The sequence below is a fragment of the Lissotriton helveticus genome, chromosome 11 (assembly GCF_964261635.1).
Source record: "Lissotriton helveticus chromosome 11, aLisHel1.1, whole genome shotgun sequence".
Taxonomy (NCBI): Eukaryota; Metazoa; Chordata; class Amphibia; order Caudata; family Salamandridae; genus Lissotriton; species Lissotriton helveticus.
In genome coordinates this window covers 362,511,349-362,583,437 of record NC_136072.1, presented here as the reverse complement: position 1 = coordinate 362,583,437, position 72,089 = coordinate 362,511,349, and positions in this window count along the sequence as shown.

Here is a 72,089-nt window from a genome sequence, read left to right as displayed (position 1 = left end):
GTATGCAAATTAGTCTGTTCCTGTCCCAGTGCATGATGGGAACAGGGCAAACCAAACTACAAAGCCAATTCTTACACTGGAAAGGAAACAAGCTACCGGGGACCGGTTTCTGGCATTTCAGCCTCTTCGGCCCGGCTTGCTTGAATCCTGATGGTGCAGTGAGCAAGGGACTCATGTCTGAGCATACCCTTCCACGCTTAGGGTGGACAAAATAATTAACAACAAGGGGTGGTGATGGACAGAGTCTCTGAATTAAGCAGAAAACTCTCACCCAGTCAAGAGATCAGGGCTAGATCCAACACCGTTTTTTAGCTCACTGCATCATCCCAGTTTCAGAACCTGGCTGTATGCAAATTAGTCTGTTCCTGTCCCAGTGCATGATGGGAACAGGGCAAACCAAACTACAAAGCCAATTCTTACACTGGAAAGGAAACAAGCTACCGGGGACCGGTTTCTGGCATTTCAGCCTCTTCGGCCCGGCTTGCTTGAATCCTGATGGTGCAGTGAGCAAGGGACTCATGTCTGAGCATACCCTTCCACGCTTAGGGTGGACAAAATAATTAACAACAAGGGGTGGTGATGGACAGAGTCTCTGAATTAAGCAGAAAACTCTCACCCAGTCAAGAGATCAGGGCTAGATCCAACACCGTTTTTTAGCTCACTGCATCATCCCAGTTTCAGAACCTGGCTGTATGCAAATTAGTCTGTTCCTGTCCCAGTGCATGATGGGAACAGGGCAAACCAAACTACAAAGCCAATTCTTACACTGGAAAGGAAACAAGCTACCGGGGACCGGTTTCTGGCATTTCAGCCTCTTCGGCCCGGCTTGCTTGAATCCTGATGGTGCAGTGAGCAAGGGACTCATGTCTGAGCATACCCTTCCACGCTTAGGGTGGACAAAATAATTAACAACAAGGGGTGGTGATGGACAGAGTCTCTGAATTAAGCAGAAAACTCTCACCCAGTCAAGAGATCAGGGCTAGATCCAACACCGTTTTTTAGCTCACTGCATCATCCCAGTTTCAGAACCTGGCTGTATGCAAATTAGTCTGTTCCTGTCCCAGTGCATGATGGGAACAGGGCAAACCAAACTACAAAGCCAATTCTTACACTGGAAAGGAAACAAGCTACCGGGGACCGGTTTCTGGCATTTCAGCCTCTTCGGCCCGGCTTGCTTGAATCCTGATGGTGCAGTGAGCAAGGGACTCATGTCTGAGCATACCCTTCCACGCTTAGGGTGGACAAAATAATTAACAACAAGGGGTGGTGATGGACAGAGTCTCTGAATTAAGCAGAAAACTCTCACCCAGTCAAGAGATCAGGGCTAGATCCAACACCGTTTTTTAGCTCACTGCATCATCCCAGTTTCAGAACCTGGCTGTATGCAAATTAGTCTGTTCCTGTCCCAGTGCATGATGGGAACAGGGCAAACCAAACTACAAAGCCAATTCTTACACTGGAAAGGAAACAAGCTACCGGGGACCGGTTTCTGGCATTTCAGCCTCTTCGGCCCGGCTTGCTTGAATCCTGATGGTGCAGTGAGCAAGGGACTCATGTCTGAGCATACCCTTCCACGCTTAGGGTGGACAAAATAATTAACAACAAGGGGTGGTGATGGACAGAGTCTCTGAATTAAGCAGAAAACTCTCACCCAGTCAAGAGATCAGGGCTAGATCCAACACCGTTTTTTAGCTCACTGCATCATCCCAGTTTCAGAACCTGGCTGTATGCAAATTAGTCTGTTCCTGTCCCAGTGCATGATGGGAACAGGGCAAACCAAACTACAAAGCCAATTCTTACACTGGAAAGGAAACAAGCTACCGGGGACCGGTTTCTGGCATTTCAGCCTCTTCGGCCCGGCTTGCTTGAATCCTGATGGTGCAGTGAGCAAGGGACTCATGTCTGAGCATACCCTTCCACGCTTAGGGTGGACAAAATAATTAACAACAAGGGGTGGTGATGGACAGAGTCTCTGAATTAAGCAGAAAACTCTCACCCAGTCAAGAGATCAGGGCTAGATCCAACACCGTTTTTTAGCTCACTGCATCATCCCAGTTTCAGAACCTGGCTGTATGCAAATTAGTCTGTTCCTGTCCCAGTGCATGATGGGAACAGGGCAAACCAAACTACAAAGCCAATTCTTACACTGGAAAGGAAACAAGCTACCGGGGACCGGTTTCTGGCATTTCAGCCTCTTCGGCCCGGCTTGCTTGAATCCTGATGGTGCAGTGAGCAAGGGACTCATGTCTGAGCATACCCTTCCACGCTTAGGGTGGACAAAATAATGACTGGGTAGGAGTGTTCTGCTTAATTCATATACTCTGTCCATCACCACCCCCCTTTTTGAATCGTTTTGGCCACCACAAGTGTGGAAGGGTATGCTCAGAGGTGAGTCCCTTGCTCACTGCACCATCAGGATTCAAGCAAGCCGGGCCGAAGACGGCTGTAATGCCAGAAACCGGTCCCCGGAAGCTTGTTTCCTTTCCAGTAAAGATTTGGCTTGGTAGTTTGGTCTGCCCTGTTCCCATGATGCACTGGGCCAGGGTCAGACTAATTTGCATGTAGCCAGGTTCTGAACTGGGATGGTGCAGTGAGCTAAAAAACGGTGATGGATCAAGCCCTGATCTTTTGACTGGGTAGGAGTGTTCTGCTTAATTCATATACTCTGTCCATCACCACCCCCCTTTTTGAATCGTTTTGGCCACCACAAGTGTGGAAGGGTATGCTCAGATGTGAGTCCCTTGCTCACTGCACCATCAGGATTCAAGCAAGCCGGGCCGAAGACGGCTGTAATGCCAGAAACCGGTCCCCGGAAGCTTGTTTCCTTTCCAGTAAAGAATTGGCTTGGTAGTTTGGTCTGCCCTGTTCCCATGATGCACTGGGCCAGGGTCAGACTAATTTGCATGTAGCCAGGTTCTGAACTGGGATGGTGCAGTGAGCTAAAAAACGGTGATGGATCAAGCCCTGATCTTTTGACTGGGTAGGAGTGTTCTGCTTAATTCATATACTCTGTCCATCACCACCCCCCTTTTTGAATCGTTTTGGCCACCACAAGTGTGGAAGGGTATGCTCAGATGTGAGTCCCTTGCTCACTGCACCATCAGGATTCAAGCAAGCCGGGCCGAAGACGGCTGTAATGCCAGAAACCGGTCCCCGGAAGCTTGTTTCCTTTCCAGTAAAGAATTGGCTTGGTAGTTTGGTCTGCCCTGTTCCCATGATGCACTGGGCCAGGGTCAGACTAATTTGCATGTAGCCAGGTTCTGAACTGGGATGGTGCAGTGAGCTAAAAAACGGTGATGGATCAAGCCCTGATCTTTTGACTGGGTAGGAGTGTTCTGCTTAATTCATATACTCTGTCCATCACCACCCCCCTTTTTGAATCGTTTTGGCCACCACAAGTGTGGAAGGGTATGCTCAGATGTGAGTCCCTTGCTCACTGCACCATCAGGATTCAAGCAAGCCGGGCCGAAGACGGCTGTAATGCCAGAAACCGGTCCCCGGAAGCTTGTTTCCTTTCCAGTAAAGAATTGGCTTGGTAGTTTGGTCTGCCCTGTTCCCATGATGCACTGGGCCAGGGTCAGACTAATTTGCATGTAGCCAGGTTCTGAACTGGGATGGTGCAGTGAGCTAAAAAACGGTGATGGATCAAGCCCTGATCTTTTGACTGGGTAGGAGTGTTCTGCTTAATTCATATACTCTGTCCATCACCACCCCCCTTTTTGAATCGTAGCTGTAGGAGAGGCAGGGAGCAGACCTTACAACACAGGAGCTGCTTTGCAAACATCTTGCAGACACATCAAATCAAAAATGGACAACTAGGAGAAGGAAAAGGAGGAAGGAGAGCCAAAAATAAAGCACAAATTCAGCAAGAGGCAGCTTGAGGTGCTGATAGAGGAGGTGACAAAGGACTACGACAAGCTCTATGGCAAACATTCCCTGCATGTCCCGGAATCTCAAAAGAGGAAAATGTGGCTGGTGATACATGCAATTGGCATAACACAGCACTCAATAGATGAACTAAAGAAGCGCTGGTATGACCTCAGAAAACGTGCCAAAAAGAGGGTGGCTGAAAGGCTCAAGCATGCCACGCAGACAGGTGGTGGGACATCTACAGGGCCAGTACCGACTACTCTGGATTTATTGGTGGAGTCCACCTTCCAGCCGGAGAGCGTGAGCGGGATTGGGGACGCAGACAGCTCAGCCAGAGCTGGCAACATGCAAGGTGAGATGCATGCACAACATGCTGTGCCCCCCACTCCCTAACCCCAATCCATAATCCCCAATGAGCCAGTATGATTCCCACTCCAGTACATGTTTTACAAAAAAAGCAATGCATTATGGGAGACGTAGTCAGAAGTAATTATAGAAATAACAATGGTTTTGGGTGGCCTCAGAAGGTCCTCGTGAAGTGGAGTATAACTATGGTACTGGAATTAATCCTGGGAGAAAGTTTTGTAAGGTAACATACACATAGAATACTTTATTTATGTTTTTACAATTAAGTTTCTCAGGTGCTCACACATGTTGACAAGGTGCTTATAGTGACTGAGTGAGTAATTAAAAAAAAACTATATACAAGGTGTCACAAACAAGGGTTTTCCCCAAAGAAATATATACAGTAGGGTAGGGGAGTTTACTTGAATGGGTCGACGGCGTTTCGATCTAAACTATTCTAGATCATCATCAGGACGTGAGCTTTCCTGAAACAATGATGAAGTAAAGCAAATTTAGTACTATGGCCTTACAAATAATAGTGGCTGTACAACGTCCCGACGGGAACTGGGGACAAAGAATGAGGGTAGCGTTAAAGATTGGATATTACCGCACAACTGTAGAATTGTGCATCGGGTAGGGGCATTCTTAAAAACAGCGCGTGTACTCACTTAATCACCGCGGTACGCGGCTCAGCTATCTCTGCCTCGCTGCTTCGGCGTTCGGTCGCGCAACACTGTTTACTTCCTGGTTATACGTAGGCGCATGCGCGGACGAATTTCTTTTACGCGCATGTGCCTGTGGATGTCACAATGCGCATGCCTGGCGGGGAAGTGTATTGATAGCGCGATTTACGAACAACCATTTGGGTGGGAATTAGGCACCTGCAACTTTTATTATAATACATGTCACAATATCATTTTAGAAGATACAAACAGTATTAATAAAAGTCACTTTTTGTCTTTGAACTGCAGAGACATTTACAAGCATTATACTGCATTAGAGTCATTGGTGACAATAGTTCTTGAAGTTAGAGTTATGAATTAACCACAGCTGTTCCACTCATCCAGAGTGTTGAGTCCTTTCTCAATACTTTTACACAAGAAAATCCATTTGCACTCAAGGCGATTCAAAATTGTCTGTTGATTGCCCCCTTTTGCATTGGGCAAAAGCTGGTCAATAACCTGCCAACGTAAATCGTTTTCTGAGTGTCCGTGTTCCCCATAATGTTCCACTAGGGGTGCGGTTAACACCTTGCAGCGAATTCTGCTCCTATGTTGCGAGATCCTGGTCTTGATCTGTTGCGTGGTTTGTCCGATGTACAGTTGTTGGCATGGGCATTGGATACAATATATGACGTTTTTCGAATTACAGTTAGTAAAAGATTTTAACTTATGCTTGCAATTTTCATATTCAAACTCTTTAGTATTGGTCATAAAATCACATGCAGTGCAGTTGTTACATTTGTAGTGTCCTACAATAGGTGGAAGATTCAGACATGTCTCTATGGTGGTATTTTTATTAGTTGTAGTGGCAGCTCGCACTAAATGATCTTTAAGATTACTACCCCTTTTGAAGGAGAATAAGGGGGTCCCTGTCTCAAGTTCCAAAGGGGCCAGAACAGGCCAATGTTTTTTGATAACTTTACAAAGTTTGCTACTAACTGTACTGAATGTTGTCACACAGGTTATTCTCTTTAGGGGTTCTTTCTTTTTTGGTAGTAAGAGATGTTCCCTACGGGCATACCAAGCCCGTTTCATGGCTCTTCTTACAAGCTTTCTGGGGTAGCCTCTACTCATCAGTTTTGAACATAAAGTTTCAGCCTCTAGAAAGAAATCCTGCTTAAACTTACAATTGCGCCTAATTCTGAGGAACTGGCCGTAGGGAAGGCCATCCCTAAGTGCCCTTGGATGTGCACTCTGATATTGTAAGAGCGTATTACGCTCTGTAGGCTTTCTGAAGAGTGTAGTATACAATTTTTGTTCATGACATTTGATTGTGACATCTAGGTAGTCAATCTGATGTCTGTCAAAATTGAAGGTGAATTTCAGATCTGTTTGACTGTTGTTGAGCCACTCGCAATAGTCTTTTAGTGTGCCTTCATCCCCTTTCCAGATCATGAGCACGTCATCTATGTATCTACGCCAGCTAAGGATGTTATCACGATACGGATTGTCAGAATTCAGAATGATGTTAGATTCTAGATCGTCTACAAAAAGTATGGCAAAATTGGGGGCAAAAATGGCCCCCATAGAAGTCCCTTTGCATTGTCTATAATAGGTATCTTTAAAGATGAAATAATTTCTAGTAAGAGCGATCTCAAGTAGGTTCATTATAAAGTCTGTCGGGACTTGGTGGGGCGCAGGTCGGTTATTGAGGTGTTTACGGATTACATCCATCCCCTTCTGTTGGGGAATATTTGTGTATAATGACTCTATGTCTAAGGTGACAAGAAGTTCTGATTCATGATGGTATGGATGTGATTCAATAAGATTTATTAAATGTGTTGTATCCTTGATATAAGTAGCTGTGTCTTTTACCAAATCTTTTATAAAAAAGTCAATATACTTCCCTAAGGGTTCTACAATTGAACCACATCCTGAAAGGATAGGTCTCCCTGGTGGGGCTTCCAAGTTTTTGTGTAATTTAGGAAGCGTATATAATACTGGGGTCCGGGGTTCCTTATTGTTAAAGAACATATATTCATTTTTGCTAATGTAACCGTCCTCTAAGGTGTCTTTAGTGATCTGCTGGATCGTTTCACTAATATCTTTTGTGGGGTTATGTCTTAGTTTCTCGTAGAGTGTTGTATTGTTTATTTGACGTTGAATTTCAGCTTCATAGGAGGAGCGGTCTTGAATTGCAATCCCTCCCCCCTCGTCGCATGGTTTTATCACGATTTTATCATTCTGTCTGAGTTCTGTGAGGCTGTTTCTTTCCTCTTTGCTGATATTGTATGGTGTAAACCTGTAGTCTTTTTTCATGTTATCCAATTCTCGAAGGATTAGATGTTCAAAAGTAATCACCTCAGGTGGCATGATGCCACTTGCTGGGTTGAAAGAGGAGTTAGGGCGTAGTCCTGTAGTGTCATGTTTTTGGACAGCTTCTCTATCTTTAAAAAAGGCTTGCAGTCTTATTTTTCTAAAGAAGAGAAAAATCTCTGACTAAATGTTGAACCAATTGGGTTTTTCTGAAGGGACAAAGGATAGTCCTCTACTCAAAAGGGAGATGTCTGTGGAGTTTAGTTGGTGACTAGAGAGGTTGAATATGGGTATAGTTTCCATATTGGATTGAGGGGGTATCACAGTGTTTAGTATTGGTAGCCCCATTGGTAGAAGCGATTCCTGGTTTGGCGCTCCCACGGGGTGAAATTGTACCTCGGTCTGGTTCTGCCTCTCCCTCTCCCTCTGCCTCTGGGTGGATCTGTGTTCCTCTGCTGACCCCTGCCTAAAAAATGGGGGTTACTATGGGCTGAAGTGCTTGGATCCCCTGCTACGTCTGAGCCGTCAGATTCGGCTGAAGAGACTGAGAAAGTAACAGGAGCTCTGTTTTTTAAACGGCCCCAGGTGCCTGTTGGAAATCTTTGTTGCTCCTGGGAGCCTACAGAGAAGAAATCTTCCTGGAGGTAGGGGTAGGTTTTTTCTCTGCTATAGTTCTTAATGTCTTTAGTTACTTTGGTTGTTTTCTTATGAATTTCAAAGGCTTCGAAATCCTGAATAGTACGATCGATTTTTTCAAGACAGGCTTTGGCATCTGCCAAAGTATCTAATTCTCTTATGGCCTGTTCTAATGCCTTAATTTCCTCCAGTTCTTGTTTGCTATGTTCTATCGCTGTATCCATACCAAGCACCATCCAATGGCGTAAACAGGTAGTGCCGATATGGGCAAAACCTGTTTTGAATTTTGGGTCCTGGATAAAGATGGCAGGAACGTTTCGCACTTGAAGGCCCACTGGTATGATTTCTGCTCTTAAATAGTCTGTTAGCATACGGGCATGCAGTTCTGTCCGTACGTGTTTTTTCTTCAAGTGCTCAAGTTCAGAGAGTTTATCATTAGCTGGGTCTGTGGTTGCTCTAGTACTTAGTAACGGGCCCTGAAGCAGGGAAGGGCCAGTGAGTTTACTTGCTATATATTCTTCTGTGTAGGTTGTACCTACTTGTATAGACATTTCCAATTTAGTTGGAGTCTAGGATGCACTGACTTGACATAAAAGACCACTCAATGAGTGGAACCCTTGCAGTGTAGCCACTGCACATAGAGTAGTTATGAAGAACAAGGGTACCCCATTAGTAAAACCTGGGGTTGAAGTATTTATAGAAATAACAATGGTTTTGGGTGGCCTCAGAAGGTCCTCGTGAAGTGGAGTATAACTATGGTACTGGAATTAATCCTGGGAGAAAGTTTTGTAAGGTAACATGCACATAGAATACTTTATTTATGTTTTTACAAGTTAAGTTTTTCAGGTGCTCACACATGTGACAAGGTGCTTATAGTGACTGAGTGAGAAATTAAAAAAAACTATATACAAGGTGTCACAAACAAGGGTATTCCCCAAAGAAATATATACAGTAGGGTAGGAGAGTTTCAGAAGTAACACATATCATAACAGGGTAGGGGAGTAGTCAGAAGTAACACATATCATAACAGTCAGTCCACTGAACCCAAAGGCATGTGACACACATCAGTAATTAGCAAGCGGAGGACAGTCAGTTTGATTGGCAGTCATTAAATGTATTATTACGCCAATGCTGCCAGACAAGTGAGTAAATGTACATTCTGTCTCCACAGGCGAGGCAGCGCACATGGCTGCTGAAGGGGACACAGGAAAGGCACCCAGGAGAGCCAACACACAGGATGAGGAGGTCTTGTCATCTGCTGAGCACACACCACCACCACCACCACCATCACCACCACCACCACCACCGAGAGCCAGGAGGCATACAGTGGCTATACTCCAGGAGATGGAGGGGTCGGAGGAGGAGAGCATGGGAAGCCAACATTCCACGCTGGTAGAGGATGAGAACAATGCAGGGACACAGTCCCCCACAGAGCGCGCCCACATAGGTGTCAGATGCCGCAGATTGAGGGCAGCCAGTCCAGTTGCACAGGGCAAGGAGTCCAGCGTATTCGCCGGTCTGGAGGGGAATATGCTGAAGGTACGGCGCCTGCAAGGCAAAGCCATTAGATCAGTTCAACGCCAGATGGTGTACATGAACAGATACATGCTGAAAATAAAGAAGGGCATAAATAGCATGAACAACACTGTGGCTGAGGGCATGCGGGACATGTCAGAGGCTGTGAGGCTGCTGTGCAGAAAACTGGATGAAGATCGTGTGGCTAGGCGCAGGGAGTGACAGAAATTGGACGCCTACACTAAGCGGTGAACCGCCTCTCCACTGCCACCTCTGTTCTCTGCAGGCGCTCGGTGGCCATGCAGGAAGAAATGGCCCACTGCAGCTGTGACGTTGCAAGGGGTCACAGTTACCAGTGCTTTGGAAGTGCTCCCGACCACCCAAATAGCCGCAACAGGTGCAGGGAATGGGGGTAAAGTGAAGAGGCAACTAGCCGCAGCAGCATCACACCCCCGATAACTGAGTCCAGGAGGCGCAGTGAAAGGCATGGAGCTGCCACAGGACAGACCGCCAGGGAGGACAGTGTGCCCAGGCAATGCGGCAGTGCTGTGCGTGGGCGCAGAAAATAATGACAGCCATCACCTGGCATTGTGAGATGGGTGATGTAACCCATTTCACCTTTTAAATGTTTAGTGAATATTGACAAGGCATGTTGAGGCCTTCATGGTGTGGCGGTGTGCTGTGCTATTGCCTAAGTTAAGGTTAATAAAACACTGTCACGCAATTACAGTTACTGGCTTTGTCTCATTACTTACTCAGAAATAGTTACGTGTGATATCAGCCGGTCTGTGTCTCCCAGCTGATGCTGCTGCCACACCTGCTGCGCTGTGCTCTGGTTGTGGACAATCCTCACCCTCATCCTCTGAGTCAGTTAGTTCCACTGCTGTTCCTTTCTTTTTGGCAAGGTTATGCAGCATGGCACACGTTGCTATAATTTTACAGCAGATGATAAGGCGGTACTGCTGTGCACCTCCACTTTTGTGGAGGCAGCGGGACCTGCTTTTTAAGAGACCAAATGTGCACTCTACAACATTGTGCGTAGATCTATGTGCCACATTGAACCTCCTCTCACTCGGGAAAGATGGGTTGAGATATGGAGTCAGGATAAATGCCCGTACAGCATATGCGCTATCACCTGAATGGAAATGGAAGAGTCATTAATAACAGTCACCAACACATTCATCCAAGGTATACATCATGGTGTGTCACATTGATTTACCTAGCAGGTATCCTTCACCGAATTCACCCCCAGCCAGACGTGTGTAGATCCCACTGTTCCTGAATATGTAGGAGTCATAGGTGCTCCTTGGAAATTTGGCTAAGATGTCGGTGATGATGTGGTCTGCATCACAAATTACCTGCACTGAGGTACTGGGTTTTTCAGAACCGGTACTTAACCGGTAACCCAGCGGTGTCAGGGAAAACACACCCAAAGTCCTCGAGTCCTTTTCCTGATTCAGACCACAGAAACTCAGAGTCTTCTAGGTGAAGTCAAGGATCGATTTTATTGGCTGCAACCAAGGTAACAAGCGTCCTAGAAGTACAACACACAGGGAGTATGTTCTCAGGAGACTGTCGCAATTTAAAAAGTCAGGCTTCTCTTCTTATACAGAATTTTAAGCTTCAGGCAAACATTCTTGGTTTTACGGTAGATCATTGACATAACTTCTATACAAAGGAAAAAGCAGAGTCATGATGACATGTCCATATTTCACTTCGTCCAGCCCATAACAAATCACCCGGCAAGGCCCGACCCTTCATCAGATATCGGTGGACCCCCAATAAAAACGGGCACCTCCCCATCATAAAGCAAGTGAAGCAAAAAGAGTAAAGACAGATGTGGGCAAGATACGGCAGGTGTGTGCACTGAGAAGGTTTTATGGCTTGTTGAGCCCTGATGCTATCTTGCTCGGCCACTGGAGAGGAGCTGACCTAACAGGTCCGGCCTGGGGCAATGGTTCCAACTTGCATAGGTCATAGAAAAGTCGATTAAGGTGTACGTGTCCTTCTGGGATCAAATTCAGCTGGATTATAAGCCTATGTAAAGGGCAACTCACAAAATGGCTGCCATACATAAAATGGAAGCCGAGGGTTCTGAACGAGAAATGATGATTTCGAGGTTAAATCGTCACTCTACCATGCTGAAAATACTTGTGCATGATGTACTCGTCATTCTCGGTCTTTTGATACCAAATTAGTCAATTTACGACGAAGTTTTGTTCTCGAGTGCAGACGTATTACACAAGTCCAGAATGTTTTAGTACTACAATCCCTCCTTTTGCCCTTACATAGGCAATTAATCTATCCTCATGTTAATCTGAGTCCAGATCTATATTCCTAAAGTCATTGAGATGTTGCTGTAACATCATCCTAGTACTTAGTTCATCTCTTGATACAGGCTTCCTTACACATGATGTAACACAGAGGCCACATATTGCAGGAGCACATTGTACGCACAGACAAAACAGGAAAAGAATGGCTAAGACCATCCCAACGACCATCAGAATTTTCCATCCCCAGGCGGATATCAGTTCCCAGAACCAACCCATTAACGACCAATCTCCTTTATCCACATGAAGAGATTCGGAAATTTTATGTAGTTTGGAGATGGCCTGGTACACTGTTGGAGCGTTATCTGGGATGAAAACGCAACAACTCGATTGGATCAATCTACATACTCCACCTCGGTCTGCAAGGATGACATCTAATGCAACCCTGTTCTGAAGGGTCATAAGACGATCCGACTGGAGCTCAGCAGTCAGGTTACTAAGGGCACCAGCAGTTTCAATCACGGTGGACTCAACTACCCTTGTCAATTGCCTTATGTTCCTGCTGTTAGCCATAGATCCCCAGAACGGCAGAAAACCCTTTGCAAAGTCCCTAAATTCTTGACCTGCAGTGTCTTCTTTACTCAAGACACCTCTAACTACCCTTGTCCTGTGGTAATCTGCCGCTGCTGTGTAGGTGGGAGGTAACAGGAATGAACCAAAACATGAGCCAGAAAAGTCAGGGGGCAACCATGTATAGGCTCTATCATGGCAGATGAAATAAGTACCCTTAGCGGCAAAAAATGCAGGGGAAGTCTGAGACCCAAAAACATACGTTTCTGTACAGACACTCTTCCCTAACTGAGCTCTGTGATTCTTGCCAGTACCTTGCAGACACAGGTGACCTTGATGGGGCACAATCCAGATCGGGGATGATCCTTTAGTTTGCTGTTTCTCACTCAGAGTAACTTCGTATCCAGTCACGTTCCAATTTATATATGCAAATATCTCATCGTCCGGGGTATGTTCATAAGAGATTTCTCCCTTAATCATGTCGACTATACCCTTAACCAGAGCACTATTCTTGGGGTTATCTTTTAAAGAACGTAGGGGGTGGACTTCACGTGCATATATGAACATGGTTCTATATACCCACACAGACCCATTCTGGCTGAAGGGAAAAACCAGATAAGGGATACCTTTATCTGTTGTGTGAGGCATAAGACCACACACCCAACAGTTAGTCGTGTTCATTACTAGTTGGTGTTGGTGCAACAGCTGAACAAAGGAGTTATTGATGAACTCTAACCTTCTATTGGATTCGTGGTCAGGAAGAGGGTGGAAAGAATAAGAGGAAACAGTAGGAGGAAGTATGGGCGATGCAGTGGGTGCAAATGTTACACGAAAAGAGAATAAAATGTAACTTATTAAAAATATCATCATACTGAATAACATACATATGCACAATATTATAAAACCCTTCTTTGTCATCACTTTACATAATTTGCGTTTAAAGTTCGTAGGTTTGGCAGGTCTCTCCACATCGGGAAACTCCATCCTCTCTAAAGTGCTGCCCGCTGTGGCAGGTTGATTCTGCTAAGGGATGCTTCTGTGAGTCCAAGGCAACTCCCTTGGACCAACCAGAACTACCGACCTAACGTCGTCAGCTGCACTCCAAAGACTTTTGTCAACCACGGCCCTAGCAGCGGAACCCGGATGGCGGTTCGAAAAACAAAAATAAGCAAGTTTCTCAGATGGGAGAGCTGCGCTTTTCAAAAATAGTACTTGGGAGGGAAAAAGAATATATTTATTTGTCCATAGGTCTTGGTCTCAAATTGCAAAAAGAAATTATTTTTATTAGTTCGTATTTCTCGGTCTCAAATTGTATCTTCGTTTTCCCGGTACTGTTTGGTCCACAAACAAGAGTTCAGGCTCTGTAGTGTTCAATCGTTTTGATGGTGGCACAGCCTCTTGTAAAATGTTCTCACTTTCACGTTCAGAGTTAGTTCCTTTCACTCGTGCGTCGCTGAAAGGTAGGAAACGAGGCACGGTGTCAGTCTCTGAGTCGCCGACACCCTCCTGGACCCACTGGTCATACGGCAGAGGTAGGGGGATCCTTTTACAGTGGACCCCGTGGATCCAGGCCTTCTTCCCCTTCACTCGAACCGCTGATCTGGTAGAGAGAAGGACGAGGTGCGGTCCGGTCCACCTGGGCTGGTCGTTTTTTGTCCTCTGGAAATTACTCACCAACACCCAGGATTTATGGTGTGTCCCGGAGTATCAGAGACCGGAGGCAGGGTGTCGTGTACCTGTTGATGCAAAACACGCAATTTAGCCGTCAATTCATACAGGTAATCAAGCAAAACAGGGTGTTCTAGCTCGCTGAACTTAGTGGGTCTAGGCACTCCCCATATATTGGCCGGGCGGCCAAAGACTATTTCGTAGGGGCTAAGTTTCACTCGTGAATGCACAGTCATTCTGGTGGATAGGAGTGCTAAGGGTAGAGCGTCAGGCCATTTAAGACCTGTGCTTGCTTGGATTTTGGCCAATTTAAGTTTAAGCGTGCCGTTGTAACATTCTACTAATCCAGCTGATTGGGGGTGATTTGCAGCATGGAACTTCTGTCGGATTCCTAGCCCTTCACATACATTCTTCATCACACGACCCACAAATTCACTCCCGTTATCAGACCAGACCATTCTAGGCATTCCGAATCTCGGGAAGAACTCTTTCACAAGGGCTTTCGCTGTGGATAAGGCAGTACTGTCTTTTAGGGGATATGCTTCTACCCATCTTGAGAAAACACAAACAACAACGAGCACGTATTTTAAGTTGTTGCACCTCTCCATGTGTATGAAATCTAGCTGCAAAACCTCAAACGGATACGTAGGAGGTGCAAAATGACCAGCTGGAGTTGGGGTTCCCCTACCAGGGTTGTGTTGCAGACACACCATGCAATTCTTGACGACATTCTCTGCACACTTGGGAATTCCTAAATTTTGCCATACTGGAGCCAACAACTTGCAAATCCCTTTCACGCTGATGTGAGCCATTCCATGAGCTATCGTAACTACTGCAAGCATGTATGCATCGGGTAACAACCATTTCTGATGCTCTGACAATTCAATCCAACAACCATTCGCATCCATTCTACCCGCACTTTCTCTCCACGTGCTCAACTCTTTCTCTGTAGCTTCAGCTTGAATGGACTTCACACTCTCTATCGTGTCTTCACACATTCCCACATCACCAACCCATCTTGCAGGGCCTGCAACATACATTCGGCTCATCACATTCCTTGCGGTTTCTTTCGCGATTTCATCAGCAAAGGCATTTCCACGACCAACATCATCAGTCACCTTCTTATGAGCACTACATTTCACAATCGCCACTTGTAAAGGTAAAGTCAGTGATCCTAGAAGCTCATTCACCAACTGACCATGCTGAATCTTAGCTCCATGCGAAGTCAGGAACCCACGTTCTTTCCACAATCGTCCAAAACTGTGTGCCACACCAAAAGCATACTGGCTGTCGGTGTAGACAGTCACTTTCATTCCTTTTGACAACACACATGCTCTTGTGAGTGCAATCAATTCTGCTGATTGAGCTGAATTATGTGGAATACGTGCAGTTTCAACAACTGTGTGCAAAGTCGTGACAGCATATGCTGCAGTCGTGTCACCATTCGGAAGCTTGAAACATGAACCATCCACCCACAATGTACCATCACATTCAGCAAGAGGAGTGTCAAAGAGGTCTACTCTTCCTTTTGTCTCTTCTTCTGTTCTAAAAAGACAATCATGCTGTTCTGAAGCGTCTGATTCTTCTACAATTGGCAATAACGTAGCTGGGTTAAGTGTATTGCACCTTTGTATGTGCACATGGCTTGCTAGCAATGTCAATTCGTACCCTGACAATCGAGCACTGGTTAAGTGCTGTGTCTTGGTTCTATTTAACAATATGTCTACTGCATGTGGGACCATCACGACTAGTGTATTATTCATGACTAGGCCAGCAGACTGTCGAATAGAAACAGCTGCTGCCGCTGTGGCTCTTAGACAACTTGGCAACGCTCTAGCTACCGGATCCAAAGTCGACGAAAAATACGTGCATGGACGTTGTCTGTCCCCAAATAACTGAGTCAGTACTGACAATGCACAACCTTCCTTCTCGTGGACATACAATGTAAAAGGCTTACTGTAGTTGGGGTTACCTAACACAGGAGCCGAACATAATGCTGTGCGCAATTCAGAAAAACTTTTCTGACACTCTTCAGACCAAGGGACGGGATTGGGTGTATCTTTACACGTTAACGCCACCAAAGGTTTGGCTAATAACGAAAAATTTGGAATCCACTGTCTACAGTACGATGTAATGCCTAAGAAAGCACGCACTTCTCTCTGTGTTCTTGGCACACTCAATTTTGCTATTGCCTGTATTCTCTCTGGGGTCAGTTTCCTTCCCTCCTTCGATAAGAGGTGACCTAAGTAGGTCACTTCTTGTCGGCAGTGCTGTAATTTAGAAAGTGACACCTTGTGATGCAGATCACATAAATGCCGCAACAATGACAATGTGGCTTTCTTACATATCTCCTCAGTATCTGCAGCAATGAGCAAATCATCGACGTATTGTACAAGAGTAGCACTTTCAGGTAAAACAATCGTATCAAGCTGTGTTTTTAGAGCTTGACTGTATATTGATGGACTTTCACAGTAGCCCTGGGGAGCGCGTTTAAAGCGGAAGCTTCGTCCTCCTAAACTGAAAGAAAAAATATCCCTGCTCTCCTCGGCAATCGGGATGCTGAAGAAAGCATTCTTCAAGTCAATCACCGAGAACCATGTGGCAGAAGCTGGGATCATAGTCAATAATGTAGTAATGTCGGGGACAACTGGGAATTGTGGCACAACGATTTTATTCACCTCCCTGAGATCAATCACAAATCTGTACACGGGTGGCTGAGATGGGTCAGTTCGTTTTAAAACAGGTAGAACGGGACTATTGCAAATGTTGCCTCTTATCTCTTCAATGACATCTTTTCCAATTAACTCATAAACAATCGCTAGCAACGCTTTCTCGCCTTCACTAGAAATTCTATATTGGGGAATTCGTGGCATTTGAACATTGGCTTTCAATGTTACAACATATGGTGGAATTTCTAAAAGACCGACATCATTAGGACCAGTAGCCCAAAGAATATCTGGAAGAAACGACAATTCTGCTGGAAGTTTGTCTCTCGACAAATACATTGGAAAAACCACTTTCTTACCTAAAGTAAGTTGCACTCCCGAAGGAGAACAGTACAAAGTCACATACAATCTTTTTAACAGATCCAATCCCAACAAGTTTTCCCCACAACCTGTTGTCAGAATAAGGGGTGCTTCTAATTCACGAGGACCAACAGAAAGAGTCAAAGGGTCAGAAATCGGATTTCTAACCGGGGCGCCAGAAAAACCTACTGATACATTCGTTTCGCCAGACAAAGGTGCGCCAGGGAGTTTGGAGTGCATAATAGAACTCTTTGTAGCACCAGTATCCAACAGAAAAGGTTCTGACACACCTGATGTAATCACCTCAACGTATGGTCCACTCTGATCTACTGGAACTGAAACAACTCCCTCTCTTTGTCTATGGCTGTCCTAGCAATCATTACTTTCCCAATTCTCATTTTCTGTATAGTAATCATCGGTATAGTACTGAGCTGTCCTACCAGATGCTTTATTCTGCTGATCAAACTTATTCATAGAATCTTGAGGTGGAAGGGGACGTGCATTCTGGGGGGCGTTTCCACGTCCTCTTCCTCTAGGCGCTTGCTGAGCACCTCGACCTCTTACACCAGAAGCGCCATTTGCGCGCTGTAGCAAGATAGGGCAACTATATTTAAAATGACCTTCCTCCTTGCAATATGAACACTGATTGGGGCCTACAGGAGCACGTGGTTGAGAATACTCGACCCTTTGCGAGTTCCTCTGATACTGTTGAGGCTGCTGAAAATTACTCTGGTAGTTATTCTGACCACCATTATTCTGACCACCTCCACTACGTGGTGGATATGCTTGCTGTAATAAAACCTTCGTTTTCAACTCCTTAGTCTTCTTTTCTGCTCTATCTTTTTCGTCTTTGTCTCTATTTTCGTAATATTGTGCTGTAGCTAGTATCTGTGCCGAAGACGAAACTGCCCAAAACTTTCCGAATCCTTTAACTTTTTACACAACTCAGGAAGCAAATTGTGCACGAATTTATCGACGAACAATCTCTGACCACCTTCTGTGCTCATATCTTGACCACTGTGGTCGACAAAAGTTTCTTCAAACCTGGTGAAGAAATCTGATACCGTTTCATCTTTCTTCTGCTTACACGCAGACAGTTTATCCCAATTTACACGCATTGCAGGCATTATAGTTTTCATGTAATCAAGTATTTTACCAGGTAGTTCTGCTATTAAAGGTTCAGGCTTAGCACCACCAATTTGTAGGGCATCTGCCGCAGTAATATTAGCCCATGAGTCACCTAATTCCTGATCGTGATCTGTATGACGAATCTTTCCCCATAAAGGCTGTGGAACAACGTTCCCAAATAACATATCGATATCGGCTAAATTCATTATACATGACCCAGCAGTCTGTGACAACTCTTTGTAATATCCTGCAGGGTTTTTACACGGATCAGGTAATGTCTGTTTAAGTGCTAAAACTTCAGATCGCTTCCAAGGAACATGTACCCACACACGCTGAAAGTGTGGCAGAATAGGTGGGTTAGCATTTGCGTCACCCTCTCCCCATTGAGGGGGAACCTCTCTCATAGGGTACTGTCGCACCTTTTTCCTAGGTGTATCGCGCTCAGATTGCGATCCAGAAGTGTTCCCTTTACTCCGATACGACAACAATATCTCAATTGCTCGTTTGACATCGGGACCTACGATCATGCCCTCTCCAAACTTAAACCGTACATGACACAACTCCTGCGGGTTGCATTCTAAATCATTGTCTTCCAAATCCTCGCAGAGGAAAACACACATTTGTTCAAAAACATATCTCTGTGTTGGTGCTTCCCACTGAAGGAAAACTTCCGTGACAGACTCCACATCATATTTTACAGTATCCACAATCCATTTACGAGCTAAACAATTCAATACATCTCTCTCTTGATAGTCAGGCAGTTGACTTCGCAACTGTCTCCGTCCTGTGTTAGGGGTCGTAGTAGGCGACCCGAAAAGAGGTGAGAAAATATTAGTTACAGTGCTGGCCATTCTCTGTCGAACGGAAGGAGAAACTGAAGGGAGAACAGGTGGAAAAACGGGATGAGATAAGGCAGAAGTAGAGGCAATAGCAGAGGGAGCATTAGGAGAAATAGAAGGTGTTCTAGGCAAAGTCACAGAAGGCATAAGTGAAGTAGATGTAGTCGGTGGGCCTTGAGGAGGCTGCACCAGAGGAGCAGGAGCCAGCTGAAGAGTAGCTAGTGGGTGCTGCGAAGGAGCAGGCATAACAACCATGGGTGGCGCAACTAAGGGCTGCGGAGGCGCCGTGGCTGTTTGTGCATAGGGGGGTGGCGAACTTAACAAATGGCCCATTAATGGGTCTTTCTCAAGGTCTTTTGCTGCATCTTTCTTGGGACGTGGCAAAACTGGATAGCATTTATCTATCGCCACTTTACGCTTCCTGTGCAACTGCTCGCTCATCTGTTCTTCTTCATTGTCTTTAAACTGCATAGCAGCTTGCATTACTGAAATATTCCCTTCTCTCTTATTTTTCTTCTCCAATTTAATTTCCTTTTGTCTAGCCTCCTTACGCCATAGGCGGAAAGAGTCAAACATTGCCGGCCGGGCTTTCTTCTTGAAAAGTTTAACTTCGAGATTATATAGAATTTCCGTGTCAAAGCTACCATATTGGGGCCATTTTAAAACACCATCTTTTCTGGTGTATTTAATCCACACTTCGTTATATGTGATGGGGCCTACTCCATGCTTCACTTATAATTTGTAAGTTGGAGTTCCAACCGGAGGAACCGGACATGAGTCCTCCAATCGGGAGTCCCTATTATTACAACCCAGACAAAATAAGTTTCCAAGTCTAAGACCAGGCATCTTCGCTCTCTAGTCTAGTTCCAAACTTCAAAGGATTATCGATTACGATTTTTCTCGTGAATACACGAGTCCCTCGCTTTTGGTGCTTGCAAGTACCAACAAAACGTTCCCAAAGGATACCCAAGACTAAAACCAACTAAGGACTGGGAGACGCTCCACTTATACTTAACTGAGATATCGATGACGTCACCAGAAGACTCGCCTTAGCGTTTCGTTCTACCAAACTTCAAGGGTCCAAATCAGGGAGATAGCCAGGGCAGCAGACCTTCGTAGCCGTCGGGAAGCGGGGAACCTCGCAGCAAAGACTTTCGGACCATGTCGACATGCAGGGATCGATGGTGGTTGGCGTTCCTCCAGAATTTTCACACGAAGCTCCTCACGAACCTCTGGCTGGACCGGTGCCGCTGGAATCGCCCCAAACGTTGGGCGCCAACTGAGGTACTGGGTTTTTCAGAACCGGTACTTAACCGGTAACCCAGCGGTGTCAGGGAAAACACACCCAAAGACCTCGAGTCCTTTTCCTGATTCAGACCACAGAAACTCAGAGTCTTCTAGGTGAAGTCAAGGATCGATTTTATTGGCTGCAACCAAGGTAATAAGCGTCCTAGAAGTACAACAAACAGGGAGTATGTTCTCAGGAGACTGTCGCAATTTACAAAGTCAGGCTTCTCTTCTTATACAGAATTTTAAGCTTCAGGCAAACATTCTCTTGGTTTTACGGTAGATCATTGACATAACTTCTATACAAAGGAAAAAGCAGAGTCATGATGACATGTCCATATTTCACTTCGTCCAGCCCATAACAAATCACCCGGCAAGGCCCGACCCTTCATCAGATGTGGGCAAGATACGGCAGGTGTGTGCACTGAGAAGGTTTAATGGCCTGTTGAGCCCTGATGCTATCTTGCTCGGCCACTGGAGAGGAACTGACCTAACAGGTCCGGCCTGGGGCAATGGTTCCAACTTGCATAGGTCATAGAAAAGTCGATTAAGGTGTACGTGTCCTTCTGGGATCGAATTCAGCTGGATTATAAGCCTATGTAAAGGGCAACTCACAAAATGGCTGCCATACATAAAATGGAAGCCGAGGGTTCTGAACGAGAAATGATGATTTCGAGGTTAAATCGTCACTCTACCATGCTGAAAATTCTTGTGCATGATGTACTCGTCATTCTCGGTCTTTTGATACCAAATTCGTCAATTTACGACGAAGTTTTATTCTCGAGTGCAGACGTATTACACGAGTCCAGAATTTTTCAGTACTACAGCACGTTGATAGAATGTGTAGATTTGCGGTTCCAATATATGTACTCTGTAGCTGCAGTTGGGCAGATTGGTATGTGTGTCTCATCAATGCACCCTATTACATGTGGGAACTGTGCCTTTTGATAAAAATCCATCTTGGTGTTATGCAGTTCCGCCTGTGGGTTGGGGGACCGTATATAGTAGTGCATTCTTTGCATCATGGCATCCAGGAAAGTGTTGAAAAAACGGGACAGGCAACTCTGTGACACACCTCCTGTCACAGCTATCACCCCCTGGTGCAAGTAGGTGCAGGATGCAAATCACCAGGACATGTGGTGGTATAGAGTGCGCCCTTGGTGTCTGATGCTCCAGGAGTGGGTGCAGGTCCCGTATCAGGTCTAGGATGGTTTGGGGGTGAAGCCTGTACCTCTCATGGATTTCAGCCTCAGTCAGTTGGAAAAATGTAATGCGCAGTTTGTTCACTCATTCCTCCCGTCTCCAGATCCTTAGTCCTGCTGCTTGCATTCGAAGACGTGCAATGACCTAGAGGGCTGCATTGTGTTCATACTGTTGCATAACTCTAATGGACAGACTCAGCTTGTTTACACTTTCCGCCGCCATCTTTTTCATTGGCTTAGCACATTAGGCCCAAACATACACTATTAATAAAGGAAACATACACAGATGTTAATTTCTTAAATATGTGATTGTCACTGTTCACCACCCACTTCTACTCTGTCCCATGTTAAATGCTCTTTCTTTAAGCAAAAGTATTAGCAGCAATGTCTTCTTCTGAAGTTCAGGCAAGCTTATGCCAGGCATGTGGTGCCTCAAGACCTAAGGTTAGTAATCTTTGCGCATGCGTGAGAGTTTTCCTTCTCAAATGAGTTAGTCACATTGTTATTTACGGTTTCAAGTGGGATTTTTGCTGCGTAGCAAATTATTCTTTGTTATTCAAGCGTGCATAAAGCTCTTTTCCCCATATGTAAATGTTGTGTGCCTGTTAATTTTCTCTTATTTACTATTTCTAGTTATTAGTACCTGTTAATGAGAGATTGATCCAAGCAAGCTTCTTTTCTTTGAATCCTTGCTCCATCAATCCCCCCTCTGATGGCATTTTAGAGCCATCATAAAATACCCATCATTACAAAGGGCCAACTTCATAATTTAATCTTGGTACCTACGTTGTTTTCTACAGATTCTTTCTTTCTTTCTTTTGTTTTCATTTCTTTCATCTTACTATACAGAATGTCTCTCATTTCCTCTAACTCTATCTCCTCCCTTTTTCCCTTTCTTCCTATCCGTCTATTCTTCATTTCAATCATTGAACCAGTTCTCATTTTTCCCTTGCAATATTTAAAGGTCATTACTATTATTAATATCACTAATACTATTGAAATCACAGGGATTAATATTTTCCCTAATAAACTACCTCCAAAAGTTACCTATTTTGGAAAGACTTTTACTGAATCTTTCCCACACACCGTCAACCTCCAGTTGGGTCAATTCTTTATGAATCTTTTTAATATTCTTGATATATACCTCAATACCTTTACTTTTATCTGGGATATATGTACAGCTGTGTTGAACTTCAACATGCCACAGGCTCCACCTTCTGTTGCCAATAGAATATCAAGGCCAAGTTTATTTTGTAGTACCATAGATCTGATCACAACCATTTCAGTGTTAATCATTAAGAATCCTCCGCAGTATCTGTTGATAAACGATCAACTACAGTGATTGATTGATTTTTATTGTTTGGTTACTCCAAACCATTACATTAAAAACAGTATACAAAATTACAAAAGGATTAAAACAGCAAGTGAGTCTGCTGGTAAGTCTATATAGTGGATCCCTAGACTCTGGTAAGCTCATGGGATTAGTGTTTATGCAAAGGCAGCCCCGCATGCATCTGCAAAGTCTCTAATCGTTTGTACACTGGGTAGCCATCAGCTTAGACCGTGTGTGTTGGATAAACTTTCCAAAAGAGGCCATTTGCTTTACTATGGTCAATGAATATAGTTGATGGACCGCCTCTTTTGCGGAGCGTGTCCCCATTTGTCGTAGGATTGGCCTGAGATAAAGGCTACGTGCTGCGCGCAGAGCCGGGCAGCAAAGTAATAGATGGGCCAGCGACTCTCGTTTATAATTGCAGAGCCTGCATTCCGGGACTCCCAGTCCTGTCCGTTCGAGTGCGTATAGTTCTTTACTGGGCAAGGGGTGTAGCCTGTAGGCTAAAATCTTATGAAGGGCTGGGCGGCTCACAGCCTGCGTAAGATGGTGTTTGGGATTACGCACTATGTGCCCCAGGCATAGGGACTCATGGAAGTCTCGTTTTGCCAATGACTCCAAATCCAGTTCCCAGGAGCGGATACGAACTTGTTTTTTGAAGGCATTTTTAATTGCCGTATAAATAACTAGCTCGGGATTCCAATGATCGGTGGCGTGATTGAGGAGTTCCTTCGCCATGGTAAAGGTGGTTGACCAAGGGTTCCCGGGTTCCGTGAAAATATGTTTCAGAACTTCCTTCAGTGTCTTGTCTTGTGCCAAAGTTATGAGATAATAATATTTGCACAGGGCAGCCATCTCTTCCAGTTTTAGTTGGTTAAGCAAAAATTCTAGGCGGACAAGGGTGTTTCTGGCCATTGTCGATGGGCTGTGTAAGGTGGCTTGTAATTTGCAGGGCGCCTAGGTGAGAGTTTTCCCTTTGCTTTGGATTTTCTTTAAATGAGCACCAGAAAGCCCCGACTCGTGGTAGCAGACACCCAAGTAAGTGTATTGCTGTGTGCTTTCCAAAGACAGGTGGCCAAGCCTCCGTTTGGCTAGTTTTTTGTTTGGGTAACGACCAAAGATTACTATCTTTGACTTGGAAGGGTTAGCTACCAGCCGGGTCTGGTCATTGTAAGTTGCCAGGGCGATCAGCGCCTTTTGCAAGCCAGTCTTGGTGTGATCTAGGAGTACCAGATCGTCGGCGTATTGCATGAACTGGATTTTTGTTCCACCGATCCTTGGAGTGGCTAGGGCTGCCCCGGCCAGGGCTATCTCCATGTCTGCTGTGTAAAGATTAAACAACAAAGGTGCTAGAACGCACCCCTGTTTTAGACCTCGATCCGTGTCAATCTTCTCGAGAGTTTAATTCGGACCCAAGTTTTTTGACACAACGACTGGATTGCTCTTAAAAGGGTCGGGTTGATGTTCCATTGGGCCAGCTTTCTCCATAGGATAGCGCAGTCTACCCCATCGAACGCTGCAGAGTAGTCGATGAAGCAGGTGAATAAAGGGAGACTCTTGCGCAGCCGTGCTTGGTGGGCCAGGTAAGAAACAGCGGTGATGTTATCCACGGTTGAAGACCCGGGTCTCAATCCGGTTTGACAGAGGGGCAGAAGACCTTCTTCACTTGCCCAATCTGCGAGGTCTGTCAAAATGGCACTGGCATAGGCTTTGCCCTCGATGTCCAGGAGGGCAATCATTCGATAGTTGGACGGTCTGATTTAGGCCCTTTCTTATGGATTGGGTGTAAGAACGAACCTCTCCAGGAGTCTGGCACATCCCCCAGGAGCCAGCATTCGGCATATAGATGGGTCAGGTTTTCGGCCCAGAATTCTATGTTTGCTTTAAACAATAGTCCCGGGAGGCCGTTGGGGCCCGGGGCGCCGTTATGCCTGATTTTTTTAAAGATTTTGGACACTAATGGTTTTCCAGGTGGGGCCTTCCTGTGGGTGGTGGAATCTGGCTCTTCTCTTGCTGTAAATGCATTCTTAGAATGAAGGGCGGCTTGGTCTTCATTGTATAGGGTTTTTATGTGGGCAACACAAGTGGAGGACTCGAGGGAGTTTTCTCTGTGATTTGGACCTCGTCCGAGATTGCTTAAATAGCTCCAAAATTCTTGAGATTTCTCAGGGCTCAGCAGGTCAAAGATTTTCAGCCATTGTGCTTCGCAATGTTCGCGTTTTGCGGCCCACACCTTCTTCGAATGACTTCTTGCGGCCTCTTGTAGCTGTTTTCTGTCTGAGGCTGTGCCATTTTTCCAGTGCGCTTTTCGTTTTTTGTTCAGATTTTTGGCGCTTTCTTTGATTGCCCGATTGAATCCGAGTGTGGATGGTGGGTGCCAACGGGTTACCCTTTCTGTTTCCCCTCAAAGTATCACCGCTAGGGTCCCGGTGATTCCGTCCCATGTTGCTATAGCGCCATTTATGTGGTCACTCGGTGGCCAGCCTGTCCACGAGCCTGTCCAATTATTGAACGTGGTGGTTTCTACCCGCCCCCATTTAATTCTTCTGTAACTTTATCAGTTCCTCGCCGTTTGCAGCCCCAATATGTTGTAGCCTATGGCGTGTGTTTGTTGTCAAATTCAGTGTAATTATTAAGGCGGGTGGTCGATGTCGCTGCGCTGGTGAACAGAGTAGTCCGACATCAATGGTTGCAGGTTGTCACTTAAGATGATGTAGTCAATCGTGGTCTGGTTGTTGTACTTGGGAGCAACAAAGGCCCCTGGCCTGTTTTTTAGATGGACAGAATGTGCTGTCGCCAGTTTGTAGGATTTTAGTAGGGCGTTCAGTGCCTTGGTGGCCCCGGATTGGTGACTTTGTGGAGGTGTGAGTCCTATATTATGGATATTGAGATCACCGAGAATGATGCAGTCCAATGCCGGGAATTGTAGCAACAGGGCCTCTAGATGATTTATTAGTATAGACAAACCGGCTGTAGATCCATGTGGGTTATGGTAGATGTTGATCACGAAGATAGAAGAGGTTCCATTAATCGAGAGGGGGCCTTTCAGGATGCCTGCCTGGAGCATGTTGGACAGGCTATTTATTTCCTTGAATTCTAATTCCAGCGAGTGCTTGATATAGACACACATCCCCCCTGATGGTCTTCCAAATATGTTGGTCTTTGTTGCAGGTTTGCCATATTCTGCATATCCTCTTAGTGAGAGCGGAGTAGTCGCCCATGATTCTTGTATGCAGATAATATCTGCCTCTTCAAGAGATGTCACTGTGATATGATTTTGTAGCAGTGTTTTGAATCCTGCGACATTCCAGGTCATGATTTTCAAGGTCTTGATGTTCACGGGTTGGTTTATGTGTTTCACTTGCCCATTAGACATGTGCTGAGAAAAGCGGCCCGTTTCTCCAGGGCAGTGCGTGTTAGGAGCTGCGGTTTAATGCTAACAGCAACCAGGACCAGTCTTTACTCGCACACCCCCTTGTTACGCAAAAGCATTTGCCTTGATTCAAGTTTGTTGTTATGTTAAGCGGAGTTCCGTTGGTTAAGCCTTTGCTCGTGCTGCCTTGGGACCCCTGAAGAATTGACGCTGCATGGGGGGCGTGATCAGGGAGAGCGTTCAAACGTGTGTTCCCCCCGTAGGCTGTTCCTGGTTTTCCGAGCCAAAGAGCGGGTAATACGTTTTTAAGATTAATGGGTATTTTTGCACGTGATGGGACTTTATTTTTATGCCCCAACTTTCCAGTAGAGTATGTTGTCTCTTAAGGGCCTCTACCATGTGTGAGCTGGAGAAAGTTAGCTCCGTAGTGTCATTTTTCTCCTCCGAGTCCGGCGGAAGAAAGGAAATAGTCTTGATATCCCTTCCAAGCCTGGGATGTTTGCGCAGAGTTTTAGGATGTTACCGCGGTTGAGGATGTCCCACTTACCCTGTGAGGTGTATTCAGGGTACAACATTATTTTCCGCTCCTGGGATGTTATTTGAACTGGGTTATTGGCAACGTTCGCGTCCTTCCAGATTTTGTCCTGTGTGCCAGTGAATGGTGGCTGTCCCGCCCTGGGCAAATTATTGATTGCCTAGTTTATTGGTCCTGTTGTTTGCTGAGGTGCCACCACAGAGGGTGGGCTATGTGGTCTGGTGTAGAGTGACCGGTCCCCAACCTGCTCAAGTTTAGGGCCAAAAGTGCCTTGGGGTGCGCGCTGAAGGGTTTCCAACATTACGTTGGTCACTGATGATTTATTAGCGACTGATGGCGCTAGAGTCACTCTGCTCATTGTGGTCTTTGTATAAGCGGAGGGCTGGTGACTTGTTAGGTGAGACTCGCGGTCGCTTGGGGGGACTTGATTTACTTCCCCAACGCATTGTCCTTGCGGGTCGGGCGTTTGGTTTTGTAGTTTCAATGCCAGGGCTGGCTGGAGGGCTGCAGGGTAGGCCAGCATGCTCTGGTCTGTTGCCAAATTAGTTGAATGAAAGGCTTCCACGGATGACTCAAATTTCCCTGTTGTCATGGGTATGGCTACCGGCTGGCTCACTTTCTGCGTCTCGATGTGACCGGGCCTCAGATTATCGGGCAAAAGCCATTGCCGAATTGGATTGGTGGGGTGTGATTGGTTTTTACTCTTTTTGTTGAGTTTTCTTAGTTTTTTTCTTATTTTTCCTGGATAGGTTTTGAAGTTCTGGGCTAGCCAGTTTAAAGGTGTGATGTAAGTCTTTATTGATGGTCTGAGCCAGGATAGCAGTGGTTCCGCTTGCGTTGGTCGTTGCTGGAGGTGCCAGGCCCGTGATCTTCTCCCCTTCAGGAATTTCTATACAGCAAGTTTGAGAATTTGCTGTAACTTGTATTTTTGGGGATTCCTGGGCGGTGTCCTGTGCGGGTAAGTTCTGATTCTTACTTGCTTCGTTCTTGAGGTCCTCAATTAGTGTGGTCATGATGTTTGGTAGTTTTTCTAGGCTGAGCAGAATTGGGCTGCAGCCACATGAGTCTGACTTTATGTGAGTGCTGTCCTGTGCTCTGCAAATCAGGGAATTCAGGTGGTCCAATTTAGAATCTATCCCGGAGATCAGACCCGCGACGATTTGTAAGATGTTAATTTGGGCGTCGAGCTTGTCCGCGTGCATTAATGCCGCGCCTGTCATTGAAATGAGCGCCTCGTTGATCAGCGATAGGTGGTTTGTGATCAGCGGGGACTTCTCCCTCTTGTCCGCGTCTCTGCTCACGGGAGTTGGAGGCTGGGCCATTTTAACGTGTTCCAGAAAGCTTGATCTAATTAAATTCGGAGACTGGGTTTGTGAAGTGCCAGGTGATGACGGTGTTCTTCCTTCATTGTCTACATGTGAACTATTAGGCGCGTTGGGCGAAGGCGCACCCTTTGGAGTGGGACTCAGCTGAGAGTTCGCCAGGCTTTGATGAGTCAAAGCTGGGGGCCAGGAAGGGACCGCTTTTGATGTCACAGGTTTAAGAGATGCTCCGCCATAGAGAGTGATTATTTTTGGCGAGAGTGGGATGCCGAGTGCCCGGGGGGCTGTAGAGATTGGAATCTCCCCGTCATCTGTTGCCTTAATGGAAGATGAACTGGTCGAGGTCGGGCGAGGTTCCGCTGGTGTAGGTACTTTAGGGCTAAAAAAGGCTCTTATATCCCTATTTCCAGCTGGCCTGGTAGGCGTTTCTTTTGTACTGAGGCAGGACTTAGGGACTATCGACTTTGATGGGCTGAGGGTCTCTGTTGGGGCTGCTAATGTCAGGGCTGGGTATTCCACTGAAAATTCCGATGACGTCGGAGTTGCGCCGGTCGCTCCGGCTGGTCCTGTTTGATCCCCATCTATGAGCCCTGGCCCTAGATAAAAGCCACCTATTCCTGGGGGGTGGAATAGCTTCGCCTTCTGTCTCCTGGCTTATCTATGGGGACGGGGCTTCTTCTGTAGTTGTATCAGGTTCGAGTTTTTGGTCCTCATATTTTTCAAAGTTTGATTGTCTCACCAGGATTGACTTGAATTGACTTAGCACAACGCCTGCAGCTTGAGTGGGGGGGGGGGCTAGGTGGGACTAGCTTTTCCCTCCTCCAACGACACCGGGATCTGCGGGATCTGCGGGCACCCCCTACGGAGGGCCTTGGCGTGACCGATGAGACTCTCACTGCCCGCCTATGGTGCTCCACTCGCAGCTGGGCGGGTGGTGGATAGCGGTTAATCAGTTTGATCGGTTGCGTCGGATTGATTGGCGTGACGGCTGGTTTTTTAGGTTTTAGTCTTTTAGTCTTTTGATCTTTAGGCTATGGTCTTTGAGCTGCGCTCTATTCTTTATTAAACGGCGCTTTCGACTGGGTGGGAGCAGAGTTCTTGGATCTTGACACACCAGGGTCAACCGTGTGGCAGGTGGAGGGGTAAGTGAGGTGGCAGGGGGGGGAAGCGAGAGGCGGGGGGGTAAGGCAAGGGGGCTAAGGCAAGGTTGAAAAGTGTCTCACCTCAGCTGCCTGCTCAGCTGCCTGCCCAATGGCCTGCGCCCGCACTCACCTGGGAGTCTCAACTCTCTACACACTGCGCCAATGGAGTGCCTCTCCTCTGCTCCGTTCTACTCCACACTGGCGCTCTAGTTCGCTCTGGTCCCCTCCGGTGCTCCTACGGTGCTCCTCCTTCCGGAGCCCCAATGCTCCACTAGGTGCTCCTCTCAATGCTCTGTGGTCCGTGCTGTACTGCTCTGCACAGGACAGCACAGCTCCCTAACCCTGAGTCACAGCCCGGTGAGGTACTGGGTTTTTCAGAACCGGCACTGATCCGGTAACCCAGCGGTGCCAGGGTACACCCAAGGACCTCGAGTTCTTCCTGATTCAGACCACAGAAACTCAGAATCTTCTAGGTGAAGTCAAAGATCAATTTATTGGCTGCAACCAAGGTAACAAGTGTTCTAGAAGTACAACACACGGAAGTATGTTCTCAGGAGACTGCTTCAAATCACGAAGTCAGGCTTCTCTTTTTATACAAAATAATAAGCTTCAGGCAAACATTCCTAGATTTTCAGGATACTATTCACGTATTTCGACCACAAATAAGTAACAGAGTTATGATGACAAGCTCACATTTCGTTTGTCTAATACATAATAAATTACTCTGCAAGGTCCGGCATTTCAATCAGATATCGGTGTTTCCCCAATAAAACGAGCACGTCCTCATCATAAAAACAAGTAGGAAAAAGGAGCGGGGCCAGGTGTGGGCAAGATTCGGCAGGGTGTGTGTGTGATGAAAGGGTTTTATGGCCGGGTGCGCCTAGATGCTATCTTGACCGGCCACTGGGAGAGGAACTGACCAAACGGGTTGGCCTGGGGCTATGGTTTCAACCTGCCCAGGTCACGAAAAAGTCAATCGAGGAGTGCTTGTCCTTTTGATATCGGATTAAGCCTATGCAAAGGGCAACATACAAAATGGCTGCCGTATACAAAATGGAAGCCAAGGGTTCAGGGTACAAATGACGATCTCGAGGTGAAAGCAACCTTCGAATGCGACGAAAATGCTTGTGCATAATGTACTCGCCATTCTCGGTCTTTTGATACTGAATGAAGTTTTATTCTCGAGTCTGAATGGTTACACGAGTTCGGATTTTCAGTACTACAAACCCTCCTTTTGCCCTTACATAGGCAATTTAACCTACTCTCATGCTAATCTGAGTCCAGGTCGATATTCCTAAAGTCATTGAGATGTTGCTGTAACATCATCCTAGTACTTAGCTCGTCTCTTGATACAGGTTTCCTTATACATGATGTGACGCAAAGGCCACATATTGCAGGAGCACACTGCACACACAGACAGAACAGGAAAAGGATGGCTAAGACCATCCCAATGACCATCAGAATTTTCCATCCCCAGCTGGATATCAGTTCCCAGAACCACCCCATTAATGACCAATCTCCTTTGTCCAAGTGAATAGATTCGGAGATCTTATGCAGTTTGGAGATGGCCTGGTACACTGTTGGAGTGTTATCTGGGATGAAAACGCAGCAGCTAGATTGGATCAATCTGCATACCCCACCTCGGTCTGCAAGTATGACGTCTAAAGCAACCCTGTTCTGAAGGGTCATAAGACGATCCGACTGGAGCTCAGCAGTCAAGTTACTAAGGGCACCAGCAGTTTCAATCACGGTAGACTCAACTACCCTTGTCAATTGCCTTATGTTCCTGCTGTTTACCATGGGTCCCCAGAACGGCAGAAAACCTTTTGCAATGTCCCCAAATTCTTGACCTGCAGTGTCTTCTTTACTCAAGACACCTCTAACTACCCTTGTCCTGTGGTAATCCGCCGCTGCTGTGTAGGTGGGAGGTAACAGGAACGAAACAAAACATGAGCCCGAGAAGTCGGGGGGCAACCATGTATAGGCTCTATCATGACAGATGAAATAAGTGCCCTTAGCTGCTAAAAACGCAGGGGAGGTCTGAGACCCAAAAACGTATGTTTCTGTACAGACACTTTTCCCTAACTGAGCTCTGGGATTCCTGCCAATGCCTTGCAGACACAAGTTACCTTGATGGGGTACAATCCAGATCGGGGAAGATCTCTTCGCTTGCTGTTTCTCACTTAAAGTAGCTCCATATCCGGTCACGTTCCAACCTACATATGCAAGTATCTCGTCATTAGGGGTATTTTCATAAGAAGTTACTTCCTTAATCATGTCAACTATGCCTTTTACTATGGCGCTAGAGTTGAGGTTGTCTTTTACAGAACGTAGGGGTTGGATTTCTCGTGCATATATGAACATCGTTCTGTAGGCCCACACAGAGCCATTATGACTGAAAGGCAGAACTAGATAAGGGATACCTTTATCCATAGTGTGAGGCATAAGGCCACATACCCAACAGTTAGTTGTGTTCATTACTAACTGGTGCTGGTGCAGGAGCTGAATGAAGGAGTTATTAATGAACTCTAATCTTCTATTGGATTCATGGCCAGGAAGGGAATGGAAAGAATGAGAGGAAACAGTAGTAGGAGGAGGTGTAGGGGATGCAGGTGGTGCGAATGTTACATGAAAAGAAAATAGGACATACCCAACCAAAAATATCGTCACACTGAATATCATGAGAATGCACATTGTTAAAAAACTTTTTCTTGTCATTACTGTACATAATTTGTGTCTAGAGTTCGTTTGCTTGGCAGGCCTCTCCATTTCAGAAAACTCCATCCTCTCTAGAGTGCTGCCCGCGGTGGGAGGTTGATTCTGCTAAAGGATGCTTCTGTCAGTCCAGGGCAACTCCCTTAGACCAACCAGAACTACCGGCCTAACGTCGTTAGCTGCACCCAAGAGACTTTTTAGGCAACCGCGGCCCTAGCAGCAGAACCCGGATGGCGGTTCGAAAAACAAAAATGAGCAAGTTTTCTTCTGATGGAAGATCTGCCTTTTCAAAAATAGTACTTGGAGGGAAAAAAATACTTTTTATTGGTCCATAGGTTTTTGCCTTAAAGTGGAAAAAGAAATCATTTTATTAGTTCGTATTTCTTGGTCTCAAATCATATCTTCGTCTTCCCGGTACTGTGTTGTCCTGAAACAACAGTTCAGGCTCCGAAGTGTTCAATCGTTTTGACGGTGGCACACCTTCTTGAAGAATGTTCTCGTTTTCGCGCTCAGAGTTAGTTCCTTTCACTTGTGTATCACTGAAAGGTACGAACCGAGGCACCGTGTCCGTTTCTGAGTCGCCGACACCCTCCTGGACCCACTGGTCATATGGCAGAGGAAAAGGGATCTTCTTACAATGGACCCCGTGGATCCAGGCCTTTTTCCCTTCCACTCGAACCGCCGATCTGGTAGAGAGAAGGACGAGGTGAGGCCCTGTCCACCTGGGCTGGTCGTTTTTAGTCCTCTGGAAGTTCCTCACCAGCACCCAGGATCTAGGGTCAATTCTGTGTCCCGGAGTCTCAGAGACCGGAGGCAGGGTGTCATTGACCTGTTGATGCAAAACACGCAATTTAGCCGTCAATTCATACAGATAGTCAAGTAGAACAGGGTGCTCAAGCTCGCTAAACTTTTTGGGCCTAGGCACTCCCCATATGTTGGCCGGGCGGCCAAAAATGATTTCCTAGGGGCTAAGTTTCACTCGCGAATGCACAGTCATTCTGGTGGATAGGAGTGCTAAGGGTAGAGCGTCAGGCCATTTAAGAACTGTGCTCGCTTGAATTTTGGCCAATTTTAACTTAAGAGTGCCGTTGTAACATTCTACTAATCCAGCTGATTGGGGGTGATTTGCAGCGTGGAACTTCTGTCTGATACCTAATCCTTCACATACATTCTTCATCACACAGGCTATAAATTCACTCCCGTTGTCAGACCAGATCATTCTAGGCATTCCGAATCTAGGGAAGTACTCTTTTACGAGGGCTTTCGCTGTGGACAAGGCAGTATTGTCTTTTAGGGGGTATGCTTCTATCCATCTCGAGAAGGCACAAACGACAACGAGCACATATTTTAAATTGTTGCACCTTTCCATGTGGATGAAATCTAGCTGCAAAACCTCGAACGGATACGTAGGAGGTGCAAAATGACCAGCTGGAGTTGGGGTTCCCCTACCAGGATTGTGTTGTAGACACACCATGCAATTCTTGACAACATTCTCTGCGCACTTGGGATCCCTGAATTCTGCCATACTGGAGCCAACAACTTGCAAATCCCTTTCACGCTGATATGAACCATACCATGAGCCATTGTAACTACTGCAATCACATACGCATCAGGTAGCAACCATCTCTGATGTTCAGACAATTCAGTCCAACAACCATTTGCATCCATTCTACCCGTACTTTCTCTCCATATTGTGATGTATTTCCTATGGGTACTGTATCGATCCCCCTATTCCTGACCCTTGTCTGGTTAATAATTAACTAGCAGCCATCCAACGGCGCAAAAACCCGTTATCTGATTAGCCACACCACGGCACAGAAGCGCGTTATCTGATTAGGTCATAGCGCATGCCACCTCATTAGGCAAGCACTATTCTCCAGCCCCCTAATAGGCATACGGAGTTCTCAAAACAAATCAAACCTACAGCGACCTGGGAAAATCCCCGCAGCCATTGTTTTGATTTCACAGAGAACTTCAGTAAAGAATGTGCGAACGACCAGTTCGTATGACATCCTTATTGACGTATTTATGTCCATCCTTACGTCAATCTCAACACCTTTCAGGTATAAATATTACCGACATTGCCTAAAGCAAACATACGCGGTGGTGACGAGATTGGAGCAGCGAGACTTGCCGAGGAGCCCAGCTGAGAGCGAAGCCCACAGACGCTGCCCCTCCTTCCTGACGCGCTGAGAAAGAGACGCTGCCTTTTCTCCTGCCGAGAAATCCAGCTCCGGCGCTTCCAAGCCGCCCTCGCAGGCAGCTGGAATATCAAGACCTGAGATAGAGATACCAGCCCTCCAGCCTTCTAGATCCCAGGTACAGAACTGAATAACCCCTTGCAGAGAATTCTTGAGTCAGACCCTTGGCAAGACAAACTTAACTTAAACTGCTACTTATCTACTCCCGCCCACGTATTAGGCTTAGGTCAGGTACACTGGGGTAGGCATGGTTAGAAGCACCAGTTGAGTACGATTAGTCAATGTATATATGTATGTATCTATTTTATCCATTTTAAGTATCATATGGCTCAGAAACCATATCAATGCTTTTACAGTATTATTTTATAATTCTGTTTTTACTGTATGCACTTTACTTAACTATAAGTATTGCAATAATAGAGATCCATTTTCTCTTGTACGAGAAAAGAGACTGATCAATAAATAACATCTTTTATTGAACACGCCCGTCTCTTCCTTTTCTCTACAATCTGGTGAAACTAAGAATGCACTGAACTGACTGAGTAAAATAAGTTGTCTTTTGTTTTCACACGACTCTAGAGATACACTCTTGATTAGGGGAGAGCAAAGTTGTCATGTTCTATGGTTGTCAGAAACGAAATCCCTTCTTGTCTATCCAGGGAGGTTAAACTCCTCCTTGTCTATTCGAGAAAGTTTCTAGTGAACTCTGAGCTAGCTGGCAAACACTAAACTTTAAGTCTAATATCGTCAATAGAAGACCTAGTTAACCTCTGTCCTAGGTCTATACTATTGAAGGTATTATTCCAATGCGCAGAGCCTATTGGGATAATAGGAACTACACTACATGGCGCCCAACCGTTTGGATAGGCGATAAAACTAACGCAAGACATTAGAGTAACTCAGTCGTGCTTTTTCACAGAGCCCTTTTCCCCATAATACTCCAAAGACGTCTGGAGTGGGTGAAAGGTTAATATCCGCCAAACTTCTTAGGAGGAGACTCCTATGTATGGTTCTTGGTTTATTCAACGTTGAAGGATACACTGTTCCAAAATATTGTACATCTAATCTTTGTTTCCATAAGAAACCTGATCTGCAAATAAACAAAATCTTCTTGACAGTAAAATGTCAGACAATGAAGAAGAAAGAGAGACAGTTAGATTAGCAGCTAAACTCATAGCAGCTGATAATACTCTACAGGAAAATGACCCGGATATAATACTCATCCCGGTCAACATAAGAAAATCTATAACCTTAAAACTTATAGAAAATGGACTGACACCGAGAGGTGGTACAGTCATATTCGTAATTGAGGCACACGAATATCGGCAGACAGAGGTATTCTATTCATGGATAAACTTTCCAGCAGCAAACGCTGTAACAAAGGACTTCCACTATTACAAAATAGAGGAACCTCCTAATGAGTACACTCCTTTCGAGGAGGTGGAAATACCACTCAAATTCCAAGAGCACCTGCTCTTGTTTAATGGCGCCCTAAAACATAATAATCACATCACCAGGCTCGGTCCACTAGGTAGACCAGGAGCAACGTGGCCGGTCCTAGCCGGATACACACCACATCCAGACATTGAAGAAATGCCTGCACCAGATCTTTTAGCACAGCTAAAACAATTAATTAAAATACATAGACAATTAGTCCAATATGTAATGCGGACTTCAACAGTCCAACCAGCTATTAAAATTCCACAGCTGACCCCTCATCAGGGGAACACAAATAAAATTACACCACAGAACATACAGTCCTGTCTAGGTAAAGTACCCGCAAAACGCGATCAAATTCCATTCTGGTTAGCACAAAAAATCACTCAAATAGAGGCGGTGTTTCCAGATACCACCCCTGTTGAGAAACACAGGATTCTGACTATCTGTCTTCCAATGGGAATCGCACCACATGTGGAGGACTGTGACACTTGGGGAACAGTCTTTGCTTCCATATACACAAAAACACATGGTGTTCCATCCATGTCAGTAATACCAGATGTGCTAAAACAAATTCAAGATGAATACGGTCCAGAACCTGCTTTAACTCTTGGTATGAAATTACTGAAAGACTTCAAGCAGGTCTCGGCAATATTATTAGCAAATATAAAGGGAGAAGCAGCAAATGTGGCGATCCGCCAGAGGTTGAAAGAGACAAATATAGCAGACCAACCATCTGAAATTGCCAGAATTATAGAAAAATCCTATGAAGAACTAGGAAGAGGTAGTTTGGGTGGAATACCTGTAAAACCCCAACTTATTGAAAGTCCTGAAAAGGTGTTTATTAAAAATAATCTAAACAATCAAAAGAGGAGCTGGGATGGAAATAAACAATCCACTCCCAAAGAAAAAAGATTCCAGTCCAGAGGAAGGTCTCCTCGGCGGAGAGAAAGATCTCCGGACCAAGGACGCAAGTCTCCCCAAAGGGAGCCCTCTGTGAAAAAATACAACCTTAGAAATAGGAATAATATAAAGAAACCTGATAGATATCAAGATATTGATACACGTCCCTCTCAATCTTTTCAGACTTCCTCGCAGAAATCGGAAAGAAGAGGACGATCAGAACACAGGGAAGAGCACGTCAAGTCCAAAGACAAGGAACCTGCTCATCAAAATAAAAAATTACAGTTTCCAAAGAAGAAGGTAGCCAGTATTAAAATAATCAACCATGCCGAGAATACTGAGGACACAGCTGAAAAACGGAGAATGGGCTCAGACAATGCTAGACAGCGCAGCAGAAGTGAGCATAGCTCGCAAAGTCCTTATGAATCATCTGGAGACAGTGGACACGAATGAATACATTCAAGTGGAAACTGCAGATACCAGAGTTAGCAAACCTCATAAAATATATGAAATAACATTGCGTATAGAGGGGGATAAGACTAGAAAAATAAGGGGTCTATTTTGGGATAATCTCTCCAAGGGCTATGACATCCTTCTAGCTGAAAGAGACTGGCCACCAGAGTTTGTCAGGGAGTGCCCCCATGGCGAAGAAATAATTATGCCTGCCTTCTCAAATCATATTCCAATTCATAAAAAATATACACTTGCAAGAAAGTGGGCAGTAGCTCAAGCTCCTGCTTTATATAAAAATCATGTAGGATGGGATGAGGACTCTCCTCCTCATAAAATCCAGTTAAAATCACAACCTACTGCACAGAGGCAGTACCCAATTAAGCAAGAAGCTAAAAAACAGGTAAAAGAGATCCTAGATCAACTTGAATACCAGGGGGTGATTGAAACTTGCACCTCAGAAATGAACAATCCTTTGTTTCCTGTCTCCAAGCCAGACAATTCATATCGTCTTGTTTTGGACTACAGACACCTTAACTCATGTTGCAAAACCTTTGCAGTACAAAACTCGCATAGTGCTGCACTAATGAATAACATAGTGCGCAAAAAATACAAAACAACATTAGACATCTCTAATGGATTCTTTTGTCAAAATATAGCACCAGAGAGCAGATATTTGACCGCGTTCTCAATAAATGGCGCACAAAAAAAATTCTGTTGTTTACCCCAGGGGTTCAAGAACAGCCCAGGATTATTCTCAGCGAGAGTAACAGAGTTACTACAAACATATGATGACGAGGCATTATCTCATGTCGACGACATCTATCTAACAGATGATGACTTGGATACTCACTTGAAGAGAGTGAACACCATAATACTTGGGTTCGCAGCAGAGGGTTACAAATTCAACTTTAAAAAGTCAAGAATTGCCCATCTAACAGTCCTGTTTTTAGGATATGAACTATCAAGTGAAGGCAAAAGCCTGGCTGACAATTTCCTAGAGAAATGTGCTGTAATCCAAGCACCTAGAACACTAAAAAACTTACAATCAATTCTAGGCTTCCTAAATTTCGGAAGAACTTACATTATAAATTACGCAGAAAGGGTCAAACCCCTTTATGATCTAATAAAACCAGATTTTAAAAGAATCAATTGGACTCAAAAACACACAGAAATTTTGAGATCCTTACAAACAGACATGTTAATTAAAACAAAATTACAAACACGTGATAACATACGCAACCTTGTGATTCGAGTCATCCCAGGAAGATGCGGATTCACATACCTAACCTCTAATGAGGGAGAAAAGGTACCAATTGCATACAAATCACACTTGTACACAGAAGCTGAAAAGAAGTTCAGTATTAAAGTAAACATTGTTCATGCGGTTCAAACGGCTATAGCAAAAGAAAAAGACAAAGCTGACGGTAGACGTATCACAGTCAGAACAGCAGAATCAGCCTTCGAGGCATTAACAACCCCATGTAACCCCAGAATGGATACAATGGGTAAATTCTATTACAACGGACAAAGTAAAATACTACTTTGATCCAGAATTAAAGGAATTAAATTATCTAGAATATGAAAGAACATACCCTCTGCCAATCGACATTCTTCCCTTACGACAGTACGCCTGTGTAATATATACAGACGGATATGCTCAACCCTCAGTTTGGGGAGAACAAGCATACAACGCCACATGCGAAATTACAAAAGAGGTGTGGCGCGGAGGTAAACTGAGACCTCTATTGATAAAAACACACTCAGTGGAAAATAATTCAGAACAACAAACTGAAATAATAGCATTAAAAATGGCGCTAGATAATGCCGATCGCGAATTCCCGACACTTATAGTGTCCGATTCGTATTACTGCGTCAAATCATAAAATAACGATTTGCAGAAATGGATTAAAAACAGTTACAAAGATGACACAGGTGCAACAATAAAGCAAAAATCGCTTTGGGAACAAGTAGTTCTTTTACAGAAAGAACTACCAAAGACTCACGTGATGCACTCACTGAGTCATCAGCGTGATGGCGTTCACGTTGCAGGGAATTCATTGGCTGAGACAGCCACAGCGGTAGCAACTAAATCGGCTTCCGTAGCTACAAAAAAGCATTCAGTAAAATACATTGACGGTGAAACACTGCTGGCGGTGAAAACGTCATCAAAAGGCGACTGCTCAGCACTACCGATCAACTATCCACTCAATTATAGATACAGAATCGATGCAAACTCCGTCCCTTTTGCTCGAATCCCCGGAGTGGGGGATAGAGTAATTCCAAACACGGACAGGAGAGGCTTGTTAATAGCAGACGCACATATAGGTGAGGGTCTCAGACACCTTAAGCTAAAAGATTCTCTGGAAGAATTACAATCAGTGTACTGGTGGCCAGGCATGAGCCTGCATCATCACATTTTTGTAAAAAAACTGCCCAGACTGCAACAAAGATCGCAGTGGCGAGAGAAACGGTATATTACCATGGCGTTTCACTCCAGAATGGATCAACAATAAAAAATAAAACCAGTATGAATAATGCGTCAAATTAACATATAAAGACTAGTTTTCACTTATAATGTAGACCCCAACTTTCGGCTGACGTCTGAACTGTTATAAAAGATTCGCGAGCCTATAATGGCATATACGCTAGAAACATGCTATGTTCCGACTAGGTACTTTCCATTAGCTTTGGAGCTGACGGGGGGTGCCTTGCCTGAATGGGCATTGTATTGCGGGACTCTTCTCACTTCCTTCCTGAGGGAAACGGGATGGTGTAAAGAAAAAAACAAGGCATAAAGCAATCTATAACAGCAAAGGTATTAGGTTCGGGAGCTGGGTGGGTCAAACATTTAATAAGTGTCCAACGTAGTCTAAATCACCTGCCAAGAAATTCTCTGAAAGGACTCAGTCCGTACGAACTATTGTTCGGGACTAGAATGTTGATCCAGAACCTTGACAGTCAGACTTCAGTGGTTAAAGATAAAAGCTTTGATATCAAAGATCGTTTGGCTATTTTACAGGACTTAAATGAAAAAAGAAAAGACCTGAGCAACATAAAGTTGAAAAAGCAGCCAACAACCACTGAAGAGAAACCACCTGTCCCAGCAAGGCCTGTCTGGATTCCAAAAGTCGGGGATCTGGTCAGAGAGAAGATCGCGATAAAGAAGGAATTTGGACCTTCTTACAGAAAAGCAGTTCCTGTCTTGTCTGTCAACGGGACAAGATCAGTAGTACTACCGCCCCTTGCTGGTAAAAAGGAGAACAGAGTTGTATCCATCGACCTGGTAAAACCACAATCATGTGGCCGATAACAAACAGTAGGCCAAGTGGACTCCCAAGAAGTAGTAGAACACCAAGGTTTGCTACAAATACAGAGGTTCAAACTAAGAGACTAATCACATTCGAAATGCCTACAGAACATCAACAAGGACTATGCAACAAAGCAATGGAACTTAAACCTCTAAAAACCCAAATAAAAACATTTAGTCGAGACACACCAACCTACAATGAATGACTATGCTGATGAAACAAAGGAAACTTCTAGAACAAAAAGTAATCCAGAAGCAATTGGAACAATAGACAGAACAGCATCCGGCTACTTCATCAACTTCGATGATTCGTCTGAAGATCTGAGTGAATCTAAGAAACAGCCATCAACAAAAACTTTTAAAAATAAAGCAAAGGAACTTTTTCAAGAATTGAAGGCAATTTATCTGATTTCTCCATGGATTGAAATTTGGGTGGCATTAGGTGCATTTATCCTCATACTTTGGCTCATCATGGTACTATGCTTGGGACATTTCATTGAGGGAGAATATGCTCAAATGGACACAGCAAGCCAGAAAATCAACTTGGTCCTTAAACCACACACATCTTCACACGTCGAGAAAAGAGAACTTTCTTCAGTCAACTTCACAGCCAATCCTATACCCGGCGGGGTAGCATGGGACAATACTGATTATGAAATCTATGGCCCGGTTGAAATCCTGAAGTATCCACATCAATTTAAGATCTCGTTAAGTGACTTTGTAAAACCAAGCACATTTGCTGATGATTGGGACTTTGAAAGTATTAATGATATGATGTCTGACCTAGTGATGTCTGCTAAATTTACAGAACATGATTATTTGCAGGGTTCGTCTAATTATGATCAGATGTTCTGCTATAACCACTATGGTAACCATTATCTACATAAATCTGCACAACCTAGAAATGTTTTAAATTATAACCAATGGGAACAATGTGCTACTCCTCCAAAAGGTAGCTCGAAAACATTTTATGATAAATATTCATATTTTTCAGGGTTTAACACAAGTAATGCAGAAACATTTTATTTCAAATTGTCAAATAAGACAGGTATGAAAACCATGCTTACAAACACAAAATTGATATATTCAGATTCATTTTTTGAGCAAATGAATACATTTGGTTTTGATTTCTGGAACAATAACATTGAAGAAAAAACTGTTTGGGGTACAAAAGATTGGCAAGTACAAGGTATAGAATCATTGTTTAGAGCCTGCATGATCCCAGAACAAATTATATTTTTGAATGACACTATTTAACAAACTACCTGTCTTGGCCTAGCCAAAATCAAAGATTTAAACAAACCGTCTATTCCAAAGCCAACAACGAACAGTAATAGCTCTATAGATGTTGAGATAGACGTAAACCATATATTAAACCAAAACAGAACACATCCTGAATGGAAACAATGGTTGATCTGGCCCACAGATACAAATAACTGTCAAGACAGATTCCTGAACAAAATACAGGGGTTCACATTGACCAGGCCAGACCCTAGATATTCCCAAAGACAACATCCAGGGATAGTAACCACTTACAGTGTGGGCAAGCTCTGCCTTCAATGGCTACAAACATCCACACTGGCAGAAATTAAGCAACACCTAACTTTACTTCAAGAAGGTGCTGACTTGCGTGATTTCATTATGGGACCACGCAAAAAGCGTCAAAAACGTTTCATAGCGGCCTCTATATATGCAGCTTATAACGAAGCCTGGAAAGAAGCTCAAATTGAGACAGCAGAGAAAATACGGGAAATTGACCGTATTAATTTGGAAAAATCACTTTCTGTTGTGGACAATGGGTTAATGACTCTGTCTTCCAGAATATATTCGCTGGACAGTATTGTGTCTTCAGCAATCGATATAATATCGCAAGACTTACTGATGTTACAACACGGTCAGTCCCAATTGCGTTCTATTGTACAGCTCGGCTGGACGTTACAAAATCTGCGTTCAGGCTATGTGCCTTGGCGTTTAATCAACACAACGTCATTATTTAATAGCTTTAACCTTACTGATAAACAAATCAGTTTGGCACAGAAGGGTGCTGATTATACAATTCTGAGCATTGAAAAACTTGAGAGATTACCATTGACAATGTCAGAACGACCTGTCATTGAATGGATAATACATGGGATAATTAATATTCCGATATCAACTTTCAGGTTTCGATACTGCCAAAAATATATACAGGCAGGCCAGTATGAAAGGTTGGGTAAAGGGTACATTAAGTCAACATGGAACTTGCCCTATACACACGCATGTGTCAGTAATAAAGGCCAGAGTGTGCTTCTTAGTGGCAATAATTGTGCGAGGTCACTAAGCGGTACACTTCTGTGTCAGGGTATTAGTTTGCATGGAGCCTGTGAAGGGACTTCAAATAACCTTTCATGTCACCAGCTAGGCACACCTGCAACACAAATAGAACCATTCTTTAGGAGACTCTCGAACGGGAGTTACATTCTAATTGTAGATCGCAGATGTTGTAGTTTGCTGCCCGGAAAACCTTATCTCATAACTGTGACTACGAAGGTCATGTGCTGTGAACGAGTATTGTTCCCAAACGATGCACGAGACAGGGAGGCAAGGTTATGGCCCAGTTTGAAAATTGCTTCTATTCGAATTGATACTTTAAGCAGAATGAAGACAGTGCTCCTACAGACGCCGACACGGTTAACGTCATCAAAAGAAACGTATGATCTCCAAGTTGCAAGTACAACGGCAGAGATTCATTCACTGTTATCAACTAATTCCCCCATACATTTCGCAGAAATACTGAACGAAATCTTAAATATTTCTGATGCCAGTGGTATCTCAAGTGTATTTAAGACAGTGTTTTCGGGAGCTTTAACCCCATTCAAAGCCATCCTGGGTATTTTTCCTGACTTTGTCCATTCCATCTTTGGCGGACTTCCTCTCCTTTTGGGACTAGTGGCAGGCATCCTATTTTTGATCCTGTTGCTTCGCTATGGCAAACCATGTCACAGACAAAACACCTGAGACAAGGGAAGAAACAATCCTAGCCATTGGCTACCGGGACCGCATAACTAAAGTCCTTGGACTAGCACGGCTACGAGACTTGAACATGACTTGGTTTCTTTCATTTAGACCGATGTGGCAACGTTGTGTTATGCCTGTATTAAGGTGCTTGCTATGCGGCGAAGAATGCGTGTTGGACACCTGTCTGATACTACAATCGGATGTGCCAATGGAAGCAGAAACCTTGTTGGGTCCGGTAACGGCTCATGCATTGTGCTGTCCCCAGCGGCTACCAATCCTGATGACGGCATTCGTGAAGACTTCACCACTACGATTGAGGGGTAGTGAAGTACAAGATGAAAGCAGCATCGATCAGGTACGACCTTCTGTCAGCTATGCTGATCAAAACATCAATGAAGGCAATCATGCTCATGAATGCATGGTAACAACTTTTTCCGAGTTAGTGGAACTTTCGCAAGAAGCTGTTGACAGTTTTTTCGACAGTCTAAATGATATGATGTTTTCACCAGAGCAGAAAGAATGACTTTGAGCAAGCTAGCACACGGCGTTCCCTACACCCTGAATTTGGCCTTCAACTTTTGAAAATAAAGCAAAATGGGAATTTTCTCACCAGTTTTTAACGATGGATTTAGGCCCAGATCCTTGTACTGGGGTGAATGTATGACATTGTTCTACATTCTGTCCATCAACTGTGTTTTTTGCAATTTCACCCCGAGTGGGCTGGGGATGCTCAGACGTGAGTCCCAGGCTCTCCACACCACTGGAGTCAAGCTATCCAGGCTGAAGAAGGCTGATAGCCAGAAACCGGTCCTTGGATGCTTGATTCCGGTCTGGGAAAGACATGGCTTGGTAGTTCGGACTGGACTGTTCCCATGAGGCACAGGGTCAGAGCTGATTTGCATATAGCCAGTGTCTAACCCAGGGTGGTGCGGAGTGCAAAAAAAACGATGGATTTAGGCCCAGATCCTTGTACTGGGGTGAATGTATGACATTGTTCTACATTCTGTCCATCAACTGTGTTTTTTGCAATTTCACCCCGAGTAGGCTGGGGATGCTCAGACGTGAGTCCCAGGCTCTCCACACCACTGGAGTCAAGCTATCCAGGCTGAAGAAGGCTGATAGCCAGAAACCGGTCCTTGGATGCTTGATTCCGGTCTGGGAAAGACATGGCTTGGTAGTTCTGACTGGACTGTTCCCATGAGGCACAGGGTCAGAGCTGATTTGCATATAGCCAGTGTCTAACCCAGGGTGGTGTGGAGTGCAAAAAAACGATGGATTTAGGCCCAGATCCTTGTACTGGGGTGAATGTATGACATTGTTCTACATTCTGTCCATCAACTGTGTTTTTTGCAATTTCACCCCGAGTGGGCTGGGGATGCTCAGACGTGAGTCCCAGGCTCTCCACACCACTGGAGTCAAGCTATCCAGGCTGAAGAAAGCTGATAGCCAGAAACCGGTCCTTGGATGCTTGATTCCGGTCTGGGAAAGACATGGCTTGGTAGTTCGGACTGGACTGTTCCCATGAGGCACAGGGTCAGAGCTGATTTGCATATAGCCAGTGTCTAACCCAGGGTGGTGTGGAGTGCAAAAAAACGATGGATTTAGGCCCAGATCCTTGTACTGGGGTGAATGTATGACATTGTTCTACATTCTGTCCATCAACTGTGTTTTTTGCAATTTCACCCCGAGTGGGCTGGGGATGCTCAGACGTGAGTCCCAGGCTCTCCACACCACTGGAGTCAAACTATCCAGGCTGAAGAAGGCTGATAGCCAGAAACCGGTCCTTGGATGCTTGATTCCGGTCTGGGAAAGACATGGCTTGGTAGTTCGGACTGGACTGTTCCCATGAGGCACAGGGTCAGAGCTGATTTGCCTATAGCCAGTGTCTAACCCAGGGTGGTGTGGAGTGCAAAAAAACGATGGATTTAGGCCCAGATCCTTGTACTGGGGTGAATGTATGACATTGTTCTACATTCTGTCCATCAACTGTGTTTTTTGCAATTTGAGCAAGCTAGCACACGGCGTTCCCTACACCCTGAATTTGGCCTTCAACTTTGAAAATAAAGCAAAATGGGAATTTTCTCACCAGTTTTTAAGGAGAGCGAGACATTTTTTTTCTCATTTCCAAAAATATTTACAATTTGTGGGACACTTATCTTCTGCTTAAAGTAGAAACTATTCTTAGAGAACTAAATTTCTATTTTAGATACTCTAGAGACATTAGCTACCCTCTAGCATGTTCATAAGTACTTTATTTTGTGATGAAATGGTCTCGCACTTTTCTTCTGTATTAAGAGCCATTTCATGTGTAATTTTCGCTTTTATTCCTGCTGTTTAAAAATATGCTTAACAGATTTTGCATTATTATACTGCTTGAGTGCATATAGTAACTACTCATCTTTTCGTGTATTTCACATTTCCAGGTTTCGGAATACATATGATGTATTTTGGGGTGGTACGGTATACACATGCACTACTAGTTTTTTTTACTATGCCTAGATTTGTAAATATGGACATAGACTATGTGGAGTGGGTGTGATGTATTTCCTATGGGTACTGTATCGATCCCCCTATTCCTGACCCTTGTCTGGTTAATAATTAACTAGCAGCCATCCAACGGCGCAAAAACCCGTTATCTGATTAGCCACACCACGGCACAGAAGCGCGTTATCTGATTAGGTCATAGCGCATGCCACCTCATTAGGCAAGCACTATTCTCCAGCCCCCTAATAGGCATACGGAGTTCTCAAAACAAATCAAACCTACAGCGACCTGGGAAAATCCCCGCAGCCATTGTTTTGATTTCACCGAGAACCTCAGTAAAGAATGTGCGAACGACCAGTTTGTATGACATCCTTATTGACGTATTTATGTCCATCCTTACGTCAATCTCGGCACCTTTCAGGTATAAATATTACCGACATTGCCTAAAGCAAACACACGCGGTGGTGACGAGATTGGAGCAGCGAGACTTGCCGAGGAGCCCAGCTGAGAGCGAAGCCCACAGACGCTGCCCCTCCTTCCTGACGCGCTGAGAAAGAGACGCTGCCTTTTCTCCTGCCGAGAAATCCAGCTCCGGCGCTTCCAAGCCGCCCTCGCAGGCAGCTGGAATATCAAGACCTGAGATAGAGATACCAGCCCTCCAGCCTTCTAGATCCCAGGTACAGAACTGAATAACCCCTTGCAGAGAATTCTTGAGTCAGACCCTTGGCAAGACAAACTTAACTTAAACTGCTACTTATCTACTCCCGCCCACGTATTAGGCTTAGGTCAGGTACACTGGGGTAGGCGTGGTTAGAAGCACCAGTTGAGTACGATTAGTCAATGTATATATGTATGTATCTATTTTATCCATTTTAAGTATCATATGGCTCAGAAACCATATCAATGCTTTTACAGTATTATTTTATAATTCTGTTTTTACTGTATGCACTTTACTTAACTATAAGTATTGCAATAATAGCGATCCATTTTCTCTTGTACGAGAAAAGAGACTGATCAATAAATAACATCTTTTATTGAACACGCCCGTCTCTTCCTTTTCTCTACAATCTGGTGAAACTAAGAATGCACTGAACTGACTGAGTAAAATAAGTTGTCTTTTGTTTTCACACGACTCTAGAGATACATTCTTGATTAGGGGAGAGCAAAGTTGTCATGTTCTATGGTTGTCAGAAACTAAATCCCTTCTTGTCTATCCAGGGAGGTTAAACTCCTCCTTGTCTATTCGAGAAAGTTTCTAGTGAACTCTGAGCTAGCTGGCAAACACTAAACTTTAAGTCTAATATCGTCAATAGAAGACCTAGTTAACCTCTGTCCTAGGTCTATACTATTGAAGGTATTATTCCAATGCGCAGAGCCTATTGGGATAATAGGAACTACACTACAATATGCTCAACTCTTTCTCTGTAGCCTCAGCTTGGATAGATTTCACACTCTCTGTCGTGTCTTCACACATGCCCACATCACCAACCCATCTTGCAGGTCCTGCAACATACATTCGGCTCATCACATTCTTTGCGGTTTCTTTAGCAGTTTCATCAGCGAATGCGTTTCCACGACCAACATCATCAGTCACCTTCTTGTGAGCACTACATTTCACAATCGCAACTTGCAGAGGCAAGGTCAGTGATTCAAGAAGCTCATTCACCAACTGACCATGCTGAATCTTAGCTCCATGCGAAGTCAGGAATCCACGTTCTCTCCACAATCGTTCAAAACTGTGAGCCACACCAAACGCATACTGGCTGTCGGTCTAGATAGTCACTTTCATTCCTTTTGACAACACACATGCTCTCGTGAGTGCAAATAGTTCTGCTTTTTGAGCTGAATTATGTGGGATACGTGCAGTTTCAACAATGGCTTGCAAAGTCGTGACAGCATATGCTGTAGTCGTATCACCATTCGGGAGCTTGAAGCATGAACCATCTACCCATAATATACCATCACATTCAGCAAGAGGAGTGTCATAAAGGTCAACTCTTCCTTCCGTATCTTCTTCTGTTCTTAGAAAGCAATCATGTTGTTCCGAAGTGTCTGATTCTTCTACGATTGGCAATAGTGTTGCTATGTTTAAAGTACTGCACCTTTTGATATGTACATGACTGGCCAATAGCGTTAGTTCGTAACCTGACAATCGAGCACTAGTTAAATGCTGTGTCTTGGTTCTGTTTAACAATGTGTCTACTGCATGTGGGACCATCACGACTAGTGTGTTATTCATTACTAGGCCAGCAGACTGTCGAATAGAAACAGCTGCTGCCGCTGTGGCTCTTAAACAACTAGGCAATGCTCTAGCCACTGGATCCAAAGTCGAGGAAAAGTAAGCACATGGACGCTGTTTGTCCCCAAATAACTGAGTCAGGACTGACAATGCACAACCATCCTTCTCATGGACATATAATGTAAAGGGCTTACTGTAGTTGGGGGTACCCAACACTGGAGCCGAACATAATGCTGTGTGCAATTCAGAAAAACTGTTCTGACACTCTTCCGACCAAGGAATAGGGTTAGGTGTACCTTTACACGTTAATGCCACCAAAGGTTTGGCTAATAACGAAAAATTTGGGATCCACTGTCTACAGTACGATGTAATGCCCAAGAAAGCACGCACTTCTCTCTGTGTTTTTGGTACACTCAATTTCGCTATTGCCTGAATTCTTTCTGGGGTCAGTTTCCTACCCTCCTTCGATAAGAGGTGACCTAGGTAGGTCACTTCTTGTCGGCAGTATTGTAGTATGGAAAGTGACACCTTGTGATGCAAAGCACACAGATGACGCAATAATGACAAAGTGGCATTCTTACATATTTTCTCAGTATCTGCAGCAATGAGTAAATCGTCAACGTACTGTACAAGAGTGGCACCTTCAGGTAAAACAATCGTATCAAGCTGTGTTTTCAGAGCTTGACTATATATTGATGGACTTTCACAGTAGCCCTGAGGAGTGCGTTTAAAGCGGAAACTGCGACCTCCTAAACTGAAGGCAAAAATATCCCTGCTTTCCTCAGCAATCGGGATGCTGAAGAAGGCATTCTTCAGGTCAATCACCGAAAACCAAGTGGCAGAAGCTGGAATCATAGTCAATAATGTAGTAATGTCGGGGACAACTGGGAATTGTGGCACGACTATTTTGTTGACCTCTCTAAGATCAATCACAAATCTGTACACGGGTGGCTGAGTGGGGTCAGTTCTTTTTAAAACAGGCAGAACAGGACTATTGCAAACATTTCCTCTCGTTTCTTCAATCACATCTTTTGCAATTAGCTCGTAAACGATCGCTAGCAAGGCTTTTTCACCCTCACTGGAAATTCGGTATTGGGGAATTCGTGGCATTTTAACATTGGCTTTCAATGTTACAACATATGGTGGTATTTCTAAGAGTCCCACATCATTGGGACCAGCTGCCCAAAGTATGTCTGGAAGAAACGACAATTCTGCTGGAAGTTTATCCCTCGATAAATACATTGGAGAAACCACTTTCTTACCCAGAGTAAGTTGTACTCCTGATGGAGAACAGTACAAAGTCGCATACAATCTTTTTAGCAAATCTAATCCTAGCAAGTTTTCGCCACAACCTGTTGTCAGAATAAGGGGTGCTTCGAATTCGCAAGGACCAACAGAAAGAGACAGAGGGTCAGAAATCGGATTCCTAACCGGGGCGCCAGAAAAACCTACAGAAACGTTCGTTTCGCCAGACAAAGGTGCGCCAGGGAGTTTGGAGTGCATAATAGAACTCTTTGTAGCACCAGTATCCAAGAGAAAAGGTTCTGACACGCCTGATGTGATCACCTCAACGTATGGTCCACTCTGATCTACTGGAACTGAAAGAACTCCCTCTCTTTGTCCGTGGCTGTCCTAGCAATCATTACTGTTCCATTGCTCGCCTTCTGTATAGTAATCATCAGTATAGTACTGAGCTGTCCTACCAGATGCGTTATTCTGCTGATCGAACTTATTCATAGAATTCTGTGGTGGAAGAGACTGCGCGTTCTGGGGGACGTTTCCACGTCCTCTACCTCTAGGTGCTTGCTGAACGCCTCTACCTCTCACGTTCGAAACACCATTTGCACGTTGTAACAAGATAGGGCAACTATACTTAAAATGACCTTCCTCCTTGCAATATGAACACTGGTTGGGACCTATATTGACACGTGGCTGATTATACTCGACTCTTTGTGAGTTCCCTTGATACTGTTGAGGCTGCTGATAGTTATTCTGATAGGTGTTCTGACCACCGTTATTCTGGCCATTACCACCATCACGTGGCGGATAGGCTTGCTGCAATAAAACCTTCGTTTTCAATTCTTTCGTTTTCTTGTCTGCTCTATCTTTATCGTCTTTGTCTCTATTTTCGTAATATTGGGCAGTAGCCAATATCTGTGCTGAAGAGGAAACAGCCCAAGAACTCTCTGAATCTTTTAACTTTTTACACAATTCTGGAAGCAGATTGTGCACGAATTTATCGACAAATAATCGCTGGCCACCTTCTGTGGTCATGTCTTGACCACTGTGATCGACAAACGTTTCTTCAAACCTGGTGAAGAAATCTGAGACCGTCTCGTCTTTCTTCTGCTTACATGCAGATAACTTATCCCAATTCACACGTATTGCAGGCATTATCGTTTTCATGTAATCAACTATTTTACCAGGAAGTTCGGCTATTAAAGGTTCGGGTTTAGCACCACCCACTTGTCGGGCATCTACAGCAGCGATATTAGCCCATGAATCACCTAATTCCTGTTCGTGATCTGAATGACGAATCTTACTCCATAAAGGCTGTGGGACAACGTTCCCAAATAACATATCGATATCCGCTAAATTCATTATACATGACCCAGCAGTCTGTGACAACTCTTTGTAATACCCTGCAGGATTCTTACGCGGATCTGGTAATGTCTGTTTAAGTGCTAAAACTTCAGCTCGTTTCCATGGGACATGTACCCATACACGCTGAAAGTGTGGCGGAATAGGTGGATCAGTGGTTGTGTCACCCTCTCTCCATTGTGGGGGAACTTCTCTCATGGGGTATTGTCGCGCCTTTTTCCTACTAGATGTACCAGGCTCAGACGATGACCCAGAACTATTCCCTTTACTCCAATATGATAACACTGTCTCAACTGCTTTTTCGACATCGGGACCTACAATCATACCCTCCCCAAACTCAAACCATACCCGACATAAGCCTTTCGGGTTACATTCCTGACCGCTGTCTTCAAAATCCTCACAAAGGAAAACACACATTTGTTCAAAAACATATCTTTGCGTCGGTGCTTCCCATTGATGGAAGACTTCCATGACGCATTCTACATCATACTTTGCAGTATCCATAGCCCATTTACGCGCTAAACGATTTAATGAATCTCTCTCCTGATAGTCAGGCAGTTGACTTCGCAACTGTCTTCGTCCCATATTAGGGGTCGTTTTAGGCGACCGAAAAAGAGGTGAAGGAAGGTTAGTAACAATGCTGGCCATTTTATGCCAAACGGAAGGTGAAAGTGAAGGAAGAACTGGTGGAGAAACAGTGTGAGATAAGGCAGGGGCAGAAGCAATAGCAGAGGGATCATTAGGAGAAGTAGAAGGTACGCTAGGCAAAGTCATAGAGAGCATAGGTGAAACAGGTATGATTGGTGAGCCTTGAGGAGGTTGCACCATAGTAGTAGGAGCCAGCTGAAGAGTAGCTGGGTGTTGCTGTAGAGGAACATTATTTTCAAAAAGGGGGTGGTGATGGACAGAGTATCTGAGTTAATCAGAACACTCCTACCCAGTCAACAGATCAGGGCTTGATCCATCACCGTTTTTTAGCTCACTGCACCATCCCAGTTCAGAACCTGGCTATATGCAAATTAGTGTGTCCCTGGCCCAGTGCATCATGGGAACAGGGCAGACCAAACTACCAAGCCAATTCTTCACTGGAAAGGAAACAAGCTTCCGGGGACCGGTTTCTGGCATTACAGCCGTCTTCGGCCCGGCTTGCTTGAATCCTGATGGTGCAGTGAGCAAGGGACTCACATCTGAGTATACCCTTCCACACTTATGGTGGCCAAAATATTTTCAAAAAGGGGGTGGTGATGGACAGAGTATCTGAGTTAATCAGAACACTCCTACCCAGTCAACAGATCAGGGCTTGATCCATCACCGTTTTTTAGCTCACTGCACCATCCCAGTTCAGAACCTGGCTATATGCAAATTAGTGTGTCCCTGGCCCAGTGCATCATGGGAACAGGGCAGACCAAACTACCAAGCCAATTCTTCACTGGAAAGGAAACAAGCTTCCGGGGACCGGTTTCTGGCATTACAGCCGTCTTCGGCCCGGCTTGCTTGAATCCTGATGGTGCAGTGAGCAAGGGACTCACATCTGAGTATACCCTTCCACACTTATGGTGGCCAAAATATTTTCAAAAAGGGGGTGGTGATGGACAGAGTATCTGAGTTAATCAGAACACTCCTACCCAGTCAACAGATCAGGGCTTGATCCATCACCGTTTTTTAGCTCACTGCACCATCCCAGTTCAGAACCTGGCTATATGCAAATTAGTGTGTCCCTGGCCCAGTGCATCATGGGAACAGGGCAGACCAAACTACCAAGCCAATTCTTCACTGGAAAGGAAACAAGCTTCCGGGGACCGGTTTCTGGCATTACAGCCGTCTTCGGCCCGGCTTGCTTGAATCCTGATGGTGCAGTGAGCAAGGGACTCACATCTGAGTATACCCTTCCACACTTATGGTGGCCAAAATATTTTCAAAAAGGGGGTGGTGATGGAGAGAGTATCTGAGTTAATCAGAACACTCCTGCCCAGTCAACAGATCAGGGCTTGATCCATCACCGTTTTTTAGCTCACTGCACCATCCCAGTTCAGAACCTGGCTATATGCAAATTAGTGTGTCCCTGGCCCAGTGCATCATGGGAACAGGGCAGACCAAACTACCAAGCCAATTCTTCACTGGAAAGGAAACAAGCTTCCGGGGACCGGTTTCTGGCATTACAGCCGTCTTCGGCCCGGCTTGCTTGAATCCTGATGGTGCAGTGAGCAAGGGACTCACATCTGAGTATACCCTTCCACACTTATGGTGGCCAAAATATTTTCAAAAAGGGGGTGGTGATGGACAGAGTATCTGAGTTAATCAGAACACTCCTACCCAGTCAACAGATCAGGGCTTGATCCATCACCATTTTTTAGCTCACTGCACCATCCCAGTTCAGAACCTGGCTATATGCAAATTAGTGTGTCCCTGGCCCAGTGCATCATGGGAACAGGGCAGACCAAACTACCAAGCCAATTCTTCACTGGAAAGGAAACAAGCTTCCGGGGACCGGTTTCTGGCATTACAGCCGTCTTCGGCCCGGCTTGCTTGAATCCTGATGGTGCAGTGAGCAAGGGACTCACATCTGAGTATACCCTTCCACACTTATGGTGGCCAAAATATTTTCAAAAAGGGGGTGGTGATGGACAGAGTATCTGAGTTAATCAGAACACTCCTACCCAGTCAACAGATCAGGGCATGATCCATCACCGTTTTTTAGCTCACTGCACCATCCCAGTTCAGAACCTGGCTATATGCAAATTAGTGTGTCCCTGGCCCAGTGCATCATGAGTCCCTTTCTCACTGCTCCATCAGGATTCAAGCAAGCCGGGCCGAAGAGGCTGAAATGCCAGAAACCGGTCCCCGGTAGCTTGTCTCCTTTCTGGTGAAGAATTGGCTTGGTAGTTTGGTCTGCCCTGTTCCCATGATGCACTGGGCCAGGGACAGACTAATTTGCATATAGCCAGGTTCTGAGCTGGGATGGGGCAGTGAGATAAATAACGGTGATGGATCAAGCCCTGATCTTTGGACTGGGTAAGAGTGGTCTGCTTAATTCAGACACTCTGTTCATCACCACCCCCTTTTCTGAATCGTTTTTGGCCACTATAGGTGTGGCAGGGTATACTCAGACATGAGTCCCTTTCTCACTGCTCCATCAGGATTCAAGCAAGCCGGGCCGAAGAGGCTGAAATGCCAGAAACCGGTCCCCGGTAGCTTGTCTCCTTTCTGGTGAAGAATTGGCTTGGTAGTTTGGTCTGCCCTGTTCCCATGATGCACTGGGCCAGGGACAGACTAATTTGCATATAGCCAGGTTCTGAGCTGGGATGGGGCAGTGAGATAAATAACGGTGATGGATCAAGCCCTGATCTTTGGACTGGGTAAGAGTGGTCTGCTTAATTCAGACACTCTGTTCATCACCACCCCCTTTTCTGAATCGTTTTTAGCCACTATAGGTGTGGCAGGGTATACTCAGACATGAGTCCCTTTCTCACTGCTCCATCAGGATTCAAGCAAGCCGGGCCGAAGAGGCTGAAATGCCAGAAACCGGTCCCCGGTAGCTTGTCTCCTTTCTGGTGAAGAATTGGCTTGGTAGTTTGGTCTGCCCTGTTCCCATGATGCACTGGGCCAGGGACAGACTAATTTGCATATAGCCAGGTTCTGAGCTGGGATGGGGCAGTGAGATAAATAACGGTGATGGATCAAGCCCTGATCTTTGGACTGGGTAAGAGTGGTCTGCTTAATTCAGACACTCTGTTCATCACCACCCCCTTTTCTGAATCGTTTTTGGCCACTATAGGTGTGGCAGGGTATACTCAGACATGAGTCCCTTTCTCACTGCTCCATCAGGATTCAAGCAAGCCGGGCCGAAGAGGCTGAAATGCCAGAAACCGGTCCCCGGTAGCTTGTCTCCTTTCTGGTGAAGAATTGGCTTGGTAGTTTGGTCTGCCCTGTTCCCATGATGCACTGGGCCAGGGACAGACTAATTTGCATATAGCCAGGTTCTGAGCTGGGATGGGGCAGTGAGATAAATAACGGTGATGGATCAAGCCCTGATCTTTGGACTGGGTAAGAGTGGTCTGCTTAATTCAGACACTCTGTTCATCACCACCCCCTTTTCTGAATCGTTTTTGGCCACTATAGGTGTGGCAGGGTATACTCAGACATGAGTCCCTTTCTCACTGCTCCATCAGGATTCAAGCAAGCCGGGCCGAAGAGGCTGAAATGCCAGAAACCGGTCCCCGGTAGCTTGTCTCCTTTCTGGTGAAGAATTGGCTTGGTAGTTTGGTCTGCCCTGTTCCCATGATGCACTGGGCCAGGGACAGACTAATTTGCATATAGCCAGGTTCTGAGCTGGGATGGGGCAGTGAGATAAATAACGGTAATGGATCAAGCCCTGATCTTTGGACTGGGTAAGAGTGGTCTGCTTAATTCAGACACTCTGTTCATCACCACCCCCTTTTCTGAATCGTTTTTGGCCACTATAGGTGTGGCAGGGTATACTCAGACATGAGTCCCTTTCTCACTGCTCCATCAGGATTCAAGCAAGCCGGGCCGAAGAGGCTGAAATGCCAGAAACCGGTCCCCGGTAGCTTGTCTCCTTTCTGGTGAAGAATTGGCTTGGTAGTTTGGTCTGCCCTGTTCCCATGAGGCACTGGGCCAGGGACAGACTAATTTGCATATAGCCAGGTTCTGAGCTGGGATGGGGCAGTGAGATAAATAACGGTGATGGATCAAGCCCTGATCTTTGGACTGGGTAAGAGTGGTCTGCATAATTCAGACACTCTGTTCATCACCACCCCCTTTTCTGAATCGTTTTTGGCCACTATAGGTGTGGCAGGGTATACTCAGACATGAGTCCCTTTCTCACTGCTCCATCAGGATTCAAGCAAGCCGGGCCGAAGAGGCTGAAATGCCAGAAACCGGTCCCCGGTAGCTTGTCTCCTTTCTGGTGAAGAATTGGCTTGGTAGTTTGGTCTGCCCTGTTCCCATGATGCACTGGGCCAGGGACAGACTAATTTGCATATAGCCAGGTTCTGAGCTGGGATGGGGCAGTGAGATAAATAACGGTGATGGATCAAGCCCTGATCTTTGGACTGGGTAAGAGTGGTCTGCTTAATTCAGACACTCTGTTCATCACCACCCCCTTTTCTGAATCGTTTTTGGCCACTATAGGTGTGGCAGGGTATACTCAGACATGAGTCCCTTTCTCACTGCTCCATCAGGATTCAAGCAAGCCGGGCCGAAGAGGCTGAAATGCCAGAAACCGGTCCCCGGTAGCTTGTCTCCTTTCTGGTGAAGAATTGGCTTGGTAGTTTGGTCTGCCCTGTTCCCATGATGCACTGGGCCAGGGACAGACTAATTTGCATATAGCCAGGTTCTGAGCTGGGATGGGGCAGTGAGATAAATAATGGTGATGGATCAAGCCCTGATCTTTGGACTGGGTAAGAGTGGTCTGCTTAATTCAGACACTCTGTTCATCACCACCCCCTTTTCTGAATCGTTTTTGGCCACTATAGGTGTGGCAGGGTATACTCAGACATGAGTCCCTTTCTCACTGCTCCATCAGGATTCAAGCAAGCCGGGCCGAAGAGGCTGAAATGCCAGAAACCGGTCCCCGGTAGCTTGTCTCCTTTCTGGTGAAGAATTGGCTTGGTAGTTTGGTCTGCCCTGTTCCCATGATGCACTGGGCCAGGGACAGACTAATTTGCATATAGCCAGGTTCTGAGCTGGGATGGGGCAGTGAGATAAATAACGGTGATGGATCAAGCCCTGATCTTTGGACTGGGTAAGAGTGGTCTGCTTAATTCAGACACTCTGTTCATCACCACCCCCTTTTCTGAATCGTTTTTGGCCACTATAGGTGTGGCAGGGTATACTCAGACATGAGTCCCTTTCTCACTGCTCCATCAGGATTCAAGCAAGCCGGGCCGAAGAGGCTGAAATGCCAGAAACCGGTCCCCGGTAGCTTGTCTCCTTTCTGGTGAAGAATTGGCTTGGTAGTTTGGTCTGCCCTGTTCCCATGATGCACTGGGCCAGGGACAGACTAATTTGCATATAGCCAGGTTCTGAGCTGGGATGGGGCAGTGAGATAAATAACGGTGATGGATCAAGCCCTGATCTTTGGACTGGGTAAGAGTGGTCTGCTTAATTCAGACACTCTGTTCATCACCACCCCCTTTTCTGAATCGTTTTTGGCCACTATAGGTGTGGCAGGGTATACTCAGACATGAGTCCCTTTCTCACTGCTCCATCAGGATTCAAGCAAGCCGGGCCGAAGAGGCTGAAATGCCAGAAACCGGTCCCCGGTAGCTTGTCTCCTTTCTGGTGAAGAATTGGCTTGGTAGTTTGGTCTGCCCTGTTCCCATGATGCACTGGGCCAGGGACAGACTAATTTGCATATAGCCAGGTTCTGAGCTAGGATGGGGCAGTGAGATAAATAACGGTGATGGATCAAGCCCTGATCTTTGGACTGGGTAAGAGTGGTCTGCTTAATTCAGACACTCTGTTCATCACCACCCCCTTTTCTGAATCGTTTTTGGCCACTATAGGTGTGGCAGGGTATACTCAGACATGAGTCCCTTTCTCACTGCTCCATCAGGATTCAAGCAAGCCGGGCCGAAGAGGCTGAAATGCCAGAAACCGGTCCCCGGTAGCTTGTCTCCTTTCTGGTGAAGAATTGGCTTGGTAGTTTGGTCTGCCCTGTTCCCATGATGCACTGGGCCAGGGACAGACTAATTTGCATATAGCCAGGTTCTGAGCTGGGATGGGGCAGTGAGATAAATAACGGTGATGGATCAAGCCCTGATCTTTGGACTGGGTAAGAGTGGTCTGCTTAATTCAGACACTCTGTTCATCACCACCCCCTTTTCTGAATCGTTTTTGGCCACTATAGGTGTGGCAGGGTATACTCAGACATGAGTCCCTTTCTCACTGCTCCATCAGGATTCAAGCAAGCCGGGCCGAAGAGGCTGAAATGCCAGAAACCGGTCCCCGGTAGCTTGTCTCCTTTCTGGTGAAGAATTGGCTTGGTAGTTTGGTCTGCCCTGTTCCCATGATGCACTGGGCCAGGGACAGACTAATTTGCATATAGCCAGGTTCTGAGCTGGGATGGGGCAGTGAGATAAATAACGGTGATGGATCAAGCCCTGATCTTTGGACTGGGTAAGAGTGGTCTGCTTAATTCAGACACTCTGTTCATCACCACCCCCTTTTCTGAATCGTTTTTGGCCACTATAGGTGTGGCAGGGTATACTCAGACATGAGTCCCTTTCTCACTGCTCCATCAGGATTCAAGCAAGCCGGGCCGAAGAGGCTGAAATGCCAGAAACCGGTCCCCGGTAGCTTGTCTGCTTTCTGGTGAAGAATTGGCTTGGTAGTTTGGTCTGCCCTGTTCCCATGATGCACTGGGCCAGGGACAGACTAATTTGCATATAGCCAGGTTCTGAGCTGGGATGGGGCAGTGAGATAAATAACGGTGATGGATCAAGCCCTGATCTTTGGACTGGGTAAGAGTGGTCTGCTTAATTCAGACACTCTGTTCATCACCACCCCCTTTTCTGAATCGTTTTTGGCCACTATAGGTGTGGCAGGGTATACTCAGACATGAGTCCCTTTCTCACTGCTCCATCAGGATTCAAGCAAGCCGGGCCGAAGAGGCTGAAATGCCAGAAACCGGTCCCCGGTAGCTTGTCTCCTTTCTGGTGAAGAATTGGCTTGGTAGTTTGGTCTGCCCTGTTCCCATGATGCACTGGGCCAGGGACAGACTAATTTGCATATAGCCAGGTTCTGAGCTGGGATGGGGCAGTGAGATAAATAACGGTGATGGATCAAGCCCTGATCTTTGGACTGGGTAAGAGTGGTCTGCTTAATTCAGACACTCTGTTCATCACCACCCCCTTTTCTGAATCGTAGAGGAACATTAGGCACATGTTGCACAACTAAAGGTTGCGGAGGTGCCGTGGCACTTTTCGCATAGGGGGGTGGTGAACTTAATAAATGCGACATTAATGGGTCTTTTTCACGCTCTTTTTCTGTCTCTTGCTGAAGAGACGGAAAAACTGGATAGCATTTATCTGTTGTCATTTTACGTTGCCTGTGCAATTGCTCACTCATCTGTTCTTCTTCATTGTCTTTAAACCGCATAGCAGCTTGTATTACTGAAATATTCCCTTCTCTCTTATTTTTCTTCTCTAATTTAATTTCCTTCTGTTTTGCCTCTTTACGCCATAGGCGGAAAGAGTCAAACATTGCCGGCCGGGCTTTCTTTTTGAACAGTTTGACCTCGAGATTGTCTAGAATTTCGGTGTCAAAGCTACCGTATTGGGGCCATTTTAAAACACCATCGTTTTTGGTATGTTTAATCCACACCTCATTATATGTGATGGGGCCTACTCCGTGTTTGACATATAACTCATATGTTGGAGTTCCAACCGGAGGAACCGGACACGAGTCCTCCAATCGGGAGTCCCTATTATTACAACCAAGACAAAACAAGTTTCCAAGTCTGCTAAGACCAGTCATCTTCGCTCTCTAGTCTAGCTTCAAACTTCGAAGGTTTATCGATTACGATATTTCTTGTGAATACACAAGCCCCTCGGTTTTGGTGCTTGCAAGTACCAACACAAAACTTTTCCCAAAGGATACCCAAAACTAAGAACCACTAAGGACTGGGAGACGCTCCACTTATACTTAACTGAAATGTCGATGACGTCACTAGAAGACTCGTCTTAGTGTTTCGCTCTACCAAACTTCAAGGGTCCAAATCAGGGCGATAGCCAGGGCAGCAGTCCTTCGTAGCCGTCAGGAAGCGGGGAACCTCGCAGCAAAGACCGTCGGACCACGTCGACATGCAGGGGTCGTTGAAGTGGTTGGCCGTCCTCCGGAATTTTCACACGAAGCTCCTCACGAACCTCTGGCTGGACCGGTACCGCTGGAATCGCCCCACGTTGGGCGCCAACTGAGGTACTGGGTTTTTCAGAACCGGTACTGATCCGGTAACCCAGCGGTGCCAGGGTACACCCGAGGACCTCGAGTTCTTCCTGATTCAGACCACAGAAACTCAGAGTCTTCTAGGTGAAGTCAAAGATCAATTTATTGGCTGCAACCAAGGTAACAAGTGTCCTAGAAGTACAACACACGGAAGTATGTTCTCAGGAGACTGCTTCAAATCACGAAGTCAGGCTTCTCTTTTTATACAAAATAATAAGCTTCAGGCAAACATTCCTAGATTTTCAGGATACTATTCACGTATTTCGACCACAAATGAGTAGCAGAGTTATGATGACAAGCTCACATTTCGTTTGTCTAATACATAATAAATTACTCTCCAAGGTCCGGCATTTCAATCAGATATCGGTGTTTCCCCAATAAAACGAGCACGTCCTCATCATAAAAACAAGTAGGAAAAAGGAGCGGGGCCAGGTGTGGGCAAGATTCGGCAGGGTGTGTGTGTGATGAAAGGGTTTTATGGCTGGGTGCGCCTAGATGCTATCTTGACCAGCCACTGGGAGAGGAACTGACCAAACGGGTTGGCCTGGGGCTATGGTTTCAACCTGCCCAGGTCACGAAAAAGTCAATCGAGGAGTGCTTGTCCTTTTGATATCGGATTAAGCCTATGCAAAGGGCAACATACAAAATGGCTGCCGTATACAAAATGGAAGCCAAGGGTTCAGGGTACAAATGACGATCTCGAGGTGAAAGCAACCTTCGAATGCGACGAAAATGCTTGTGCATAATGTACTCGCCATTCTCGGTCTTTTGATACTAAATTCGTCGTGATACGATGAAGTTTTATTCTCGAGTCTGAATGGTTACACGAGTTCGGATTTTCAGTACTACAAAGGCTCCTCCTGCTTGCCCGACTGCGGCTGCTGCTGCGGCTTGCAGGCTTCCCTGGCGGCTTTGCGGCTTTACCGCAGCTTTTTCTGGCATTGAGGTTCCTCCGTACAGCTGAGGGCTAGCGGCGGTGTTGTTCTCACAGCGCGGGACTCAGCGCTCACACCTGCACGCAGCCTGACTCCTATGGTCTCCTCTGACGGACTGACGAGCTGTTAGGCGAGCTGTAAAACCTGGCATCAACCACTTGCACTGCAACTCCCTCCTATAGAAAAGAGTTGACTTCAGTCGCTTCTATCGATGTCTGCAGCCGTGACTTGCTATCCCGGGGCTCCCGCGGCCGCTCAACGCGATCTGCTGCAGTGAGCCTGCCAGAATTGGTGTCTCTGGAGATTGAGTTGAGCGCCGCTTCAATCAGGACGCCAATTCCGCCCGCTAGATCCCACCGGCTTGCTCAACCCCTGCCGGGTGCCGGATACCGATTTACCAAGTGCGAGCCTGGGCGGGAGGCAGGCAGGGATGCCGCTGAAACGCTGAGGGACGCTAGGAGGCTCAATAAGACTTGCTGCCTGCTGCTCACCGCTGCTCGCTGCTCGCCACGGAAGGAATGGCGACTGGCGTCTGGCGTTCTGGCTCGCCGCGGTCCTCTGCTGCTCTCGGCTGCTTAGTTCTGATACTGCTGATGGGGAAAGGAATCACTTTGCACTGGGATGGGGTTGCCTCAACTACAGTGGACAATTGACGTATCAAATGTGAATTCAATATGACTCCAACTGACGGTATCAGTGCACCAAATATATCACCAACTATTTTTGAAAAACGTGCTCTTTTATTTCTTGTTAGTCCTTTACTTATGTCATTCATTTCATTGTTCTTAGTGATGTGGTATACCTTCGGAAATTCAAAGAAATGTAACAACTGCCATAACATCGTGGAGGTAACCTATAATAGGCGTTTTTACAGCACGCATAATAAATTCCCGGAAGTACAGGATCAGTTCCCCCTTTTAGTCCCCATCCCCCTATTATTAGGAATTTATGTTCACATTCGCTAGTACCAATGAAAATACTATTATACTCGGTTTTTAATCTATGTAGACCGAATTTCCCCAATTTTTACAAGTTCAGGGACATTGCAGCATGAGTTTTGCCTTTTTTATAATCTCCTTCTAAAGCAGCCCATGGAGATACATGGGACTTTTGCTCAACAGTTTTCTTTTGGAAATCCTGCCTTCTTTCTTCTACTAAATTTAAAAAATCTTGTTCTTCATCACGCAAAAGACACGTTAAATTATTTCTATGAGCATGTGTTATATCTATGGGATTTGCTGTTAGAAAAAATTCTCCCATAAACTCTGCATTTTTACCACTAAGTATTGGATTCATACTTCTTCTAATAGGGATGTCTGAAAATACTAAATCCATGTTACTATAATAGTATTGCAACTTACCAGTAACATGAAACAAACTGGACATAACACTACACATCACACCATACGTTAATAGAAGATGGTGATAGGTTACACCTTCCGAGACAGAAGTAGGTTGTTTCATGCAAACAGTCACACATCCATTGTATCCATGTAATGATAAAGGAGTTTGGTGAATACATTTAATTAAAAATCACTACTTGATTTATCATGATAATACATGCTTTTATCCATTTGTTCTAAATCTGTAGTAGTACTTCTCTTAGTAACCACACTCACTCTTTCACTAGTATTTGTGTTTTTCTGATTATTAGTAACCATTAGGACAGATATCACAACTGTTAATAATAACCACATCAATATTAGCATTGTAATACTACATAGGCAACATTTAACACATTGTTGTTTTAAGTTAGGTTTTGGATGTTCAGTCACTTTTACTTCCGCCATTTTAGCATCTAAAAATGTATTTCTAAAAAAAAAAATTTAATTGTAAAAAGTAACAACTTTGTGTGATCCCACACTTCAAAGGCTTTCAGCTTTTGGTCAATCCTTACTTTTCGATCTTTTCTTCTTTTAATAATTTCTCAATGAATTCACCCTTTGTTCAAAAGTCTTTATTTAAGGTGGTCTCAAATCCATTTAATCAGATCCTTCAACAATGTTATTTTCTGGTTCTCCCTTTAGATCAAGATTTTCAAAATCTTCCAATATGATATAGGTCTACTCTGGAACCTTATATTTTCTATTTAGTTCCCTCGCTCTTTTTGACAATCTTAATTATCTTCTTCTTGTTTGTTCTTTCTCAACCTGACTTGATACCTTGTTTACTTGCTCTGTCCCTGTTTTTCTTTCAAGAAAAGTATCTCAGTTGTTTCACTCCACTCAGCCAGTGATCTCCCTTTTTAACTCTTTTTGTCTGTACTGCCTTTTCACCTTCTTCATCAATTGCAAGGGTCCTTTAATTTTCTCTTTCTTTTGGTTGGACTTTTCGGCTTCTTTTCCTTCTTCTGACTGAGCTTGATCTGGATTTTCTTTAGGAGATTTTTTTATTCTTTGCTCACTTTGTTCTGCTCTTTCAAGCTCTAACTCTTTCTCAGTCTCTACAGCTGTCTCTTCAGTCCCAGTAGTTGGTGTCCGCTCTACTTGACTTGTATTTGGTTGTTCTTTGTCAATGTATTCTTCAGAGTCTGTCTCTCTGATTTCTTCGACTTCACAACTCTCAGATTCTGGTTCTTTTCTTTGTTCTACCAGTTGCTGCTCTTGCCGTTCAGGTGGACTTGGGATTCTTTGGGTATGACTGGCATGGGTCCAATTTGGTAAGGCAGCACACTTCACTGCTGTTGTCATAACCAATATGATTTGATGAGGTCTTTTCAACCTGGGTTCCAAGCATGATTTCCTCGTATGCTTCTTTATCATGACCCAGTCTCCAGGACAGAAATCATGAGCTTGATTCAGCAGTCCTGTGTTTGCATCTTCTCCAACCTGGTGAAACACAGAACGTACCAGATCAGCTAGTCCTTTACAATAGTCCAACACTAAATCATCAGTTATATTCATGTTTCCAGATACAAATGCTTGTCTCATTGCTCTTCCCATGAGGATTTCATCCAGACTTAATACTGTTCTTCGGTCAGGAATGCTTCAATGGCTCATTAATACAATGGGCAAAGCATCAGGCCATTTCAGTGAAGTGGATGCACGCACCTTTCCTAACCTGGATTTTATTGTACCATTGAGCTGCTCAACCACTCCAGAGGCTTCTGGTCAATAGGCACAATGTAATTTCTGTTCAATTTTGAAAGCTTCACAAATTAGTTTAATTATCGCATTATTAAAATGATCAATCAATCAATCATGGCATTTATGTAGTGCACTACTCACCCGGAGGGTCTCAAGGCGCTAGGGGAGGGGGGGTCTGCTACTGCTCGAACAGCCAGGTCTTGAGCTGTTTCCTGAAGGCGAGGTGGTCCCGGCTCAGGCGGAGGCGTGTCGGGAGGGAGTTCCAGGTCTTGGCGGCCAGGTAGGAGAAGGACCTTCCTCCTGTTGTGGCTCTTCGGATGCGGGGGGCGGCGGCGAGGGCGTGGCTGGTTGAACGGAGCTGGCGTGTTGGAGTGTAGAAGTTGATGCGGCTGTTGAGGTATCTCGGGCCTTGGTCGTGTAGGGCTTTGTGTGCGTGGGTGAGGAGACGGAAGGTGATTCTCTTGTTGACCGGGAGCCAGTGCAGATCTCTCAGGTGTCCAGAGATGTGGCTGTGTCGGGGGATGTCGAGGATGAGTCTGGCTGAGGCGTTCTGGATTCACTGGAGTCTCTTCTGGAGCTTGGCGGTGGTTCCGGCGTAGAGGGCGTTGCCGTAGTCCAGTCGGCTGGTGACGAGGGCCTGGGTGACCTTCTTCCTGGTCTCGGTGGGGATCCACCGGAAGATCTTATGTAGCATGCGCAGGATATTGAAACAGGACGAGGAGACGGCGTTGACTTGTCTGGTCATGGAGAGGGAGGAGTCCAGGATGAAGACCAGGTTGCGTGCGTGGTCTGTTGGTTTGGGTGCGGTGCCCAGGGCGGGGGGCCACCAGGAGTCGTCCCAGGCGGAGGGCGAGGAGCCCAGGATGAGAACTTCCGTCTTGTCTGAGTTCAGTTTCAGGCGGCTGGTGATCATCCACTCGGCTACGTCTTTCATCCCTTCGTGAAGGTTGGTTCTGGCGGTGGCGGGGTCGTTGGTGAGGGAGAGGATCAGCTGTGTGTCGTCAGCGTAGGAGATGATGTTGAGGTTGTGTTGGCATGCGATGGCCGCAAGGGGGCTCATGTAGACATTGAAGAGGGTGGGGCTGAGCGAGGAGCCCTGAGGAACGCCGCAGATGACTCCGGTGGCCTCTGACCTGAACGGGGGGAGGCGGACTCTCTGTGTCCTTCCAGCGAGGAAGGAGATGATCCACTCCAGTGCCTTCTCTTGGATTCCGACGTTGCTGAGGCGCTGCACTAGGGTACGGTGGCAGACAGTGTCGAATGCTGCGGAGAGGTCTAGGAGGATGAGGGCCGCTGTTTCTCCGTTGTCGAGCAGGGCTCGGATGTCATCGGTGGCAGCGATGAGGGCGTTCTTGGTGCTGTGGTTGGCCCTGAAGCCCGACTGTGAGAGGTCGAGGGATCCATTTGTCTCGAGGAAGTTGGCCAGTTGCTTGCTGACAGTCTTCTCGATGACTTTGGCTGGGAACGGGAGGAGCGAGATGGGGCGGTAGTTTTGGAGTTCGGAGGGGTCCGCTGTTGGTTTCTTTAGTAGAGCGCTGAGTTCGGCGTGCTTCCAGCTCTCTGGAAAGGTGGCGGTGTCGAAGGAGGTGTTGATGATGTCCCGCAGATGGGGTGCGATGACAGCGTCGGCCTTGTTGAAGACGTGGTGAGGGCAGGGGTCGGTAGGAGATCCAGAGTGGATGGAGTTCATCGTGCGGATGGTGTCTTCGGTGCTGATCGGGGTCCAGGCGCTGAGGGTGGTGGTGGGCGTTGGTGCGGTCGTGGGGAGCGTTGGTTGTGTGCTGAAGCTGTTGTGTATGCCCGCGATCTTGTTGTGGAAGTGGGAGGCGAGGGAGTTGCAGAGGTCTTGCGATGGGGTGATGTCGTTGTTTCCGGCGTTGGGGTTGGAGAGCTCTTTCACGATGTTGAAGAGTTCCTTGCTGTTGTGTGCGTTGTTGTCCAGCCGTTCCTTGAATGCTGTTTTCTTGGTGGCGTGGATCAGTTGATGGTGCTTTCAGGTGGCGAGCTTGAGGGTGGTCATGTTGTCCGGTGTTGGGTCTCTTGGCCAGGCTCTCTCGAGAGCCCGGCAGTTCTTCTTGGAGCTCTTGAGTTCGTCGGTGAACCAAGGGGCCTTCTTGCTGCCGGGTCTGCTGGGCGGGGTCCTCAGTGGGGCAAGGTCGTCTTCTCAGTTGCTGATCCACTTCGTGAGGTTGTCGGCGGCCTGGCTGGGGTTCGCTGAGCTGGCGGGAGGGTGCTGGCTCAGGGATGCGGCGAGTTGGTCGGCTGTGATCTTGTTCCAGCTTCTTCGTGCAACCGGTTGCTGGTGGATCGTGGTTCTTCTGAAGCTGAAGTGGATGCAGCTGTGGTCCGTCCAGTGGAGTCCGGTGGCGTGGCTGAAGATGATGTCCTTGCTGGATGAGAAGACGGGGTCGAGTGTGTGTCCGGCGTAGTGGGTGGGGGTGTGCACCAGCTGCTTGAGACCGAGGTTGGCGAGGTTGTCCAGCAGGGTGGTGGTGTTGCGGTTGTTGTTGTTCTCCAGGTGGAAGTTGAGGTCCCCGAGGAGGATGTAGTCAGCGGAGGGGAGGGCGTGCGGGCTGATGAAGTCGGCGATCTCTTCGCTGAATTGTGTGCGTGGTCCCGGGGGTCTGTAGATGAGGGTGCCTCTGAGGGTGGTCTTGGGGTCGGTGTGGATCTGGAAGTGCAGGTGTTCGGCGGATGTCAGGGTGTCATCCGTGTTGGTCGTGATGCGAATGGTGTTCCTGTGGATGATGACGATGCCTCCTCCCGTCTGGTTGGTGCGGTCTCTATCTGATTCCGAAGTGACTGGAAATCCAAATCTTGGTATGAGCTCTCTTAATAGTAGTTTGGCAACTGTAATACTGTTGTTCCTTCTCGTGGGATAGGCTTCTACCCATCGAGAAAATAGACAAACAATGACAAGGACATACTTCAAACCGTTGCACGGTGGCAACTCAATGAAGTCTAGTTGCAATCTTGTGCATGGTCCTTTTGCCTTTTCAATTTTTCCCCAATTGACCACCGTCTTCCTCCCTGGATTTTGCAGTTGGCAGGTCAAACATCTTTGGCAGAGACTCTCTGCAACAACCCTAAACTTGGGATTAAACCACATCTGAAATGTCTAATCATGGCATCCCTCCCAACGTGTGTAGTTCCATGATATACCCTAGCCATTTGTGACAACAAGCTATCTGGCATTATTGGTCTACCATCTGGACACACCCATACTTCATCGTCAGCCCTTCTTGTGCAACCTGTTTTAATCCAGTGTTCTTTTTCTTTCATGTCATCCTGTAATTGTCTAACCTCATCCCATGTTTCAAAAGCAGAGAAAAACATTTGTTGGCAATTGGTAACTTCTTTTTCCATCCCTCTGTTCAAAGAGAGTAGGGCATATTCTCAAGGACACATTGCCAATTTATCGGCACTTTAGCGCCGCAAAAGTGGCGATAGATCTATCGTCCTATTCTTCAGCTGGTACAAACTGCTGACCGCCAGTTTTCCAGCGAAAGTTGCCGCAAAAAACATTGGCACGGATGAGAGCGATAACTAACGCTAATGATTTGCAGAGTAGGCGTTCCTGTGCAAAAACACAGAAAAACTTTGCAATATTCTTAACAACCAGCCAGATCTGTGATGCAATCAAAAAACTGTTGATAAGGCGCGTTAGCAGCAGGCATTTAACATCTGCCTTTTACTGGTGTTAAGCAGGATGACAACCTGCAGTATGAAAGGGAGCCCAGCCCAGAGCCACATCCGAAGACCAACACATGTCATGGAGCTACTGATCATGCAGCTCGGAGACCCAAGAGGGCCACAACACCCACTGCCACTACACCCAGGCCCTCCGCCCCCCCTGGACTACCACAGAGGCAGCGCAGCACAAGACAGCTGACCTTCTGAAAACTGCATGGCCCCTCAGCCACTCAATTGCAAAATGTGTGGAGAGGTGGGAACCAAGTATGTGTGAAGGAGGCAAGTCACAGATGAATAAGAATGTACACAATACCAAGTGCGGCAGTGATGGGCCAGACAGACTTCAGTATGCAGAGCACAGACATGTCCATGAGGACATATACTGCTGGTGTTTGCAGTGTTGCGGACAGTGGATGCAACCATGTTAACTCAGGCAGTGGGGAAGACCTCGGTCATGTAGCCTTGTCGTATCCCCCGTAAGCGTAAGCTGAGTGGGCTGGTCTGGCGTACGGTAGTCCAGTCAAGCGTAGGTGTGTGAATATATCGGCCAGGGCTCTGAGCGTGGTCCACTTCCGGGATGGCCAAAGCGTCTGCCAGGGCGTCGCCCCTCACCCTGCCACTAGTCCACCGCCGTGACCCCCAGCCCTCTGAGCCAATCACTGGCCTCCGCGACACAGGCTCTCAGCACGCCCAGCGGCACAGCACTGCAGAGTTATGTGTGTGCTGACTACTGCCTTAGGCCTACACTGCGGTCAGCAGGGCTCACAATTCAAATTGAGTTTATTCATGGCAAAGTCCAGTAGGCAACAGGCATTGCTTCCAGTGTGGCCCACCCGGACGATGCATCACCGCAGGCTGAGCACCCGCTGAGCGCTTCAGGTGCCTCAAACTCTGTGCAGCTAAAGTCAACGCCACATGGCTGTGAGCCCTTACTGACCGCTGCCTCTGGCCTACACTGCAGTCAGCAGGGCTCACACATATCAAATCCAATCCTGACCTGCAAGGACATGCCATCATCGCTGCACTCTCAATTTCTTTCCAATTTTACAAGCCTTCGTCAAAGCAAACAATTCGGCTATTTGTGCAGACTTGACTCCTTTCAAACAGGAAGCTTCTATAATACCTGACACTGTGCATACAGCATAACCAGACATTAATTCTTTAATTTCTCTTCTCAAACATGACCCATCAACAAACAGTACTAAGTCTGATTCTTCTAGTGGAACGTCAAGGAGATCAGGTCTTGGCTTTGTACACATTTCTGTCACATCCAAACAATCATGAGCAACTTTCTTGTTCACTTCTTCACAATAGGAATTGGGCAACAATGTTGCTGCATTCATCATGGTGCATCTTGTCACACTTACATTTTCAGTGCCCAAAATTACTCTTTCATACTTAATCAGCTAACTAGGGGTCAAATGTTGAGTACAAGTTCTTGTTAAAAGGATCTCAACTGAATGTGCTACATACACCTTTATAGGCTGTCCCATCACAATCGATTAACTCTGTTCCAGACTTACACAAGTAGCAGCTACTGATTTTAAGCATTCAGGTAATGCTGCAACCACTGGATCAAGAGTAGCAGAAAAGTATGCTACTGGACATCAAGACAATCCATGTGTCTGGGTTAACACTGAAAATGCATATCCTTCCCTTTCACAACAGAACAAAGCAAACTCTTTCGTATAGTCTGGCATTCCCAATGCTGGTGCTTGACACAAACAACTTTTCAATTTTATGAACGCTTCTTCACTTTCATCATCTCCCTCAATCAGATCTGTCATATTTCTTTGTGTTATCCTTATTAAAAGTTTTGCAAGTAGTGAAAATCCACTCATCCATTGACAACAGTATCCAACCAATCCCAAAACATTTACACTTCCTTTTTAGTTGTAAGCATGCTCATTGTCGAATCACTTTTATTCTTTCTTGTGTTACCTTTCTGACTCCTCTCTCTATCTTATGTCTAAGATATTAAACTTATTGTTTACAAACCTGTAATTTTTCTGGGGACACCTTGCGTCCTCCTTCTGCCAAATGGTTCAGTAAAGGTATTGTGTCTGTGACACAAGCTTCTCGGGTCTTTGATACCACCAATAGGTCATCAATGTACTGAACTAAGACTGCATTTCCTGGCATAACCAAAGTCTGTAAACATTGTTTCAGAATCTGAAATTGAGGGACTCTCTGTGTACCCTTGAGGAACTCGGCACCATCCCAAAATACTTTCTCTGAAATGTCAAGCAAAAAGATTTTGGCTATCCGGATGCAGTGGAATCGAAAAGAATGCTTGGCACAAATCAACCACAGTATACCAATGGGCATCCCACAGTATCTGATAAAGAATCACTGCAGGGATTAGTACTACACCGCAACAGGGTTCTACTATTTTATTAATTTTCCTCAGATCTTGCACTATTCTGTATTTTCCACTTGGCCTTTTAAGTCTCATGCTTGACGAATTACAAGGACTGCTCAATATTTCTTTTAAAATACCCTGTTCAATCATTTGGTCAATTACTGGGGTACCTCCTACTTTTACTTCAGGGCTCATTCTGTATTGTGGTGTATTTGGATATATTTAGGCTTTCCTGTTTTTAGTTTCTATTTTTGGTAAATTCTGGTGGGGTTTTTTCCAGTGTTTTCATTACCTTAAAAAACAGTGGTTATCAGTGGTTACACATTTCTGTGCCATTAAAAACAACATAAACAGTGTTTTTCCGGTCTTTATGGAATTTTAATGTAATTTTAATTATTGCTTGCTTTCTCACTGATGAGGTATATGAGTTCCAAATAAATTTTTACTGCACCAGAATGGACTGCAAAGTCAATAGCATTCTTCATTAACTCTGAAGATTGTAAAGATGCTTTCAGCATACCGCCTAGAAAGTGACAAGGATCTCTTACAGTGAATCACTTCAACTCAGGTATCGATTTTGACAGACCATCATACAACTTTTTCACATACATAGCTGAATTACTGCAAATACAAACAATATCACTCCAATCTTTATTGAACTTGGTAGGAACTTTTTACAGCAGCATTTCAAGCAACACTAGGTTTTTTACCAAATGTCTGGTGTCATATTTTCACCACTATCTCAGATGCTTGGTGACAACATTCTTTTCCCGTATACCTGTCACTACATCTTGCATTGAATGTTTAAAGCTTGGGGTGTTTGGCAATTCACTTGCAATCAACACTGAATCCCTAGAAAAGGGGGCTAATGTATCAAAGGATTTCACACATTCTCTGTCTGTGGGTAAATGTGATGGTAGATATTAGGAAAGATTCTTATGAAACCAGCCTTATCAGTGAAATCTAATGTAGCTAAAATATAAAATATGATTTTGATATTTCCAGATTCTCTACAGTTTATAAAATAATTAAATAAGACCTAAAACATGCTTCTAAACGCTGAAACTTTTTTTTTTTTTTTTTATTATTTTTATTAGACATTTTTTAGAAACATTTTCCGCACAATTCCTGTATGTGTTACAGCACACACCAGTTCCACAAGTGATTGTACAAGATAACCAAATTACAGCATACTTCTAATACATGGCGTCGTAAGAGGTCCCCCAAATAAACATACAGTATATTCTAAACATTCCAAAAAAAGAAAAACGGAAAAAGAGAAATAAGCATCCATAAAGATAAGAGAGATATACACAACTTGCATATTGACCTATCCCGCATTATGTGCCTAACTCTATAGCAAAAATCAACCTTCCCCCGCCTGTCCTATGTCTAGGGTGCGGCTTTTCCAGTTTGTGATAGGCTGCCATATCCTTTGACCTAATAGCTTAGCTTTCTTACCTTTCCTATCGTAGATTGCCTTTTCTAGATTATACATAGCAAGTAGGCTTGCAATCCATGCTTGAAACGGGGGGGAGCCTTGTCCAACCAAGTTCTTGCTATGCATATACGAAACACCGCAAGGGAGACAAACATGAATTCTACTGGCAATCCATCTGACATATCCCCCACCCCCAGAATAATTAGTTCATCTGTGAGCTTAATCTTAATCTTGAGCGTATTATCCAAAAACTCCTCAATAGCCTTTTTCAAGGTGTACAATTGAGGACATTGTGCAAACATATGTACAATGTCTGCATCGGTTGAGTCACAGCGGGGGCATGTTATTCCAGTTGTACCGCCCCATTGGGCGATTCTGGCCGGAGTGTGGTACAGTGAGTATACAGTCTTAAAATGCTGTGATTGTAGAGTAGCTGAGCATAGCACCGTTCTTCCCAGATCCAAAGATAACTGAAAGCTTTCTGGCTCTGACCCGTTTTTCTGACCACTTTAGAGCATATTTCCCCCTTTCGTCAGTTTTGCTAGCTTTCAACTCTGCATACAACTGCCTTATGGTACACATATTAGATCCTTCTATGTACTCCATAACTTTACATTGACCCAGCCCTGCAGGGCCGCCCTGTTTTTGCATTAAAAAACTTCTAATTTGCAGGTACTTGTAAAAGCTACGATGTTCTAGCCAAAATTTTGCTTGTAGCTCCCCAAACTGTAACATGTTCCCCTGGCTATCCAGAAGATTACCTACTTTGACTATCCCCTTGCTATGCCAGTCCCTCATAGTTACATCCCTAAAAATATCCCTCGGTAATGAGCAATTCGTATACAATCGTGTATAATTATTGTACCTTCCTAGGCAAATTGTTTTCCCAATCCCTTTCCAGACCCTATAGGCCGCCTTTAATGTCTTGAACCGTGTGTGTTTAAAATAACTGAATTCAATTGTGTTTAAAAACCCGTTCTCTGCCCCCTCGCCCAGTAGTGTAGTATAAACATTGACGAATCCCGAACTACCCTCCGCTGTGTGATCTATACCTCCCCCTCCTATCAACCCCTGACAATACTGCATAACAGCAGCCCAATAGTAGAGCCTAAAGTCTGGTGCCCCCCAACCGCCCTTTTCTCTAGATACCGTTAGATGTCTATAGGCTCTCCTTGTCTTCCCCTTAACCCATATAAACTTATTCAAAATCGCTTCAAGTTTAATAAACC